Raw genomic sequence first — 72,089 nt, forward strand, 5'->3', positions numbered from 1 at the left:
AAAAGGTAAATTAAAAAAATCCTTTTAACCAAATGATAGTGAACCTCCCCTTAAAAAGAGGGAACGACAAACTGAAGAACCAGGTCGCAGTTTTAGAGGTTAATAACATCCCAAAAGCCAGGGAAAAGACAAGCTGCAAGAAGAGAACAGTAGGTTGAGATTAGAAAATGAATATATCAAATGATAGGGAATAAACAATCACCATTGACTTGTGCTGCAGTAGCGGTCGTTCCAAAAGGGAAGGCAAGTTTTAACACTAAATTTGAAGAGCCCAAAGCAAAACAGAATGCAATTCTCTTCATTAAATCGTCACGGAACAAAGACACAAACAAAGTGTTGAACAAATTGACGACATGCTTAGATAAAAAAAAAAAAGATTGAGTATAAGATCAAGCAGGGAAAGACAGTCAGTTGTCATAGTGGAAACACAGACGCGACAGGATTGTAAAAGATTTTTGGAGAAAAGTCGCCACATTTTAGAAATGAAGTGTGAGATCATAAAAAAGAATAGACCACTAGTGGCAACCTATCAGGCGCCAACAGCTTTTAAGGATGATGAATTCCTGGACGAAATATATGAGTTAAATTTATCAGAACAGATATCCAGAGAGGAATTTACAAAATTAAGTGAAACGGAGATTTAAAACCAGTCCACGAGATAAAGGTTTTGCAAATAATATTTTAGAGGTGATAAACCAGTTATTAAGCCAAACAGAGTATTTGTAGGTTTCCAATCTCTAAGACTCAAAGATTAGAATGTAGTCGCAAAATGTTTTAAGTTTTGTGATCTGGGACACACTGTGAAGTGTTGCAGAGCTCCTCAAATTACTTGTGGAACGTGTGGTGAAGGAGGACATGAAAAAGCGGAATGGCCACGACCAGAGCCCAAAATAGGATGCATCCCCTGTAAGGAACGAAGTAAGAACTGCACCAAAAGCCGGAACGATTGACTGTCTAACTTACAAATTCTAGGGCGACTCTCCCCGTCAGAGGTTCGAATCCTCCCTCGGGCATGGGTGTGTGTGTCGGCCTTAGTTTGAATTAGATTAAGTAGTGCATAAGCTTAGGGACCGATGGCCTCAGCAGTTTGCCCCCACAAGACCTTACCACAAATTTCCAAATTTGCAAACTCTTGCACAACAGACTAATTGAGGAGACTGCCCTTAACTGTGATAAGAATTCCCCCCACCACACGCACTACATTCGAAATCCAGAACCGAATATTTTTATACCTAGGATGAAACACGATAAGCATCCATAAGAAGCAGAAACTGGCGACGCACCATGAAATGGCGATAGCAGCATGGTTTAGTGTAGCAGGACACATTAAACAGTAAAAACGAAATCTTCAATACATACGCAGGCCATCCAACAAACATACAGGGTGTTTCAAAAATGACCGGTATATTTGAAACGGCAATAAAAACTAAACGAGCAGCGATAGAAATACACCGTTTGTTGCAATATGCTTGGGACAACAGTACATTTTCAGGCGGACAATCTTTCGAAATTACAGTAGTTACAATTTTCAACAACAGATGGCGCTGCAAGTGATGTGAAAGATATAGAAGACAACGCAGTCTGTGGGTGCGCCATTCTGTACGTCGTCTTTCTGCTGTAAGCGTGTGCTGTTCACAACGTGCAAGTGTGCTGTGGACAACATGGTTTATTCCTTAGAACAGAGGATTTTTCTGGTGTTGGAATTCCACCGCCTAGAACACAGTGTTGTTGCAACAAGACGAAGTTTTCAACGGAGGTTTAATGTAACCAAAGGACCGAAAAGCGATACAATAAAGGATCTCTTTGAAAAATTTCAACGGACTGGGAACGTGACGGATGAACATGCTGGAAAAGTAGGGCGACCGCGTACGGCAACCACAAAGGGCAACGCGCAGCTAGTGCAGCAGGTGATCCGACAGCGGCCTCGGGTTTCCGTTCGCCGTGTTGCAGCTGCGGTCCAAATGACGCCAACGTCCACGTATCGTCTCGTGCGCCAGAGTTTACACCTCTATCCGTACAAAATTCAAACGCGGCAACCCCTCAGCGCCGCTACCATTGCTGCACGAGAGACATTCGCTAACGATATAGTGCACAGGATTGATGACGGCGATATGCATGTGGGGAGCATTTGGTTTACTGCCGAAGCTTATTTTTACCTGGACGGCTTCGTCAATAAACAGAACTGGCGCATATGGGGAACCGAAAAGCCCCATGTTGCAGTCCCATCGAACCCCTGTGTCTTCTTTCTGTGGGGACACTTGAAAGACCAGGTGTACCGCCAGAATCCAGAAACAATTGAACAGCTGAAGCAGTACATCTCATCTGCATGTGAAGCCATTCCGCCAGACACGTTGTCAAAGGTTTCGGGTAATTTCATTCAGAGACTACGCCATATTATTGCTACGCATGGTGGATATGTGGAAAATATCGTACTATAGAGTTTCCCAGACCGCAGCGCTATCTGTTGTTGACAATTGTAACTACTGTAATTTCTAAAGTTTGTCTGCCTGAAAATGTACTGTTGTCCCAAGCGTATTGCAACAAACGGTGTACTTCTATCGCTGCTCGTTTAGTTTGTATTGCCGTTTCAAATATACCGGTCATTTTTGAAACACCCTGTATATTGATAATATAGATTATCTGGACCAAATGTGTAATATAAGTAAGGCAGATCCGATAGTTTCACGTACATTAGAAAGTGAACTCTTGCTATGGACTACGCTTCAGACGGAATTAATTTTAAAGGTGGAAGAACTGGAACATGAACTAATTGAGAGAGAGAGAGACACAAAACATTACACATACACGCGTTGTTCTCTTGGAAAATACAGAGTGTCAAAATGGATCTCGCAACAACATCTACGAAATGTAACAAAATACAAATCATATCTGAAATTCAGATATGAAGACAGTAACTGTTCCGAAAGAACAGATACCAATGATGATAATGCAGCTTCTGTAGAAATAAATCATAATTAATCGAAACCCTCAGCTGCCGACAGGTGTTGTTGATATACCTCAATGGCGACAGCTGAAAATTTTTGCCTTCACCAGGATTCGAACCCGGGATCTCCTGCTTACATGGCAGACGCTCTATCCATCTGAGCCACCGAGGACACAGAGGACAGCACGACTGCGGGAACTCATCCCTTGAACGCTTCCCGAGAGACCCACATTCCCAACTGTACACAACCTACATTCGTAATGTTCCTAAAGGGTATCTGCCCATTCACTCATTACTCGCGCCAACTAAGATGACGATTCCCATAAGAGTTCGGGCAGAAGAAGGTCAATGGCCGGGTAGCTTTCTTCTGTGCCAATGCACACACTTTGCCCGAACTCTTACGGGAACCTTAGTTGGCGCGAGTAATGAGTGAATGGGTAAATATCCTTTAGGAACATTACGAATGTAGGTTGTGGACAGTTGGGAATGTGGGTCTCTCGGGAAGCGTTCAAGTGATAGGTCCCTGCAGTCGTGCTATCCTCTGTGTCCTCGGTGGCTCAGATGGATAGAGCGTCTGCCATGTAAGCAGGAGATCCCGGGTTCGAGTGCCGGTCGGGGCACACATTTTCAACATGTCCCCAATGAAGTACATCAACGCCTGTTTGCAGCCAGGGTGTCCATTTAACTATCATTAAACCTAACTAACCATCCATGTCCGAGGCAGGATTCGAACCTGCGACCGTTCCAGCCTGTAGCGCCTAGAACCGCTCGGCCACTCTGGTCGGCTGTGCATTCGGGAAGCATACAGCAGAAACGGGAAATTAGTGTGTTTGCCCCTACCCCCCTCCTCCAAATAACTCAGATAACAGGAGACAGAGAGGCTACGCCTGTTACAGTGATAACGGACACCAACTGCCAAACTGCAAAAATCACGCAGTTGTGCGAGAGACATGTTGTGACAGTAGACGTCACCAAGAGTACAGACACATGGGTACTGCCGTCACTATGTGCCCGGTGCTCGCATACAACTCAACCACACACACACGTGATTCGACAGATACTACTTTACTCTAAAGAGAAGAGCATAATCATTGCAGCACACATCAATGCCAGATCCACCTTGTGGCGTTGCGATCGGAATGACGACCAAGGTCAGATCGTCAACGATATCCTAAGTGCGAACTGTGGTGTCACCGCCAGACACCACACTTGCTAGGTGGTAGCCTTTAAATCGGCCGCGGTCCGGTAGTATACGTCGGACCCGCGTGTCGCCACTGTCAGTGATTGCAGACCGAGCGCCGCCACACGGCAGGTCTAGAGAGACTTCCTAGCAGTCGCCCCAGTGGTACAACCGACTTTGCTAGCGATGGATCACTGACAAATTACGCTCTCATTTGCCGAGACGATAGTTAGCATAGCGTTCAGCTACGTCATTTGCTACGACCTAGCAAGGCGCCATTATCATTTGCTATTTATCTTGTGATGCATGTACCGTCAGACCGATGTTCACCAATTATGGATTAAAGTTAAGTATTCCAACAGCTGCGACCTTTTTTTTGCTAAAGTCTAACTTCCTTAAATGTTCCAGACCTCACGCCAGCCTCCGTGAGCTTAACGCGTGCCTTTCGGCTACCAATCATAGTGGCTTGGCTGTCTTGCCAAGTGACAACACGAACAACCTGTACAGTATCAACAAACAAGGACAACCACCTACATAGATAGGACTTGCTGGTGGCGGTAACAGTACAGACATAACTATTGTTAACCACACAGCTCTAAATTTAGAAATAAATTGGCGTGTGCATTTGAGTGTAAGTTATCACTCATTATTGACACAAAGACTAGAACACATCGTACACCACATCAAACAAATGTCCGTCCGCGGTAGCTGAATGGTCTGCGCGACAGAATGTCAATCCTAAGGGCCCGGGTTCGATTCCCGGCAGAGTCGGACTGGGTGTCGTGTTGTCCTAATCATCATCATTTCATCCCCATCGACGCGCAAGTCGTCGAAGTGGAGTCAAATCGAAAGACTTGCACCTGGCTAACGGTCTACCTGGCGGGAGGCGCTAGTCACACGACATTTACATGTAGTACAGTGTCGAATGTAGTTTTTGCGTACCCGTATTCTTATAGTCGAACGTGTCTGTCGTGAATGGTAATGGAATTCTGGTAGGGCCTTCTGTTGCGTCTCGTATCCTTAGTCTAGATAGATCGGAGCTCCAGGGAGCATGTCTTTCGACGGTCAGTGAAAGTCGGTACATATCTCCGTTGGGTAGTTTGCAATATTTGCAGAAGTCTGTATCCCCTTAGGTCTACACTTCATCCATGTTTTCAACCAGTTTATCATTTACATAGTTTCGTATCCCCGTCCACTTTGCCCTGCTTAACATACAGGGTGATTCAAAAAGAATACCACAACTTTAGGAATTTAAAACTCTGCAACAACAAAAGGCAGAGCTAAGCACTATCTGTCGGCGAATTAAGGGAGCTATAAAGTTTCATTTAGTTGTACATTTGTTCGCTTGAGGCGCTGTTGACTAGGCGTCAGCGTCAGTTGATGCTAAGATGGCGACCGCTCAACAGAAAGCTTTTTGTGTTATTGAGTACGGCAGAAGTGAATCGACGACAGTTGTTCAGCGTGGATTTCGAACGAAGTATGGTGTTAAACCTCCTGATAGGTGGTGTATTAAACGTTCGTATAAACAGTTTACAGAGAATGGGTGTTTGTGCAAAGGTAAAAGTTCTGGACGGCCGAGAACGAGTGATGAAAATGTAGCACGCATGTAGCAAGCATTTGTTCGCAGCCCATGAAAATCGACTTGCAGAGCTACCAGAGAGCTGCAAATTCCACAATCAACTGTATGGAGAGTCCTACCAAAAAGGTTAGTTATGAAACCTAAACGTCAACTACCCGAGGCGATGGATCGGCCGCCAGGCAGCCCGTGACAGAGCACTTCATCACTGGCCTCCAAGAAGCCCTGATCTTACCCCTTGCGATTTTTTCTTATGGGGGTATGTTAAGGATATGGTGTTTCGGCCACCTCTCCCAGCCACCATTGATGATTTGAAACGAGAAATAACAGCAGCTATCCAAACTGTTACGCCTGATATGCTACAGAGGGTGTGGAACGAGTTGGAGTATCAGGTTGATATTGCTCGAGTGTCTGGAGGGGGCCATATTGAACATATCTGAACTTGTTTTTGAGTGAAAAAAAAACTTTTTAAATACTCTTTGTAGTGATGTATAACAGAAGGTTATATTACGTTTCTTTCATTACATACACATTTTTAAAGTTGTGGTATTCTTTTTGAATCACCCTGTATATTTGTTTGATGTCGTGTGAGTAGGGCCTCCCGCCAGACAGACCATTAGCCGGGTGCAAGTGTTTCGACTTGACTCCACTTCGACGACTTGCGCGTCGATGGGGATGAAATGATGATGATTAGGACAACACGACACCCAGTCCCACTCTGCCGGGAATCGAACCCGGGCCCTTAGGATTGACATTCTGTCGCGCAGACCATTCAGCTACCGGGGACGGACAACACTGCACTAATCACGAGTAGACAAGAACATTGGTAACACTACATCACAACACGTCCACAACCGAACGCATGGATAATACCATAAAAACCTATAACGGAGAGAATTAAGTCTCCTCCTGTCCTGGCTACTATGACACGGGTTTGGAGACAAATAGCACAATACCTGCTCGACAAACTCCTCCCTGGTGGCGGTCCACGAACAGGTACACAAGTGGACACACACCTTAGGGAGACGATGTATAGGGATTACACTTCAGAAACCGTCAGTGGCCCTTTTGTGCGAGAGAAGGTAGCGCTAGCAAAATGCTGGCTTGAAAAACAAGAAAGCGCCAGGACCAGACCATATCCACTCGAAAACATTGTGCCATGTGTGACCACAGATATCCCAGTATTAAAAAAAAAATAATAATAAAGATGCCCTCAAGCAGGGACGGTTGCCTCTAGTCGGGAAAACAGCCAACACAGTAATTATTATGAAAGCCCCAGATAGGGATCTGTCAGAACCAAAATCGCACCGACCAATTTCTTTGTTAAATACATTGGCTAGGGCCCATGGGAGGCTTCTGTATAACCGTCTCCAAGCTCGCAGGTACATCCATTGCCTTAGTCAGCACCATTTTGGCTTTAGATGAGGAAACTTTACTGATGGCGCGATTAATCTGGCTTTCAAATTGTAGAACAGACATTACAGGAGTTGCGATTCTTATTGACATTGCTGGCGCCTTTGATAATCTCTGGTGCCCAGCGATGTTTGCACATAGAACTACAGGTATCAGGGTCCTTGTAGAATAGTCTTCGAGACTATTGTAGGAACGTCTGCTCCTAGACAAGAAGCAACCACAAGGTTGTAAAAATGATTACGAAAGAATGTCCACAAGACTGTAGTTGGGGACCTATCTTCTGGGATACCACAATTGAGCCGCTTCCGAATTTAATGGAGGGAGATGAACGTTCAGATACGATCGTTGCGTATGCTGACGACCTGTAAGTTGCGACATCAGCTATAAGAAGAGCAATGTTGGAAAACAAGGCCAATGACATGCTGTACACAATACAACAATGGTCCAACCAAATCAACTTCCCCGCAGCAGCACAGAGCGCACGTAATGCGCAAAGGTTCACCACGAAGACACCTCGCAATAAACAACACAAACCTAAAATGCGAAGTAGTAACACACTGACAATCGACAGAGCTTCAACGAACATATACGACTAATCACAAACAAGGCAGAAAGTATGGTTCATAAACTAGCAGCATTAAATTCTATACAGTACCTTCTACCACTCACACACATAAGAATGTACCACTCTGCCCTTTTCGAGTCCGTATTGAGCTCTGCAGCTAGTACATGGGCACACACACACCCACTCTCGTCATGAACAGGATCATTGTTAGTCGGGGGCGGAGGAGTCTGCTACTTAGACTATCAGCGATGTACGGCACTAAATCAGTCGATTCGCAGTATGTGGTGCTTGGAATATAGGTGGGGTGTTTGAAAAGTTTGGGATAAAACTTTTTTTATTTTTCGACATAGTCTCCTTTTATACTTATACACTTCGTCCAACGCTCTTCTAATTTGTTGATCCCTTCCGAATAGTAGGACTTGTCCAAGTTTGCAAAATATTAGTTGCTGCAATCACCTCCACTTTTGAATAAAATCTTTGTCCCGCCAGCCATTTCTTCAAATTAGGGAACAAATAGTAGTCCGAAGGAGCCAAATCTGAAGAATAGGAGGAATGTGAAACGAGTTGTAATCCTATTTCCATTAGCTGCTGTTTCCAACAGCTGCTGAGGTGTGTACTGGTGCATTGTCGTGATGGAAAAAGACTTTTTTTGCGGTCCAATCGCCGGCGTTTTTCTTGCAGCTCGGTTTTCAAACGGTCCAGTAACGATGAATAATATGCGCCTGTAATAGTTTTACCCTTTTCCACATAGTCGATCAGGATTATCCCTTGTGAATCCCAAAAAACAGTCGCCATAACCTTTCTGGCCGAAGGAATGGTCTTCGCCTTTTTTGGTGCAGATTCTCCCTCGGTAACCCATTGTTTAGATTGTGGTTTGGTCTCAGGAGTATAGTAATGTATCCACGTTTCATCCACAGTGACGAAACAACGCTTGAAGTCCTGTGGATTCTTCCTGAACATCTGCAAACAATCCTTGCAACACTTCACACGATTCCGTTTTTGGTCAAGCGTGAGCAGTCGCGGAACCCATCTTGTGTATTGCTTTCTTATGTCCAAATGTTCATGCAACAGTTTATGTACCCGTTCCTTCGAGATGCTCACATCAGTAGATATCCCACGCACGTTAACTCTTCTGTCATCCATCACCATATCATTGATTTTATCAATGATTTCTTGACTCGTAACCTCCATAGGGCGTCCAGAACGTTCAGCATCACTTGTGCCCATGTGGCCACTCCCAAAATTTTCAAAGCATATAAACTGTTCTAATCGAAGGTGCAGAGTCACCGTAATGTTTATCAAGCTTCTCTTTAGTCTCCTGAGGCGTTTTCCCTTTCATAAAGTAATGTTTAATCACCACACGAAATTCTTTTTCGTCCATTTTTTGACAATCACTCCCTCGATTCACAGGAAGGCCAAACACAAAGAATTAGACCAATATGGCTGAAACTTGGCGTACGTTGTTTCCAAAGATGCTACTAACTAAACGTGACCTCGATACCCGCCGGTGGTACCATCTCTCGGACTTTTCACGGGCTTTGCGAACGCCCGTCGTACCTGATCGGTATAACCGTCAGACATTGGGCTGCAACGTAATGGCTGCAAAATCGGTAGACTTGAGAGAGCGTTACATACCACTGGGCAGTATACAGAAGACAGGCGCCAAGTGAAAAATTGGCGCGTGGACACTTGGTAAACAGAGTGGGATGAGAGTGACAAAAGCCATCAACTCTCTCCATTTTTCCCCAATGTGAGGGAGCAGACATGGAAGCACCATGTCAACCCCAACCGAGTCCTGGTCCGTTGTGCCACTAGACATGGCCCTTACCCAACGCACTTGCAGTGCGTGTCGCTTTCAGAAAGCGATCGTTGTACATGTGGGGAAGTAGGTTCCCCAAAACACTTCCTTTTGAAATGCATTGCATACAGGTACTTACACGGAACACATGATAGAAGCAACACTAGTTGAAGGCAAACGCCAACAACACCTCGAAAGCAGAACGTGACATATAGAAACAGACTCATCAATACAGAAGGTGCAGGACACAAAGACAGGCCGACGTAGATAGCTCGAATAGCTCCAAAACTGACCATGATACGAGTGATAATGACAACACCGACATATCATAGACACACAAAATATACATAACATAAAACATCTCAAACATGCACAACTACTCACATGAAAATTGCAATCTTAGCAATTTATATCATTTTATGAATTAGTCTATTTAAAAGTAAGAGTAATTAGAATAGGCCGTAGATCTACACCTACATCTACATTTATACTCCGCAAGCTACCCAACGGTGTGTGGCGGAGGGCACTTAACGCGCTACTGTCATTACCTCCCTTTCCTGTTCCAGTCGCGTACGGTTCGCGGGAAGAACGACTGCCGGAAAGCCTCCGTGCGCGCTCGAATCTCTCTAATTTTACATTCGTCATCTCCTCGGGAGATATAAGTAGGTGGAAGCAATATATTCGATGCCTCATCCAGACAAGGCACCCTCTCGAAACTTGGACAGCAAGCTACACCGCGATGCAGAGCGCCTCTCTTGCAGAGTCTGCACTTGAGTTTGTTAAACATCTCCGTAACGCTATCACGCTTACCAAATAACCCTGTGACGAATCGCGCCGCTCTTCTTTGGATCTTCTCTATCTCTTCCGTCAACCCGACCTGGTATGGATCCCACACTGATGAGCAATACTCAAGTATAGGTCGAGCGAGTGTTTTGTAAGCCACCTCCTTTGCTGATGGACTACATTTTCTAAGGACTCTCCCAATGAATCTCAACCTGTTACACGCATTACCAACAATTAATTTTATATGATCATTCCACCTCAAAAAAATTGTTCCGTACGCATACTTCCAGGTATTTTACAGAAGTAACTGCTACCAGTGTTTGTTCTGCTATCGTATAATCATACAATAAAGGATCCTTCTTTCTATGTATTCGCAATACATTACATTTGTCTATGTTATGAGTCAGTTGCCAATCCCTGCACCAAGTGCCTATCTGCTGCAGATCTTCCTGCATTTCGCTGCAATTTTCTAATGCTGCAACTTCTCTGTATACTACAGCATCATCCGCGAAAAGCCGTATGGAACTTCCGACACTGTCTACTAGGTCATTTATTTATATTGTGAAAAGTATTGGTCCCATAACACTCCCCTGTGGCACGCCAGAGGTTACTTTAACGTTTGTAGACGTCTCTCCATTGAGAACAACATGCTGTGTTCTGTTTGCTAAAAATTCTTCAATCCAGCCACACAGCTGGTCTGATATTCTGTAGGCTCTTACTTTGTGTATGAGGCGACAGTGCGGAACTGTATCGAACGCCTTGCGGAAGTCGTGGAAAATGGCATCTAACTGGGAACCTGTGTCTAATATTTTCTGGGTTTCATGAACAAATAAAGCGAGTTGGGTCTCACACGATCGCTGTTTCCGGGATGCATGTTGATTCCTTCGGAGTAGATTCTGGGATTCCAGAAATGACATGATACGCGAGCAAAAAACATGTTCTAAAATTCTACAACAGATCGATGTCAGAGATATAGCCCTATAGGTTTGCGCATCTGCTCGACGACCCTTCTTGAAGACTGGGACTTCCTGTGCTCTTTTCCAATCATTTGGAACCTTCCGTTCCTCTAGAGACTTGGGGTACACGGCTGTTAGAAGGGGGGCAAGTTCTTTCGCGTACTCTGTGTAGAATCGAATTGGTATCCCGTCAGGTCGACTGGACTTCCCTCTGTTGAGTGAGTTCAGTTGGTTTTATATTCCTTGGACACTTATTTCGATGTCAGCCATTTTTTCGTTCATGTGGTGATTTAGAGAAGGAATAGCAGTGCGGTGTTCCTCTGTAAAACAGCTTTGGAAAAAGCTTTACGCGTGTCATCCTCTGTTTCAATGCCTTCATCATCCCGGAGTGTCTGGATATGCTGTTTCGAGCCACTTACTGATTTAACGTAAGACCAGAACTTCCTAGGATTTTCTGTCAAGTCGGTACATAGAAGTTTACTTTCGAATTCAGTGAACGCTTCACGCATTGCCCTCCTTAGGCTAACTTTGACATCGTTTAGCTTCTCTTTGTCTGAAGAGTTTTTGGTTGCGTTTAAACTTGAAAAGCTCTCCTTGCTTTCGGAGTAGTTTCCTAACTTTGTTGTTGAAGCACGGTGGGTTTTTCCCGTCCCTCACAGTTCTACTCGGCACGTACCTGTCTAAAGGTCGGGACACACACGTCCGGGCCGCGTCAGGGCCGAGCGTCGGACGAGCGACGGCCGTGCTCCGGTCCGTTCCTGCAGGGGCCACACAGGGCCGGGGCGCGCCCGTGTCTTTGTTGTTCCTTGTACTGTGACTCGGACGCGGTGATCTGTGTTTCTGTTTGTGAAATTTTCGTAATAGTGAATTAGGACTTACAGGACTTGCTTTAGACGAAGAGGAAAAAGAACCAAGGCAAAAAAGAAGAAGAAAATTATGGATCCACAGTGCCTGGAAAACAAGACCAATACAGGGAGAGTTTCGAACATTATTTTCTCATCTCATAGATGATGACACTAAGTTTTATGAATATTATAGGATGACGCAGTACAGCTTCTGTGAACTTTTAAAGAAAGTAGAACCAAGACTGAGAAAATAGGACACTTTCTGGAGAGTATCAGTTTCACCCAAAGAACGACTGGCTGTTTTTTTAAGGTAGGTTAAAGAAAAGTACACAGAACACAAATAAATATGAAGTTTTAAGGACAGCATTTTTATTTTATTACTTTAGTAATTGAAAGATAAATACATAAGTCAGTAAATAATACAGTTACATTTCTACTACCCTAAGAAAAACAAATGAGGACTATTCAGTGAATTAGTTTCTGAAGCTGGTGAGGATGCAGGGGAACTTGGAGGATGATCGCTTTGGTTATTTATATACGAATTGTGGGAATCCCTTTGCAGATCCAAAAGCTGCTGTGTAGGTTCTGTTGCTCGTTTTCCACAGGTGAAGGATATGGTGTTGAAACAAATTTTGCTGAGGAACTGGAGGATGATGGAGTGAATTGATGGACTGATACGTCATTCATGAGTTGCTTCACCTCAGTCTTGTACAATTGAAAAAAATCCTCTTTTAGCTTGATGACAAACTCTGTCTTTGTACTCGATATTGCTGTAGTTTTCACTTCCCTGATCGTAAAGAACGGGAAAGTTACGAACTTCTTCTATTAGTCGTTCCACATTCGTGTTTTGTACGCAGAACGGTCTTGCGCAGTTGCACAGCTCACAAGACAGTTCTACCGTCAGGCCGTGTCCGTCACGTGAAAAACTAAACACGGCGAATCCCGCCCGGCCCGGCGTTCCCGTGCGCGGCCCGGTCAAGTGGGGCCCGCTGCATTTGTTCTAATGACGTATTTCGTTGTCCGGGTGACGGCCGATACTCGGACGTGTCTCGGCACGGACACGGTCCGGACATGTGTGTCCCGACCTTAAAACGCATTTTATGATTGCCTTGAACTTTTTCCATAAACATTCAACATTGTCAGTGTCGGGACAGAAATTTTCGTTTTTCGATACGAGGGTAATCCCAAAAGTAAGGTCTCCTATTTTTCATAAGTACACAACTCTGTTTGTGCGGCAGTTGGTCACACTGTTATGAAGAGTGCGTCACGCGCTGTGTGTAAACAGTCTTGGCTCGGCAGCAGTTGAGAATGGAGCTCCTATTGGATGTTAATTCCAAGTGCGAATTGCGCGGAGTTATTCGGTTTTTGAACGCAAAGGGCACTGCGCCGATCGAAATCTGTCGCGAATTGACGGAAGTGTATGGTGAGTCGGGCATGGATGTCAAAAATATCCGGAAGTGGTGTAGAGAGAGTTCGCAGCTGGTCGGACCGAAATGCACGACGACCAAAGGAGCGGGAGACCGTCAATTGCTGAGGGGACAGTGTCGAAGGTTGAGCAAAGCGTGCGTGAAGAAGATCGGCGGATCTCCCTGGATGACCTCTGCACGTCGCTTCCTGAGGTTTCCCGAAGCACCGCTCACACAATTTTAACGGAGACATTGAACTGCCGGAAGGTGTGCGCAAGATGGGTGGCACGCATGTTGACTGAGGACCACATGCGGCAACGAGTTGATGCTTCCCGCGCATTTCTTCACCGCCTTGCAGCCGAACAGGACAACTTTCTGGGCTCAATTGTCACGGGTGACGAAACCGGAAAGCGATTCAGCTCCGACGATGAGATGAAAGAAGAGGTTCATAACTTTCTGAACAGCATGGCTGGGACCTGGTATGACATGGGCATTAAAAAACTGCCACAGCGTCTACAAAAATTCATCGACGGAAATGGTGATTATGTCGAAAAATAGCTAAATGTTCAAGCTGTAAACTGATGTAAATCATTGTAGAAATAAACAGGTCTTTGTACTTATAAGAGACCTTACTTTTGGGGTTACCCTCCTAGATGTTGTTCTGGAATCCACGTTAAACGTGTACCCAGCATCGTTAAGTAGTTACATAAATGAATACATCATTGTAAATGTAATAATATGAATGGAATATAAATTTTATACTGAGTAAGCAACTAAAAGCGAACAGCGTAAATACAAAACAGAAACAGGTAATGCATATTACGCTGTCATGCAAAACTATGGTTCCACTATCCAAAAAAGTTTAAGTTTATTGTACAAAAATATTTTTAGAAGATTAATGACAGGTTAGTGGTGGCTTGCTATTAGATTAGATTAGATTAGATTAGATTAGATTAGATTAGTACTTGTTCCACAGATCATGAATGCGACTCTTCGTAATGATATAGAATGTGTCAGGTTAATAAAAGGTGTCTATACGAGATATTACATTACACAAAATATTACGACAGTTAATATTTTTAATTTTTTGTGGGGGTTGGGGAAATTACCCACTTACTATATCCAAAAATTCATCTAATGAGTACAAGGAGTTGCCATTAAGAAATTCTTTTAATTTCCTTTTAAATGCTATATGGCTATCTGTAAGACTTTTTATGCTATTAGGTAAAGACTTTTGTGGCAGCATAATTTACCCCCTTCTGAGCCAAAGTCAGATTTAACCTTGAGTAGTGAAGATCATCCTTTCTCCTGGTGTTGTAGCCATGTACACTGCTATTACTTTTGAATTCGTTCGGATTGTTAATAACAAATTTCATAAGTGAATATATATATTGTGAGGATACAGTGAAGATCTCTAGTTCTTTAAATAAGTGTCTGCAGGATGACCTTGGATGAGCTCCAGCAATTATTCTGATTACACCCTTTTGTGCAGTGAACACTCTTTTACTCAATGATGAGTTACCGCAGAATATGATGCCATACGAAAGCAGAGAATGAAAACAGGCGTGGTAAGCTAATTTACTGAGATGTATATAGCCAAAATTTGCAATCACCCTAATAGCATAAGTAGCTGAACTCAAACGTTTCAGCAGGTCCTCAGTCTGTATTTTCCAGTTCAACCCCCCATCAATGTATACACCTAGAAATGTTCTACCTTAGCTAGAGATTTCTGATCGAAGTGTATATTTATTAATGGAGTCATTCCATTTACTGTGTGGAACTGTATATACTGTGTTTTGTCAAAGTTTAATGAGAGCCCATTTGCAGAGAACCTCTTAATGATTAGCTGAAAAACATCGTTTACAATTTCAGCAGTTAATTCTTGTCTGTTGGGTGTGATACCTATACTTCTCTCATCGGCAAAAAGTAACAGCTTCGCATCTTCGTGAATATAGAATGGCAAGTCTTTAATATATATTAAGAACAGCAGAGGGCCCAAGACCGAACCTTGCAGCACCCCATTCTCTTACAGCTATGAAGGAATAGTATGTAACTTAATTAGATTACAGTGAAGGCAGGATACTGTTTACCAACAGACCTAATAGTAGTAGTTACGTAACCTGACAAACATCAAATCAGAGGGCACTCTAAAAAACGACAGCAACATAGATCCACATGGACTGAACAAATCGAGTTTTCCCGAAGAGGGATGTTCATGTAGATAGTTACTGAAATGGGCACGTTGGACATGAAGTTGAATACCAAGTCCCCTGCCGCAGATGGTGTTGATGAAGGGATATCTACAGGGTGATCAAAAAGTCAGTATAAACTGGAAAACTAAATAAATCACGGAATAATGTAGGTAGAGAGGTACAAATTGACACACATGCTTGGAATGACATGTGGTTTTATCAGAACCAAAACAAAAAAAAAGTATTGCTAGACGCGTGAAAGATCGCTTGCGCGTTTCGTTTGGTGTTGATCGTGTGCTCAGCCGCCACTTTCGTCATGCTTGGCCTCCCAGGTCCCCAGACCTCAGTCCGTGCGATTATTTGCTTTGGGGTTATCTGAAGTCGCAAGTGTATCGTGATCGACCGACAACTCTAGGGATGCTGAAAGACAACATCCGACGCCAATGCCTCACCATAACTCCGGACATGCTTTACAGTGCTGTTCACAACATTATTCCTCGACTGCAGCTATTGTTGAGGAATGATGGTGGACATATTGAGCATTTCCTGTAAAGAACATCACCTTTGCTTTTGTGTTACTTTGTTATGCTAATTATTGTTATTCTGATCAGATGAAGCACCATCTGTCGGACGTTTTTTTAACTTTTGTACTTTTTGGTTTTAATAAAACCCCATGTCATTACAAGCATGTGTGTCAATTTGTACCTCTCTATCCGCATTATTCCGTGATTTTCAAATTTATACTGACTTTTTGATCACCCAGTATATCTATTCTTTCCTGTCTTCTTTTATTCCCTTCTTAAATTATACCTGCTTCCAAATTCCTGTATTTTTCTTTAAACAATAAGTTTATTTGCTGTAAGTAAATAAAAGATAAGACCGAAGTGCAAACTGAAGACCTCCACGCAGCCCCACCTCCACACGGTGATTGCTGCACGGGCAACAGCGTCCGTGGTTTCTGGTGCGTGGCACAGTTTTGCTGCGCTCTGGTGGCCACGGGCACTGGGTAAGACGTCTGTGTGGAACACTACGGCCTGAATAAAGGCCCTGGCTGTCATAATGCAGCTTCTGACACTGGCATGTATGCGTGTGATTTCTGTAAACAGGTAACGTGTTTTTCGCAATACTTAAGCTAGATGAATCTTGATTCACATGATTCTTTAAAATAAATTTAAGTATGCGGACCATTTCCAAGTAGAGTTCCATATTGAACACTCCTAAAATTATATTTCACTTAACAAAACTGTCTTTCTTGCACGTTCTGGTTTAATATTTCGAATTTATCCAATGGTGCTCAAATTACTGGCGCAACTTTTTTTCCGAGATTGTGGGTGGTTGCATGGGGGCTTAGTTAAATTAAAAAAATGCAAATATTTTTAGTAGTTGTATGTCCGATTACTCAAGTCTCGTAAACGGCTGGCCCTCACTAGTTTTTGTACGCAATCTGACTGCATGTAACAACCACAAGGAATGAAATGAAAATTTCAGTTAATACAAATAATTAATTAAGTCCCCAGCAACTATAAAACCTACGAAACCAACAAGCACAAGTGTAGCTGTTCTGTATGTGGTAGTATGACTCAACGCACATCTGGCACGCTTCTTCTTCAACAAGACAAGAATTTTTAAATATCATTTATACTGACGTGATAAAAGAAAATTAGAAATACTATAATTGTGCAAGAAACCCAGAATTACACTCTAATACAAGAACACAAGCCAGATGCTTTGTTGACTGATCCTGTAATGACACATTATTCAGGACACACAAATAAATAGACAACATAATATTTATTACCTTCATATATATTGACGAAAAGCACTCTGACCATTACAATATCTCCATTGGAATAACATCTGCTATCTCTCCCATCACATAGCTGCATAAAACATCGAACAAACACTCACTACTACCCCATCTCATTCCAACTTCAGCTACAAGCAGTGTCCACCACAACTTCTCGGCAAGAACTGCCTGTCGCTGCGTCTCAATAATCACTGCCAGTGGAGGCGGCGGAACAATACTCTCTGGCGCGATTTTTGGCGCTGTGGCTCAGTGTAGCCACCTTTCATATGCCCTTCCTCCACGGGCTAGAATTTGATGGTATTTTTGCCAGCATTGGTGGTGAAAATACCACCAAATTCGTCAAAAAAAAATACAGACAAAAATAAAAGATAATATTAATACGTAAATATCATATAACTAGTTAAAATTTTGGCTTTGCACTGACCTTTCAATAGCCTAATATACAAAATACACTAAGCAATACAAATTCTTTCATACATGTGACTTTACATAATAGTTTACACAAGTATTATGTGGTTAAACAGTTCAATCAATAGCGTCAGCAATGACGAATATGTACAGGTAAGAGTCTCATAACTTTTCACAAACAGTAATACACAAAAAATCAGTTTATACAAATATTCACATAAAATGTTTTCATAACAAGTGGTTGACAGTTCCAGCAGTAGCACCCAGCAATGTTGAGTAGGTGCAGACACCATCAGGTGACATCATTTCAGTAGAAGCAGTCCATCAGTGGCACCCAGCATTGTGGAACAGGTGCAGACTCCAACAGGTGACATCATTTCAGTAGAAGCAGTCCATCAGTGGCACCCAGCAATGTTGAGTAGGTGCAGACTCCAACAGGTGATATCATATCAGTAGAAGCAGTTCATCAGTGGCACCCAGCAATGTTGAGTAGGTGCAGACAGCAAGAAGTAACATCATTTCAGTAGAAGCAGTTCCATCTGTGGTACCCAGCAATGTTGAAGAGGTACAGACAGCAAGAAGTAACATCATTTCAGTAGAAGCAGTTCCATTTGTGGTACCCAGCAATGTTGAAGAGGTACACACAGCAACAAGTCACATTTCTCAGTAGAAGCAGTTCATCAATGGCACCCAGCAATGTTGAGTAGGTGCAAACAGCAACAGGTGACATCATCTCAGTAGAATCAGTCCATCAGTGGCACCCAGCAATGTTGAGTAGGTGCAGACAGCAAGAAGTAACATCATTTCAGTAGAAGCAGTTCCATCTGTGGTACCCAGCAATGTTGAAGAGGTACACACAGCAACAAGTCGCATTTCTCAGTAGAAGCAGTTCATCAATGGCACCCAGCAATGTTGAGTAGGTGCAAACAGCAACAGGTGACATCATCTCAGTAGAATCAGTCCATCAGTGGCACCCAGCAATGTTGAGTAGGTGCAGACAGCAAGAAGTGACTTCATTTCAGTAGAAGCAGTCCATCAGTGGCACCCAGCAATGTTGAACAGGTGCTACAGCAACAAGTGACACCATTTCAGTAGAAGCAGTTCCATCAGTGGCACCCAGCAATGTTGAACAGGTGCAGACACCAACAAGTGACATTATTTCAATAGATGCAGTCCATCAGTGGCACCCAGTAATGTTGAACAGGTGCAGACACCAACAAGTGACATTATCTCAGTAGAAACAGTCCATCAGTGGCACCCAACAATGTTGAACAGGTGCTACAGCAACAAGTGACATTATTTCAATAGATGCAGTCATCAGTGGCACACAGCAATGTTGAGCAGGTGCAGACATCAGTCCATAATATTCACTATCACTAATCACACTGGTGATCAGAGTTTATCAGCAGAAATGAAACATGTCCTAGTGGCACCAATCACGTAGAAAAAGTGCAAGTAACAGTCCATAATATTCACTATCACTAATTAGACAGTTCATCAGCAGTAATTAAACATTTCTAAGTGTCACACATCAATTTGAACAGGTGCAGGTGTGAACAACAGTTTGAATGCACACACAATTGCTTTTACAAAATTATTATCAATGCTCTTACACTAAACATACAAATCATAACAAACACACAAATGCTGTCAGATAATTGTCATATTAACTATTACAAATACACAAACATCAGTAAACCTATAATATTTATGGGTGTCAGTGCAAGCCACTACAAACAAATAAAATAATATTTAGGAGATAGGTGGGTAGGATTAGGAAAGGAAAACACACAAAACACACTCACTCATCTTTCATCCACATTAAGTACTACTGTGTAATTGAATAGTGTTAACTGTGTGAATCCACTTCTGTCAAAATTTCATGTTCATCATGTGTATCAAGTAGTAGTGACAGCAATGTATAACAGTCAATAATAGTTAAGTCAACGTCATACTCATCATGTCAAGACCAATGTTTGCCAAGCCAGATCAAATGTACTGTTACTGAACAACTGTCAGTGTGCCAAGATATGCAAATACTTCCTCTCTCCAAAAAAAATACATACTGCTTAGTGATTTAACAAAGTGTGTGTAGACAATCTTCCTTCCATTTTAGTGTTCTAGTCTGCTATCTTCATCCTCCTTGTTCCATATAGACCAACAACAACAAAAAAATATGCACCTCACTTATTTTGTCTCTTATGCACCATAACTCCAATCAACTTCATATAATCTCAATACCTCCATAATACCTCTTCAATAAGTCGATACATATAAACCTTATTGCCAGTATCATTTCACTTCCATAACAACTCTTTCCTCTAGTCAGTCTCCTCGATCGAGTACAGATAAAATCCTAATGCAAACCTCCTCATCCCATACAATCCGAAGACACACTGTCAACACACAACCTCTGTGTAATCCATCTGACCAAAATCTTCTACTCATTATGAATTATAAACAAAGAATGCATACATGACCTCTAACAGACTTAGTTCGAATAACTCTCAGTAATTAAGTACGATTACGGAGTGTGAATGATCCTAATATTTCACAGTGTGTACACCACTTCAAGAATTATGGCAAACAGAAGCAAACATGTGGAGTATTTCTTGTGTCAAGTGTCACTTCCTATTTCAATTGCTCACGAAAAATGCAGTGTAATAACTGTGTTGGTATGTCATGTCGTTAGCTTCCTTCCTATTGGCATACATTTATACAGCTTTCATAAAACCTCCAGCTCATGTGACTTCTATGAAGTTTCTTGTACTAATGTCGTTCGTCGAATTATAGCAGTTCATTTTCTTATCTTAAAAATATAAGGCACTGAGCGTAAGCAAAACAAGCAACAGCGAGTAAATATACCAGTAGTGAACAGAATGTCAACAAGTGGATGCAGCACAATTCTTACAACGAGGCTCTGCCAAGCAAACAATCTGTAACTAGTACCATAGTGTAACCTAAACTCTATGTTTGTACACTGTACATCAGCATTGCTACATACCAAATTAAAGTATAGTTATGACAACAAACAGAAATGTGTAAATGTGCAATCCATACGCATAGCAGTAAACATATATCTTACGTACTAAACAGGTCATTAGCATCGTATCTTAATAAGTAAACATGAAGGCGCAAGCAGATAAATCACAAAGTATAACTTACATACCTAACCACATCAGCACAATTAATCAGGTGACAATTATAATTTAAATAAATAGGCACAGCAGGCACATAATTAAAAATATGACATCAGTGAAAAAGCAGTGCAGCCAAGCGATGCATAATATACACAAGTAACAATCCAGTTCATTAATAATCATTGTCAAAATCAGTTAACGTACGCAAGCACGTCGCTTCACAAGTAATTTCATTGAACATGTAATTAGCACAATGTATGAATCACGTAATCGCGAGCAGCAAATTACGTCTAAGGTACGTACCTAAGTGGAAATATGTTACCTGAAAAATAAACTCAATTAATAATTACCTTTTTAGTTTATTACTTTCTTCTTCGAAATGACATTTTTCCTGAAATTTCCTCGATAGCAAGTCGTCTTAACGTCGGACACGCACAGAATTTACCTGAAGTTCTTAAATATTTTATAGAACCGTATCCTGAAAAATACTGAATGTTAATAACAGAATTCATCAAGTCACTATAGCTTTATACTGAATTTAGTCGGAGAAATTAGACTGTGTATTTATTTACGCCTGTCAGTGCATTCGCACTGAGCGCTCGATCAGCTGTAGGCGCGTGACGTAGGAAGTGATTGTTTGCGGTCAACGACTGCCTTGTGCGGCGCGCAGACTTGACTGTTGCTTTGAGTATATGCCGCCGCCAAAACACAGCGCGGTATCCTTGTACTCTCCGTGTGTTTACATACAACTGTTAGTTTCTCAAAAGTATGTCATTCTACAAAAATTTTTCAAAAGTATATCATTCCACAAAAATTTTAACGTTAGATATATGATGTATTCCCTTAGAGCGTCGTGATTTAAGAGTTTCTACTTCGACAGTGTTATCATAATAATTTTGCGAATTCTATATGGACCGTTATAAAGCAGAAAAAATTTCCGACACAAGCCTTTTCCTTTGTGAGACAAACGATGAGACTTAATTAACACTTTCTGACCAACTGACAAGATTTTTAAACGACCAGGACGCTTAGCTGATTTCTCTCTTCTAGCAGCTGCAGATGTAATATTTCGTAGAGCCAGGTTGACAACTTCAGAATGCCGCAGTTTCCGTGTAGGCGGAAAAGGAACGATTTCAGAAATGCGATTTGTCGATGCTTTGTTTTTTAATATCAGTATAGATGGTAAAGAAGTTGAGTCGTTAGGAAGTTCATTCAGAATGTTTTGAAAAATATGAAGATACTGATCCCAAGTTCTGTGATTCTGATGACAATAAAGACGACACAATTTATTGATTTCCTTCATCCATCTCTCTGAAGCGTTAGATTGAGGGTGAAAAAGTGAAATGAAAATTGGTTTAATTTTACGACGCCGTAGAGTACGAAGCCAAATTTTAGAACGAAACTGTGATCCATTATCTGATATAACCTTATCAACATGACCCACTTCTTTAAGAAAATGGTTAATGAAAGCATTAGATACTGAACGAACTGTTGCTTTGCGTAACGGTGTAAAACACACATATTTTGATGTCAACTCCACTGCTACGAAAATGTACGCAAAACCATTAGTAGATCGAACCACTGGACCGAACAAATCAACTGCAGCCATGTCCTTTAATTTTGCTGGAATGATAGGAAACAACGGTGCTCTGTGAGAAACTGTCGGCGGCTTAGCCTTTTGACATAATTTGCATTTGGCAAGAACAAATCGAATACGTTTTTCCATATTATTGAAGTAGCAATTTTCTCGTAATTTATGAACGCATTTTTGGGACCAAAGTGTGCATAACTGAAATGCGTATACCAAATCAGCTTATTAACCCACTCATCAGGAATACAAACTAACCAAACAGAGTTGTCGACCGATTTTCGTTTAAGAAGAATGTCATTGCGAACTAAATAATGCTGTCTAATCGCTACGCTTTCCTTTCTCTTCCACTTCTCCTTAATGTCCTTCCAGATTGGATCCTTATTTTGCTCCTTAGCGATGTCCTGGAGCGAAGACGAAATAAAGTTCTCAAACGCAACACCTTGAATATACATCAAACAATAATTGTTTTCTTTGCAGTCCTCTTCAGCACTTTGTTTCAAACCCATAGGTGCACGTGATAAAGCATCAGCAACAATATTTGAAGAGCCCTGTATGTAAACAATACTAAAATCAAATTCCTGTAGGTACAACGCCCATCGTGACAATCTGCCGTGAGTTAATTTTGTTGACATAAGAAATTCCAGAGCTCGATGATCGGTGTAAACCTTAGTATGTCTGCCAAACAAGAATGTCCGAAATTTTGTAAAAGCCCAAACAACAGCCAAAGCTTCAAGTTCCGTAATCGAATAATTCTTTTCTGATTTAGAAAGAACACGACTTCCAAATGCAATAGTCCTTTGTACTACAACGCCGTTTTCTTCTATCTCTTGAAATAAATGTGCACCTAGGCCTTTGTATGATGAGTCCGTCGCCAAACAAAAATCTTTAGATAAATCTGGGTGTGAAAGAAGTGGAGCACCAACTAAAGCATCACGAAGTTGTTCAAATTCTGACTGAGCTTCCTCATCCCAACACCAATTAGATTTCTTTCCAGATAGTTCACATAAACGAGGTGTGGCCAAATCGTCCAATCTAACAAAGCGTCTAAGAAAATTACAGACAACAAGAAAACTACGAACATCACGCTTTGTGGTAGGAACAGCATAATTACTAATAGCGTCTAATTTTTCTGGATCAAGAAGAATACCTTCTGTAGAAATAATGTGACCGAGAAATTTCACCTGAGAACGACCAAATTCGGATTTTTCTAAGTTCACTGTAACACCAACTCTTGCAAAGATACGTAATAATGAATCCAAAATTTTGTTGTGCTCACTCCAAGAACGTTTAGCAATAAGAATGTCGTCAACATATGAAATAATATTGTCACGAAGATAACCGGGTAAAATTTCATTTAAGCTGCGAGTGAATGCTGCTGAAGATACAGTAAGTCCAAACGGTAATTTCCGAAACTGGTAACAGTTACCAAAGGCTAAAAAGGCAGTATATTTTCGTCTGGAATCCAGAACCAAACGAATTGACCCATCCTTTTTAAGAACAACGTGTAATGGGCTAGTATAAGGACTGACTGCAGGCTCAATAATGCCCTGATCTAACATGTACTGAAGTTCATTCTTAACCTTGTCTCTGTAAGCCAAAGGAATAGCGTACGTTTTCCCGCGAAATGGTGTGTGTTCTTTTACTTTAAATAAATATTGTAAGTCTTGTATAGTTCCCGTGTGATGACTAAATACTGTAGCATGTGAAGTCAAAATGTGGTGCAGCTCTTCTCTTGCAACGTCATCTGGCACTTCAGCTTTCTTAACCTTTTCATTAATTAATTCTTCGCTATTAATTATATCATCCATCGCGTCTCTGTATCTATTGTCATTGTCATGAATAAACACATTGTCGTCATAATGCTCAACGAAAACATCAGAAGTAAGAAACCTTAAACATTTTGTATCTGACTCAGATCTTGTTAAACACTCGAAAAATTTCAAACATTTCGGCATTCCGGCAATAGTCAAATTCACACTTCCTTCTTTAAAGTTCAAAATTGCCTTATGTGCGTTAAGAAACTCCATACCTAATATAATTTGTGTACTGAGTAATGGAACAATAATAAAATTAGCAGAAAATTCGTATCCTTGACAATTGAAATTTAGGTTGGTCTGTTGTTTAACTTCTACACCTTTTCCAGAAATCGCTCCTCGAATTGTAGTTTTAGAAATAGGTAACACAGGACAGGCAATAGTCCTTTCACATATACGAAAAACTGATTCACTAATGACGTTCAATGGGCTCCCAGAATCTAAAACTGCAGTGAACTTATTCTTACCCACACATACTTCAATAACAGGATGTAAAAATGCGTCTACATTCTTTTCCTTTTCGTCTAACAAAATGTCTCTCATGTCTTCCAGGCGTACGTAGTGTAAAGTCGTAGTGTCATTACTTTCAGAACCGTCTATATTGCTGCCAGAAGCCGAAGCTGCAAGTCATTGTCGATTGTTTGCGTCACGTCTTTGAGTATTCGCGTCATTCCGCGGATCCATTTCTACGATTTGCACTTGTCTCTTTGAAGTTCTGTCACGTGGAGGATGCCAATTAGCTCCCTCCTGTCTGTTAGATACAAATTCTTGGTTGTGTCTGTTATTAAAATTTCTGTTTTCCTGTCTGTCTGCATAACTACTTCTTGTGTAATTTCGACTGTCACTTCTGAAATTATTGTTGTATCTACTACCCTGGTTATTTCTGTAGTAAGAATTTCTATTACTGTATGAATAATTTCTGTCTTGATGATACCGATTACTGTTTCCGTATGATTGATCATTCCGGAAGGAATTACCGTTATTATAATTGTCTGTGTAATTTCTGTTAGAACGTCTGTTATTGTCATAAGGCTGGTATCTATTGTCCTGTCTGTTACGTCTGTCATTCTCAAAGTTCCCCATATAACGTCCGTTCCGATCACTATCCCTTTTCTCTGAAAATCTATTGTAATTACTGTTACTGAAAAAGTTACAAGAAGTGCCGTCATCGTTGTCATACTCAAGTTCTTGCAACAAAGTCTTAAAGGTCTCAATGTCGTCTTTACATCTTCCGGCTAAAGCAATTTGTCTTATGGATTGTGGCAGCTTAGTTAAACAAATGCGAATTAATTCAGTCGGGCTATAAGGATTGGAAAGGAACTGATTCTTTCGAATCATGTCTTCAAAATATTCCGCTGGCGTGCGGAACTCAGACTGTTTGAAATTACGCTTCATAATAAGACTGTGTTTGACTCTGTCTTGCGTGTTTTCGGACCAATATGCCGATAGAAATGCATGATAAAAATCATTTAGGCTATTACAATCTCTAATGAGTGCGCGCATCCGCCTCGCCGGTTCGTTTTCTAAATATCCACACATAAATTCCAGTTTGTGACTTAGTGGCCAATTTGGTGGGAGTGCGTACATAAATTGATCTAACCATGAACATGGATGTATGTCATTCTTAGAATTGCGGAAGATCTTAAATTTCCGAACAGTCAAAAAGTGCTTATAGTCAAAGTTTTCGCCTCGTGGCGACAAAGACCTACCGCGTCTGTTCCAGTCCGAATGTCGATTATTGTCAAGTTCGCGCGCCTGGCGCTCTCTTGTTGCATCCCGTAAATGAAATAAATTACTTTCTTCAAAGCCCTCTGCTACCTGTGATTCTAAATTTCTTCTGCTATATTTCCCTACGATTTCGCCTTCAATTTGCTTGACTTGCTTTCGTAATGCCTCAACTTCCCTTTTAACGCGTTCATTAAATTTTCCCTGATTTTCAACATGCTTATTTATGTTCTGGTACTCTTCGGTTTCTGAAAATGGCAATGGAGCTGTGTCATCTGAATCTCTGTCCCCATTTAAGCTAAGACTTGTCAATTTATCTGAAATCTCCTCAACTCTTTCCGATAAGTCACCAATTTGTTCTTTCTGTTTATTTACGTCTTCCGTAAGTGTCGCGACTCGCGTTTCGGTATGGTCACATTTAGTAGTTAACTGTTCATACTGTTGTGTTAGGTTATTTATTCTGTCATTTGGTACGGATTCCTCGATTCTTTCAAGTATTTCTTCCTTATCGTGTGCACATTGTAAATTTAATTCTGAAAGTTTTTGTACTATCACTCGATCTCTTTCCTCCTGTTCTCTATCCTGTTCCCTTTGTCTAATCTCTACTGCCATTAATCTATTATTGTGAGAATTCAAAATCGGTTGTACTTCTTCTCTGATTTCTTTCTTTAATTCATCTTTCATATTTTTGAAACATGTCCCTATTCGTGAGTCTAACCGTGTTTCCATTGTTCCCATCTGTGTTTTTAATTCAGATCGAAACTGCTCCATTGTTCCCCTATCTGTTTTTAATTCAGATCGTAACTGTGATCCCATTGTTCCCATCTCAGTTTTAATTGTTCCTATTTGTGAGTCTAACCGTGTTGCCACTGTTTTTAATTCAGATCCCAAATTTAATATTGCACTGATCAACTGCTCCGTGTTAAGTTGTTCGAAATTCTTTTCGCCCCTAACATTTCCCACAAAACTAACTTCCTTCTGCATAGCCATAAAGCTATCTGTATTCGATACTATTCCAGAATCTTCTGTCCTTAATCTCGGGTTCTGTGAATTTTCTGATTGAGAAAAATTTTGAAATGGTTCCGGACTATTTTCCCGACTTATTACATTGTTTTCCACTTCATTATCCATCATACTGTTTTCCTCTGTTGGCGAGTTCGCCATGTTAACAATTTCGTCATTCTCACTATTCATCATTTTTGCCTTTTTCATCGATCGCGTAATCATTTACAAAACATACAAAACTCGTCACTATATGAAAATTACACACAATGACACTTTATCACCAACAATATCAATCACACGAAATGCTTCCTTCAAACACGATTAACGAACAATAGAAGAATGACAATTACCAATCTACACATGCAAAATAGACTACAATTACTAAACTACAAATTACTACTACAATACTACTGTCTACTATTTTTACAATCAGAAGATTCCAAGGGACGATCCGAGGCAGCGGTCGCCACGTGCATGGGGGCTAAATTAAAATAAATATGAATGCAAATATTTTTAGTAGCTGTATGTCCGATTACTCAAGTCTCGTAAACGGCTGGCCCTCACTAGTTTTTGTACGCAATCTGACTGCATGTAACAACCACAAGGAATGAAATGAAAATTTCAGTTAATACAAATAATTAATTAAGTCCCCAGCAACTATAAAACCTACGAAACCAACAAGCACAAGTGTAGCTGTTCTGTATGTGGTAGTATGACTCAACGCACATCTGGCACGCTTCTTCTTCAACAAGACAAGAATTTTTAAATATCATTTATACTGACGTGATAAAAGAAAATTAGAAATACTATAATTGTGCAAGAAACCCAGAGTTACACTCTAATACAAGAACACAAGCCAGATGCTTTGTTGACTGATCCTGTAATGACACATTATTCAGGACACACAAATAAATAGACAACATAATATTTATTACCTTCATATATATTGACGAAAAGCACTCTGACCATTACAATATCTCCATTGGAATAACATCTGCTATCTCTCCCATCACATAGCTGCATAAAACATCGAACAAACACTCACTACTACCCCATCTCATTCCAACTTCAGCTACAAGCAGTGTCCACCACAACTTCTCGGCAAGAACTGCTTGCCGTTACGTCTCAATAATCACTGCCAGTGGAGGCGGCGGAACAATACTCTCTGGCGCGATTTCTGGCGCTGTGGCTCAGTGTAGCCACCTTTCATGGTTCCATAAAACATATTATGTTTTTTGTCCCAGGTAACATTTCTGGAAAACTGTATGATAAGTCAGAGACATGTCATAGTAAATGTACAGGAATTCCTGAAGTAGACAATAAACCAATTGTGGCTTCGTTCAAATGGCTCTGAGCACTATGGGACTCAACATCTGAGGTCATCATTCCCCTAGAACTTAGAACTACTTAAACCTAACTAACCTAAGGACATCACACACATCCATGCCCGAGACAGGATTCGAACCTGCGACCGTAGCGGTCGCGCGGTTCCAGACTGAAGTGCCTAGAACCGCTCGGCCACACCAGCTGGCCAAATTGTGGCAGCAAGTATTAAAAATCAAAGTGGGAGCCCATTATACCACCTCTTCTTCTACATCATCATCATCATCATCATCAGTGTTCTGCCTACAGGCAGGTTTTCACACGGTAGTTCTCCAGGCTGTCCGGTCTTCTGCCATCCTCTTCAGGTCTGCATAATTTCCTCTTCCCTTTACGTCGTCTATCACTTTGTATCTCCTTCTTCCTCTCAGTCTTCTCCCACAAACCAATCCTTCCAAAGCATCTACCAGCAAGCACTTCCTTCTCAGAGAATGTCCCAACCAGTTCTTTTTCCTTTCTCTTACAACCTTCAGCAGACATCTTCTCTCACCAACCCTTTCCAATACACTTTCATCACTCATTCTTTCCATTCAGCTTATTCTCTCCATTCTCTTCCACATCCACATCTCAAATGCTTCTACCCTTTTTTCATCCTCTCGACTCAGTGTCGATGTTTCTGCCCCATATAGTGCCATACTTCAGACAAAACATTTGCCAAGCCTTTTCCTTAGTTCTTTGTCTAATGTGCCACATAAGAGTCTCCTCTTTCTGTTGAATGCCTCCTTCGCTATGGCAATTCGAGTTTTCACCTCCTGGTGACATCTCAAGTCTTCAGTTATTGTGCTTCCGAGATATTTAAATTCACTTAGTTGGCTAATGGTAGATTGTCCTATTTTAATACTGGACAGTCTGCGTCTTGTACTGATGACCATACTCTGTGTTTATTTGCATCCCATATTCCACACAAGCTTCATTCAGATCTTTGAGCATGTCACTGCCACTAATACTATGTCATCAGCAAATCTTATACATTCTATTCTCTTTCCATCAACATACAGGGTGATTCAAAAAGAATACCACAACTTCAGGAATTTAAAACACTGCAACGACAAAAGGCAGAGCTAAGCACTATCTGTCGGCGAATTAAGGGAGCTATAAAGTTTCATTTAGTTGTACATTTGTTCGCTTGAGGCGCTGTTGACTAGGCGTCAGCGTCAGTTGATGCTAAGATGGCGACCGCTCAACAGAAAGCTTTTTGTGTTATTGAGTACGGCAGAAGTGAATCGACAGTGCATTTCGAACGAAGTATGGGGCACTGAGAATCCGCGGGAAACAACTCAGTATGAACGTGACTCGCCTAATGTGAACGTTTTCTGTGCCATTTCAGCCAATAAAGTTTTTGGTCCCTTTTTCTTCGAAGGTGCTACTGTAACTGGACTACAGTATCTGGGGATGTTAGAGAATTGGCTGTTCCCTCAGCTCGAACAAGAAGCACAACAATTCATATTTCAGCAGGATGGAGCGCCACCACATCGGCACTTATCTGTCCGTAACTACCTGAACGTCAACTACCCGAGGCGATGGATCGGCCGCCATGCAGCCCGTGACAGAGCACTTCATCACTGGCCTCCAAGAAGCCCTGATCTTACCCCCTGCGATTTTTTCTTATGGGGGTATGTTAAGGATACGGTGTTTCGGCCACCTCTCGCAGCCACCATTGATGATTTGAAACGAGAAATAGCAGCAGCTATCCAAACTGTTACGCGTGATATGCTACAGAGAGTGTGGAACGAGTTGGAGTATCGGGTTGATATTGCTCGAGTGTCTGGAGGGGGCCATATTGAACATCTCTGAACTTGTTTTTGAGTGAAAAAAAACCTTTTTAAATACTCTTTGTAATGATGTATAACAGAAGGTTATATTATGTTTCTTTCATTAAATACACATTTTTAAAGTTGTGGTATTCTTTTTGAATCACCCTGTATATTCCTTCTTCTACAAGTACTTTACTATTTAGATAATAACAACACAACAGCGCCTTGTTATACTATATTTAACATGATCAGGTCAGTCATTTGAGAACGGAACCTTCGAAGAGCTCCGGACGCAAAATTATAAATCTTGTTTCGATGAACACCTAAGAGCTCATTTAAAACACGTACACAGCATTCACAAATTAAAAAAGAAAAAAAAACTATAAAACAAGTGTCAAACATTCTCGTCATAAACAGTTGGAACTCAAGTTCGCTCACGAAACTCCATTAACCGTCTAGATATGTACAATTCTGGAGAAGCGTCTTGTATCACTGATCGTTCTGCAAAACTTCGAAACGCGAAGTAAAGCCAGTACGACGCTATCGACCGAAGAGGCACACAGCTGTTGCGTGGAGCCACCAACAGATGGCAGCGCAGCAGTCAGCCCTCTGTTCACCGCAGTATGGGTTCCTTCTGAGCTCTGCTTCTAACGCAGTTTTGACCGAAGGGCGAGTCGCGTTGCTTGCATTACGCGACTGCAGCGTGGTCGCCACGCGTCGGACAGAGGTGGGGCTGCGTCCACAGCGGCACGGACGACGGCCGCCAGCGGTCGGACGATGACATCGGCCGACAGCGGTCCGACCTCCGCCAGTTTCTGGAGGGGATGGATCCCACAACCCTTCTGCCTCCAGAGACCAGTACTGCGTCGCGGCTTTTGCTGCTGTTGCGACGCCGATTGCATGTTTATGGGTTAAATCGGTCTCGATACGAGCGTGGCGAATAGCATACGCCAGGGGTTCCGGACAAAATTTTCTCGAGGACCCCCTCATCGAGCACGATTGGTACCTTGTCCTATCACAGTATCAAGTACCTAAAAAAGCCAAATTAAGAGTCTTTTATATGTTTTCTATTTTTGGTACTTGAAAAAACATTGACATATTCATTACTGAAAAAGTATTCAGCTTAAAACTTTTCCAATTGAGCCATCATTGTTATTGTTAAATTTTTGATTATTGCTCAAAATCTTTGTCTTCAAATCTGGGTGTTTCGTATAACATACTCCTTACAAAATAAAAATTGAGTATGAACTGAAAATGACAGGAAAAAATTAAAACTGAGTGCATTGGTCTTTCGAGTGTACTACACTTGAGATTGCAGTGAATAGACATCTGTGAAAAATAAGAAAACACAAATTTCATACAACGTATTATTTATTTGAAAAAATACAGTTAAAACAGAGTACTCCATCAGTATACAGTTAGTTTTAATTTTCAGGTCTTAATGAGATGAGTTCAATCTGACCTTTGAGTCCATTATTTCTGAACTGTTAGATTCCAAACTTGAAACTTTAACTCTGAAATCCGACCGCATGTCGAACCGATTCCTACATTTGTTTTTCATGAAACACATGGAAGAAAATCCTTGCTCACACCGATATGTGGTTGCAAATGGAAGGATCTTTTTCATTGCCTTATCTCCAAGTTTCTTGTAGTCCTTGCGTGCTGTTGCCCAGAAGTCTGCAATTTTATCACCGAAAAATCCGCGTACTTTGTGTCAAGAAGGAAGACACGAACCTCGTCTCTACATCCTACCTCGAGAAAAGCCATCTTACTTCCGTATGAATAAGAAGTTGCTGATGCTCACTGCCCATTTCTTTACACTCTAGGAAGACGCTAGACGTAGAAGTTAGCGTTCACTAGATCTCTGCTCAAGCAGGATGCGGCCAAAACAAAAAATCTGTTTTCATACGAAATACATTTAATGTACTTGTAAGTAGGCTGTTTATATTTTCTTATTGGCAACGTTACGTAGCGCTCTGTATAAAAATCACTGGCTGTGCTGTGTGCAGTCTGTGGCTAGTTTGCATTGTTGTCAGCCATTGTAGTGTTGGGCAGCGGCAGCTGGATGTGAACAGCGCGTAGCGTTGCGCAGTTGGAGGTGAGCCGCCAGCAGTGGTGGATGTGGGGGGAGAGATGGCGGAGTTTTGTAATTTGTCATGAACAGCTATATATATTATGACTATTAAGGTAAATACATTGTTTGTTCTCTATTAAAATCTTTCATTTGCTAACTATGCCTATCAGTAGTTAGTGCCTTCCGTAGTTTGAATCTTTTATTTAGCTGGCAATAGTGGCGCTCGCTGTATTGCAGTAGTTCGAGTATCGAAGATTTTTGTGAGGTAAGTGATTTGTGAAAGGTACATGTTAATGTTAGTCAGGGCCATTGTTTTGTAGGGATTATTGAAAGTCAGATTGCGTTGCGCTAAAAATATTGTGTGTCAGTTTCAGCTCAGTCCTGTATAAATTGTTCAAAGAGGACGTTTCATACTCTTTATTGTAATAGCATCTCGCGGACCCCTGTGGCACAGCTGTCGGACCCCTGTTGGGAACCACACACTCTTTCCTCAGTCGCTACAATAACCACAAGAATTTAACGAGTATATGAGAATAAAGACACGAACGTTCTGTTACGCACTAGAAATCATTTGTCGGGACAGTGAGAAGCAGCTCAACTTCAGAGAATGCATTTCAGAGGGAAGCGAGCCTCGTTGTAATTGTACAGTAACCCTTTTTTTACTCATACTTTTTAATACCAAGTTCAAAGAATTGAGATTAGTTACACCTCCTGCTATGTACGGCTACTGTAATGCTAGTGGGTAGATCAGTAAGGCTAGTAAAATGCTGTTATGAACAGAATACAACTGTTCAACTGAATTTTCTCGCAAATCATCTGTAACCATTTACTTGGAACCGAATAATTTTTATTTACCTATGGTTAACATGTAATTCACAGTTAACAAAGAAATAACAATGCAGATTTGAAATTGTAAAGGAATGAAAACCATTTTTATTAAAAAAATACCTAGTTATAGTTACAATTTACAGGCTATTTCTCGACGTACAAATTAGATATTCCTCACTGGGTCACATCTAAGAAATGCGTGACGTCATGTGAGTCAGAATTTTCTGCTCGATTTAATGCAAGCACTGTTCCTGAATTTCGGCGGCCCTCATCGTGAAAAGCATTGATGTGGGTCACGTGTTTTGAGCCTCACGGACTTTGTGAGGAGGTGGAAGGGTGTGATGAACCATGACATGAGTGTGGGTAGTCTTGACATGTAGTCGGATTTTCGTTAAGACGTCAGGCAGCTTAACTTTGGTGATTAATTTCAGGCGCTGTGGTGTGGCATGTAAATGTGGCTATAAACTCAAACACGATGTGATCTAAAGTATCCGGACACCCCCAAAACATACGTTTTTCATATTAGGAGCACTGCGCTGCCACCTACTGCCAGGTACTCCATATCAGCGCCCTCAGTAGTCAGACACGGCGAGAGAGCAAAAACTGGCTCTGAGCACTATGCGACTTCTGACGTCATCAGTCGCCTAGAACTTAGAACCTGACTAACCTAAAGACATCACACAAATCCATGCCCGAGGCAGGATTCGAACCAGCGACCGTAGCGGTCGCTCGGTTCCAGACTGTAGCGCCTAGAACCGCACGGCCACTCCGGCCGGCGTCAGAGAGAAGAATGGGGCGCTCCGCAGAACTCATGGACTTCGAACGTGGTCAGCTGACAGGGCGTCACTTGTGTCACACGTCTGTACGCGAGATTTCCACACTCCTAGACACCCCACTGTTTCCGATGTGACTGTGAAGTGGAAACGTGAAGGGGCACGTACAGCACAAAAGCATACAGGCTGACCTCGTCTGTTGACTGACAGATACCACCAACAGTTGAAGAGGGTCGTAATGTGTAATAGGCAGACATCTATGCAGCACATCGGGCACGAATTGCAAACTAAATCAGGATCCAGTGCAAGTACTATGACAGTAAGGTGGAAAGTGAGAAAACTTTGATTTCATGGCCGAGCAGCTACTCATGAGCCACACATCATGCCGATAAATGCCAAACAATGCCTAACTTGGTGTAAGGAGCATAAACATTGGATGATTGAACAGTGGAAAAATGTTGTGACAACTGACGAATCATGTTACACAATGTGGCGATCCGATTGCAGGTTGTGGTTATGGCGATTGCCTTGTGAATATTACCTGCCAGTGTGTGTAGTGTCAACAATAAAACTCAGAGGTGGTGCTGTTATGGTGTGGCCGTGTTAATCATGGAGGGGCTTGCACAACTTTTTGTTTTCTGTGGCAGTATCACAGCACAGGCCTACATGGATGTTTTAAGCTCCTTCTTGCTTCCCACTGTTGAAGAGCAATTCGTGGATGGCGACTGCATCTTTCAACACGATCGCGCATCTGTTCATAATGCACGGCCTGTGGCAGAGTGGTTACACGACAGTAACATCCCTGTAATGGACTGGCCTGCACAGAGTCCTGGCCTGAATCCTATAGAATACCTTTGGAATGTTTTGGAACGCCGACTTCGTCCCATCTCTCACCGACCAAGATCGATACCTTCCCTCAGTGCAGCACTCCGTGAAGACTGGTCTGTCTTTCCCCAAGAAACCTTCCCACACCCGAGTGAACGTATGCGTGCCAGAATGGAAGCTGTCATCAAGGCTAAGGGTGGGCCAACACCATACTGAATTCCAGCATTACCGATGGAGAGCGCGACGAACTTATAAGTCATTTTCAGCCAGGTGTCCGGATACTTTTGATCACATAGTGTAAGAAAGAAAATCTCTTCATCACGCTCTCCGGACTTTAGATTATTGGAACTCATAGTTTCTATGTCTACTAACTTGGTTTTCTCCAGTTCTGCTGGATCGTAAATTGGGCCTATTCTTTTTTAACACCTTTTCTTTACCGGTTCTGGCAGGTTTTTCGGAAGTAATACTTTCGTCTTGAGTTAAACAGTGGCTTCCCTCATCGTCAACTTGGTCTGAAAATGAATCCTGAAGATGTGCTTCTTCATGGTATGATATGACTTGTGCATCTGTACCGCCGACCATTTTCACTGGTGCGTCGGAGTTTTAACGTTTCGAGCGAGACGCCTTGAAGCATAACGTGTTGCCTCGCGGGATTAGCCGAGCAGTCTGGGGCGCTGCAGTCATGGACTGTGCGGCTGGTCCCGGTGGAGGTTCGAGTCCTCACTCGGACATGGGTGTGTGTGTTTGCCCTTAGGATACTTTAGGTTAAATAGTGTGTCAGCTTACGGACTGATGACCTTAGCAGATAAGTCCCATAAGATTTCCCACACATTTCAACATAACGTGTTGTAAAAAGCGCATTTGGTGAATGTACTTCGTTTTATAATCAGAACCGAATAACGTTGGACCTCTTGCCAGATTATGCTTTGGAAGTTTCAGCCGATATGAAATTCTCATATTCTGGAAGTTTCCGTCAGTATGAAAGTCTCAAATTCTGCTACATTCGTTTCATGGTGGAAGCTAAAAACACACGTATGATAAATCAATTCCTATCGAAACGTTCGCAGCGACATTCGTACAATGATAACGGAAGAAAAAAGACATAGCTGAAGTGCAGATGGGTTACGAAAGCTTAGCGGTCTTACAGTGAGTAGATGTTGACAAATCATCAGTTAAGTCGGAGATAGCCAATAGGAGCATCGTACAATTGCTTGCGGCACACGTTGCTAACATAACATTCGCGGTAAGCGCGCCTCTGAACCGGTCTGCACTTTCACCAAAGATACCCAGTGACGTAAACAACATATTGTTTCAGGTTTATTTCTACAGAGATGGCCGTCAGATTATTGGCATCCTCACTCAGAATGGCACGAAACACCGTCGCCAGCGTTATCTATCAAACGTGTGAACCTGTCTGGGAGGAGATGCAAAAGAAACATATGCCTGTTCCGGACACGGAAGATTTTCGCAAAATTGCGAATGATTATGAGCGTCTGTGGAAGTTTCCCACCCTTACAGTCAACAATGACGGCAAACACATTCGCATAATAAGTCCTCCAAATCGGCATCTACGTATTTCCATTACAAAAAGTACTTCTCTAGCCACCTTCAAGGTAGTGCAGACGCCAGTCACAGATTTATCGCGGTGGACGCAGGGGGATGTGGAAGACAGGGTGGCAGCGCCGTGGTTGTAGATACTGCCGCCTGTGATCGCTTGGAAAGCAATTCATTCGGTGTACCAACCACCAGTACACGAGGGGTACTGCTGGGTGATCAGGGATACCCTCTGGAGGAATAGCTGATGAGGCCGTACCCCAATGGACACAGTATGGATCTGCGAAAGGAGATCTTCAACTATCACCTGTCTGGAGGCAGACAAGCAACAGAATATCCGTCCTGGTATCCTCGTAAGCAAATGGAGATGTCCGAAGACAGAGCTCCAACTATATCCTGAACATGCCGATACTACTGTAAAATATGTTTGCCTACCGCAATGTCCTGTCACTGATGTGGAAGTTGTGAGTGGGAGCCAGAATCAGTCAGTCAGTAGACGGCAGTGCTAACGAGTCCGAGGACAACAGCGAGTTTGGCGAAGGGGCGGGGCGTGGCGGTCGGTCTTCAACGAGAGTGTATGGAAAGAGTGATGCATTTAAGCAATATTTCATCGGCAGAGCTGTACATCTACATAATAACTCAGTTTAAACGGCTGTGACACATTTTTGAATCCCACTGTGTATATAAAATATTTGTATATCTATATATGCAACAAATTTTTCATTTTTATCATAGTAAATTGTTTCTGTGATTGCATGAAACAGCAAAGATTAACAGTCTGTCTCCCAACAAGCACACAGTTTACTTTATTTTCACATAATCATATTTCAACACAGTTGTGGCATCATCACTGCGCCTTTATTTATAACCTTTCATAAAGTACTGACTGACTGGAATACGCTCTTTCAAATTCTGAAGGGGGCAGGGGTAAAATACAGGGAGCGAAAGGCTATTTACAATTTGTACAGAAACCAGATGGCAGTTATAAGAGTCGAAGGACATGAAAGGGAAGCAGTGGTTGGGAAGGGAGTGAGACAGGATTGTAGCCTCTCCCCGATGCTATTCAATCTGTATATTGAGCAAGCAGTAAAGGAAACAAAAGAAAAGTTCGGAGTAGGTATTAATCCATGGAGAAGATGACATTGTAATTCTGTCAGAGACATCAAAGGACTTGGAAGAGCAGTTGAACGGAATGGACAGTGTCTTGAAAGGAGGGTATAAGATGAACATCAACAAAAGCAAAACGAGGATAATGGAATGTAGTCGAATTAAATCGGGTGATGCAGAGGAAATTAGATTAGGAAATGAGACACTTAAAGTAGTAAAGGAGTTTTGCTATTTGGCGAGCAAAATAACTGATGATAGTCGAAGTAGAGAGGATATAAAATGTAGACTGGCAATGGCAAGGAAAGCGTTTCTGAAGAAGAGAAATTTGTTAACATCGAGTATAGATTTAAGTGTCAGGAAGTCGTTTCTGAAAGTATTTGTAGGGAGTGTAGCCATGTATGGAAGTGAAACATGGACGATAAATAGTTTAGACAAGAAGAAAATAGAAGCTTTCGAAATGTGGTGCTACAGAAGAATGCTGAAGATTAGATGGGTAGATCACGTAACTAATGAGGAGGTATTGAATTTTGGGGAGAAGAGGAGTTTGTGCCACAACTTGACAGGAAGAAGGGATCGGTTGGTAGGACAAGTTCTGAGGCATCAAGGGATCACCAATTTAGCATTGGAGGTCAGCGTGGAGGGTAAAAATCGTAGGGGGAGACAAAGAGTTGAATACACCAAGCAGATTCAGGAGGATGTAGGTTGCAGTAGGTACTGGGAGATGAAGAAGCTTGTGCAGGATAGAGTAGCATGGAGAGCTGCATCAAACCAGTCTCAGAACTGAAGACCACAGCAACAACACAACAAAAGTACTCATGCATAAAATTAACCAAGAATTCACAAACTGGACGTGTAATCCCATCACTGATGAATTTTAGAACTGTACCAGCATATCATTTGCCCAGACACATGGACACTTTCTGGCACACATAATATTACAGTAGGAACTAAAAACCATCAATACCAGTTCGCAGTATATATAAGAAGTACAACATTAAGGGCAGTAATACTCAACAGAACACAGACTGGCCAGATGCAAATAGCTTATACACAGACTAAACAGTGTCTGCTACTAACAGGGGAAATCAGGTAAGTGGCAACAGATAATGTCGCCAACTGAGAAATGCAAAAGAAACACAACAGATACAAAAAATAGACAAGAAAACTTCAATACTGTGCAACATTAAGTAACTCAAGTGTGCTCCCTGCCGTCGTTGGATGAGCAGCTGCCAGCGGACGGTCGTGTACTCCTAGCTCAGTTATTTGTTACATAGTTTAATTCTTAATTTCTTTGCGTGTTTTTGGTACTTGCATTGTTTGATTCATAAATTTCGGGCGTATTATAGTATTTGAGAGTTGTAGCATCGCGTTTTTGTACCTGAATAGTGTAAAAACGCATAGTCTCCTTCCGCCACCGAGCAGTGTGTCAGCAGTGCGCAAGTAGCAGCATTACTGCATATACTAGGCAATCTTGTATTTTAATAACCGTTTAAATTTTGTGTCGATTTGTTTGTGCTCTCTGTACATTAGTTCAGACGTTCTTTGCACAACAGTTTTTAGCATGGATAGGGACTGCAACTGCTGTGTTCGGATGCAGGCTGAGTTGGCAGCCCTTCGCTCCCAGCTTCAGGCAGTGTTGGCTTCGGTCACACAGCTGGAGGCTGTTGCCAATGGGCATCACTGTGGGGGTCCGGATGGGGGTTTGTCGGGGACGGCCAGCTCGTTCCACGCATCCCCCGATCGGACTACGACTGTGGTTGCCCGGGATACTGCCCGCATTGAGGCTGATCCCTCACCTGTGGTAGAGTGGGAGGTCGTCTCAAGGTGTGGCAGGGGGCGAAAGACATTCCGGAGGGCTGAACGGAAGGCCTCTCCAGTTTGTCTGACGAACCGGCTTCAGGCTCTGTCTCAGGCTGATACTGATCTTCGGCCATACATGGCTGCTTGTCCTGTTCCAGAGGTTGCCCCTCAGTCTGCAAGATCCGGGCGGTCGCAGAGGGTGGGCTTACTGGTAGTTGGGAGCTCCAACTCAAACACGATGTGATCTAAAGTATCCGGACACCCCCAAAACATACGTTTTTCATATTAGGAGCACTGCGCTGCCACCTACTGCCAGGTACTCCATATCAGCGCCCTCAGTAGTCAGACACGGCGAGAGAGCAAAAACTGGCTCTGAGCACTATGCGACTTCTGACGTCATCAGTCGCCTAGAACTTAGAACCTGACTAACCTAAAGACATCACACAAATCCATGCCCGAGGCAGGATTCGAACCAGCGACCGTAGCGGTCGCTCGGTTCCAGACTGTAGCGCCTAGAACCGCACGGCCACTCCGGCCGGCGTCAGAGAGAAGAATGGGGCGCTCCGCAGAACTCATGGACTTCGAACGTGCCCTTAGGGACATGGCAGCAAGAGGGGGGAAGAAAACCAATGTGCACTCCGTGTGCATACCGAGGGGAGTCATTCCATATGTGGAAAGGGTCCTTCCGGATGCCATGAAGGGTACAGGGTGCACCCATCTGCAGATGGTCGCTCATGTCGGCACCAATGATGTGTGTCGCTATGGATCGGAGGAAATCCTCTCTGGCTTCCGGCGGCTATCTGATTTGGTGAACACTGCCAGTCTCGCTAGCGGGATGAAAGCAGAGCTCACCATCTGCAGCATCGTCGACAGGACTGACTGCAGACCTTTGGTACAGAGCCGAGTGGAGGGTCTGAATCAGAGGCTGAGACGGTTCTGCGACCGTGTGGGCTGCAGATTCCTCGACTTGCGCCATAGGGTGGTGGGGTTTTGGGTTCCGCTGGATAGGTCGGGAGTCCACTACACGCAGCAAGCGGCTACACGGGTAGCGGGGGTTGTGTGGCGGTGGACTGGGAGGCTTTTTAGGTTAGATGGCCTCGGGCAAGTACAGAAAGGGCAGCAGCCTCAAAGGGTGCGGGGCAAAGTCAGGACATGCGGGGGCCAAGCAGCAATCGGTATTGTAATTGTAAACTGTCGAAGCTGCGTTGGTAAAGTACCGGAACTTCAAGCGCTGATAGAAAGCACCTAAGCTGAAATCGTTATAGGTACAGAAAGCTGGCTGAAGCCACAGATAAATTCTGCCGAAATTTTTACAAAGGCACAGGCGGTGTTTAGAAAGGATCGAGTGCATGCGACCGCTCGTGGCGTGTTTGTCGCTGTTAGCAGTAGTTTATCCTGTACTGAAGCAGAAGTGGATAGTTCCTGTGAATTATTATGGGTGGAGGTTGCACTCAACAACCAAGCTAGGTTAATAATTGGCTCCTTCTACCGACCTCCCGACTCAGCAGCATTAGTGGCAGAACAACTGAGAGAAAATTTGGAATACATTTCACATAAATACCCGTGGTCTAGGGGTAGCGTCTTTGATTCATAGTCATCAGTACCGGGTTCGATATCCGCCACTGCCTGAATTTTAATAAATAATCAGCATTGGCGGCCGAAAACTTCTGGCATAAGAAGTCACCCTCATTCTGCCAACGGCCTTGGCGGAGGAGCGGATAGAATTCAGGGCACTCTCTTGTCCTAGGGGTGGGAAGTTGCCCCTAAAAGCGGAAGAATCAGCAATGATCAACGACATGAGGATGCAGAAGGCAATGGAAACCACTGCATTAAAGACACGTAACGTGTATCCACAGGACATGTGGCCTGTAATTGAAGAAGTGTCATGATGATCTCTTCAGTGGCAAAAGATTCCAGAATAGTCCCCCATTCGGATCTCCGGGAGGGGACTGCCAAGGGGGAGGTTACCATGAGAAAAAGATTGAATAATCAACGAAAGGATAACGTTCTACGAGTCGGGGCGTGGAATGTCAGAAGCTTGAACGTGGTAGGGAAACTAGAAAATCTGAAAAGGGAAACCCAAAGGCTCAATCTAGATATAGTAGGGGTCAGTGAAGTGAAGTGGAAGGAAGACAAGCATTTTTGGTCAGATGAGTATCGGGTAATATCAGCAGCAGCAGAAAATGGTATAACAGGTGTAGGATTCGTTATGAATAGGAAGGTAGGGCAGAGTGTGTGTTACTGTGAACAGTTCAGTGACCGGGTTGTTCTGATCAGAATCGACAGCAGACCAACACCGACAACGATAGTTCAGGTATACATGCCGACGTCGCAAGCTGAAGATGAACAGATAGAGAAAGTGTATGAGGATATTGAAAGGGTAATGCAGTATGTAAAGGGGGACGAAAATCTAATAGTCATGGGCGACTGGAATGCAGTTGTAGGGGAAGGAGTAGAAGAAAAGGTTACAGGAGAATATGGGCTTGGGACAAGGAATGAAAGAGAAGAAAGACTAATTGAGTTCTGTAACACGTTTCAGGTGGTAATAGCGAATACCCTGTTCAAGAATCACAAGAGGAAGAGGTATACTTGGAAAAGGCCGGGAGATACGGGAAGATTTCAATTAGATTACATCATGGTCAGACAGAGATTCCGAAATCAAATACTGGATTGTAAGGCGTACCCAGGAGCAGATATAGACTCAGATCACACTATAGTAGTGATGAAGAGTAGGCTGAAGTTCAAGACATTAGTCAGGAAGAATCAATACGCAAAGAAGTGGGATACGGAAGTACTAAGGAATGACGAGATACGTTTGAAGTTCTCTAATGCTATAGATACAGCAATAAGGAATAGCGCAGTAGGCAGTACAGTTGAAGAGGAATGGACATATCTAAAAAGGGCCATCACAGAAGTTGGGAAGGGAAACATAGGTACAAAGAAGGTAGCTGCGAAGAAACCATGGGTAACAGAAGAAATACTTCAGTTGATTGATGAAAGGAGGAAGTACAAATATGTTCCGGGAAAATCAGCAACACAGAAATACAAGTCGCTGAGGAATGAAATAAATAGGAAGTGCAGGGAAGCTAAGACGAAATGGCTGCAGGAAAAATGTGAAGATACCGAAAAAGATATGATTGTCGGAAGGACATACTCAGCATACAGGAAAGTCAAAACAACCTTTGGTGACATTAAAAGCAACGGTGGTAACATTAAGAGTGCAACGGGAATTCCACTGTTAAATGCAGAGGAGAGAGCAGATAGGTGGAAAGAATACATTGAAAGCCTCTATGAGGGTGAAGATTTGTCTGATGTGATAGAAGAAGAAACAGGAGTCGATTTAGAAGAGATAGGGGATCCAGTATTAAAATCGGAATTTAAAAGAGCTTTGGAGGACTTACGGTCAAATAAGGTAGAAGGGATAGATAACATTCCATCAGAATTTCTAAAATCATTGGGGGAAGTGGCAACAAAACGACTATTCACGTTGGTGTGTAGAATATATGAGTCTGGCGATATACCATCTGACTTTCGGAAAACCATCATCCACACAATTCCGAAGACGGCAAGAGCTGACAAGTGCGAGAATTATCGCACAATCAGCTCAACCGCTCATGCATCGAGGCTGCTTACAAGAATAATATACAGAAGAATGGAAAAGAAAATTGACAATGCGCTAGGTGACGATCAGTTTGGCTTTAGGAAAGGTAAAGGGACGAGAGAGACAATTCTGACGTTACGGCTAATAATGGAAGCAAGGCTAAAGAAAAATCAAGACACTTTCATAGGATTTGTCGACCTGGAAAAAGCGTTCGACAATATAAAATGGTGCAAGCTGTTCGAGATTCTGAAAAAGTCGGGGTGAGCTATAGGGAGAGACGGGTCATATACAATATGTTCAACAACCAAGAGGCAATAATAAGAGTGGACGATCAAGAACGAAGTGCTCGTATTAAGAAGGGTGTCAGACAAGGCTGTAGCCTTTCGCCCCTACTCTTCAATCTGTACATCGAGGAAGCAATGATGGAAATAAAAGAAAGGTTCAGGAGTGGAATTAAAATACAAGGTGAAAGGATATCAATGATACGATTCGCTGATGACATTGCTATACTGAGTGAAAGTGAAGAAGAATTAAATGATCTGCTGAACGGAATGAACAGTCTAATGAGTACAAAGTATGGTTTGAGAGTAAATTGGAGAAAGACAAAGAAAATGAGAAGTAGTAGAAATGAGAACAGCGAGAAACTTAACATCAGGATTGATGGTCACGAAGTCAATGAAGTTAAGGAATTCTGCTACCTAGGCAGTAAAATAACCAGTGACGGACGGAGCACGGAGGACATCAAAAGCAGACTCGCTATGGCAAAAAAGGCATTTCTGGCCAAGAGAAGTCTACTAATATCAAATATCGGCCTTAATTTGAGGAAGAAATTTCTGAGGATGTACGTCTGGAGTACAGCATTGTATGGTAGTGAAACATGGACTGTGGGAAAACCGGAACAGAAGAGAATCGAAGCATTTGAGATGTGGTGCTATAGACGAATGTTGAAAATTAGATGGACTGATAAGGTAAGGAATGAGGAGGTTCTATGCAGAATCGCAGAGGAAAGGAATATGTGGAAAACACTGGTAAGAAGAAGGGACAGGATGATAGGACATCTGCTAAGACATGAGGGAATGACTGCCATGGTACTAGAGGGAGCTGTAGAGGGCAAAAACTGTAGAGGAAGACAGAGATTGGAATACGTCAAGCAAATAATTGAGGACGTAGGTTGCAAGTGCTACTCTGAGATGAGGAGGTTAGCACAGGAAAGGAATTCGTGGCGGGCCGCATCAAACCAGTCAATAGACTGATGACAAAAAAAAAAAGAAAAAAAAAGAAAAAAAAAGAAAAAAAAAGAAAAAAAAATTCTCAGCATGTTATAGTCTTAGGTGGAGATTTCGATTTACCAATTATAGACTGGGAAACTCAGATGTTTAGGACGGGTGGTAGGGACAGAGCATCGAGTGACATTACACTGAGTGCACTATCCGAAAATTACCTCGAGCAATTAAACAGAGAACCGACTCGTGGAGATAACATCTTGGACCTACTGATAACAAACAGACCCGAACTTTTCGACCCTGTAAGTGCAGAACAGGGAATCAGTGATCATAAGGCCGTTGCAGCATCTCTGAATGTGGAAGTTAATACGAATATAAAAAAGGGAGGAAGGTTTATCTGTTTAGCAAGAGTAATAGAAGGCAGATTTCAGACTACCTAACAGTTCAAAACGAAAATTTCTGTTCCGACACTGACAATGTTGAGTGTTTATGGCAATCGTAAAATGCGTTTTAGACAGGTACGTGCCGAGTAAAACGTTGAGGGACGGGAAAAACCCACCGTGCTTCAACAACGAACTTAGGAAACTACTGCGAAAGCAAAGAGAGCTTCACTCCAAGTTTAAACGCAGCCAAAACCTCTCAGACAAACAGAAGCTAAACGATGTCAAAGTTAGCGTAAGGAGGGCTATGCATGAAGCGTTCAATGAATTCGATAGTAAAATTCTATGTACCGACTTGAGAGAAAATCCTAGAATGTTCTGGTCTTACGTTAAATCAGTAAGTGGCTCGAAACAGCATATCCAGACACTCCGGGATGATGATGGCATTGAAACAGAGGATGACACGCGTAAAGCTGAAATACTAAACACCTTTTTCCAAAGCTGTTTCACAGAGGAAGACCGCTCTGCAGTTCCTTCCCTAAATCCTCGCACAAACGAAAAGATGGCTGACATCGAAATAAGTGTCCAAGGAATAGAAAAGCAACTGGAATCACTCAACAGAGGAAAGTCCACTGGACCTGACGGGATACCAATTCGATTCTACACAGAGTACGCGAAACAACTTGCCCCCCTTCTAACAGCCATGTACCGCAAGTCTCTAGAGGAACGGAAGGTTCCAAATGATTGGAAAAGAGCACAGGTAGTCCCAGTCTTCAAGAAGGGTCGTCGAGCAGATGCGGAAAATTATAGACCTATATCTCTGACGTCGATCTGTTGTAGAATTTTAGAACATTTTTTTTGCTCGCGTATCATGTCATTTCTGGAATCCCAGAATCTACTCCGTAGGAATCAACATGCATCCCGGAAACAGCGATCGTGTGAGACCCAACTCGCTTTATTTGTTCATGAAACCCAGAAAATATTAGACACAGGTTCCCAGATAGATGCCATTTTCCACGACTTCCGCAAGGCGTTCGATACAGTTCCGCACTGTCGCCTGATAAACAAAGTAAGAGCCTACGGAATATCAGACCAGCTGTGTGGCTGGATTGAAGAATTTTTAGCAAACAGAACACAGCATGTTGTTATCAATGTAGAGGCGTCTACAGACGTTAAAGTAAGCTCTGGCGCGCCACAGGGGAGTGTTATGGGACCATTGCTTTTCACAATATATATAAATGACCTAGTAGATAGTGTCGGAAGTTCCATGCGGCTTTTCGCGGATGATGCTGTAGTATACAGAGAAGTTGCAGCATTAGAAAATTGTAGCGAAATGCAGGAAGATCTGCAGCGGATACGCACTTGGTGCAGGGAGTGGCAACTGACCCTTAACATAGACAAATGTAATGCATTGCGAATACATAGAAAGAAGGATCCTTTATTGTATGATTACATGATAGCGGAACAAACAATGGTAGCAGTTACTTCTGTAAAATATCTGGGAGTGTGCGTACGGAACGATTTGAAGTGGAATGATCATATAAAATTAATTGTCGGTAAGGCGCGTACCAGGTTGAGATTCATTGGGAGAGTCCTTAGAAAGTGTAGTCCATCAGCAAAGGAGGTGGCTTACAAAACACTCGCTCGACCTATACTTGAGTATTGCTCATCAGTGTGGGATCCATACCAGATCGGGTTGACGGAAGAGATAGAGAAGATCCAAAGAAGAGCGGCGCGTTTCGTCACAGGGTTATTTGGTAAGCGTGATAGCGTTACGGGGATGTTTAGCAAACTCGAGTGGCAGACTCTGCAAGAGAGGCGCACTGCATCGCGGTGTATCTTGCTGTCCAGGTTTCGAGAGGGTGCCTTGTCTGGATGAGGTGTCGAATATATTACTTCCCCCTACTTATACCTCCCGAGGAGATCACGAATGTAAAATTAGAGATATTAGAGCGCGCACAGAGGCTTTCAGACAGTCGTTCTTCCCGCGAACCATACGCGACTGGAACAGAAAAGGGAGGTAATGAGAGTGGCACGTAAAGTGCCCTCCGCCACACACAGTTGGGTGGCTTGGGGAGTATAAATGTAGATGTAGATGCAGACACCAAGAGTGGGATGCCTCACGTAGCAAGAACACGTCACACATAAATTTGATAACAAACTAATCCATAAGTTAAGAATGTATAGTAATGAGGAAACAAGGAATACAAGTGATGTACAGAATAGACAACATATTACAGAATAGATTATTAGAGTATGACTGGACTCCTCCTCCCCCCCCCCCCCCCGCCCCCTCACCTCTGCGCTGAAACTGGGTTGTGGTGACACACTGATCACTGGCATAGCTCGAGGTCTACGTTGGTAGCCGGCCGTTGTGGCCGAGCGGTTCTAGGCGCTTCAGTCCGGAACCGCGCTCCTGCTACGGTCGCAGGTTCGAATCCTGCCTCGAGCATGAGTGTGTGTGATGTCCTTAGGTTAGCTAGGTTTAAGTAGTTCTGAGTGTAGGGGACTGATGCCTCAGATGTTAAGTCCCATAGTGCTCAGAGCCATTTGAACCATTTCTACCTTGGTATGTGATAATTTGGTTGTGGACGTGAATGTCGAATTAAAGATTGTGGAAATAGATTGACCTGTAGTGTAGGCTGCTTATTTTCACACCATATTTAAAAACATTATTTGCCACATTTAAAGCACTTTTCGTCAGCAAACTTAAAACTGCAAGGTATAATCGGAATCCACAGACCTATATTATACACACATCAAAAATGTTTTGCATCACCCTGGTTCCCAGAACTCCTGGAGATAGACGTTGACTGTGGATATTGTATCACAAATGGTCAAATGTGTGTGAAATCTGATGGGACTTAACTGCTAAGGTCATCAGTCCCTAAGCTTACGCACTACGTACCCTAAATTATCCTAAGGACAAACACACACACCCATGCCCGAGGGAGGACTCGAAGCTCCGCCACGACCAATATTGTATCACAGACACAGTCCCTTTGACTGTTCAGAGATGCCACTAAACCAGCCCAAAGATGTAAACATCCATGCATGAGCAGCGTCTGTTAAACGGAGGGGGTCCGACAGCCGATCTGTTCCAGTCATTCCACCAGGAAGGAGGTACACGGCTCGTGTTGTCTGTAGTTCAACTATGCCTCGACGGTCAATACCGCGGTTCGATCGCGTCTACATTGTTACTTTGTGCCAGGTGGGGCTCTCAACAAGGGAAGTGTCCAGGCATCTCGGAGAGAACCAAAGCGACGTTGTTCGCATATGGAGGGGATACAGAGAGACAGGAACTGTCGATGACATGCCTCGCTCAGGCCGCCCAAGGGCTACTACTGCAGTGGATGACCGCTACCTACGGATTATGAGCCGGCCGCGGTGGTCTAGCGGTTCTGGCGCTGCAGTGCGGAACCGCGGGACTGCTACGGTCGCAGGTTCGAATCCTGCCTCGGGCATGGGTGTGTGTGATGTCCTTAGGTTAGGTAGGTTTAAGTAGTTCTAAGTTCTAGGGGACTTATGACCTAAGATGTTGAGTCCCATAGTGCTCAGAGCCATTTGAACCATTTTTGAACGGATTATGGCTTGGAGGAACCATGACAGCAACGCTACCATATTGAACAACGCTTTTCGTGCAGCCACAGGACGTCGTGTTACGGCTCAAACCGTGCGCAATAGGCTGCATGACCCGCAACTTCACTCCCGACGTCCATGGCGAGGTCCATCTTTGCAACTACGACAACATTCAAAGCGATACAGGTAGGCCCAACAACAAGACGACTGGACCGCTCACGATCGGCATCGCGTTCTCTTCACCGATGAGTGTCACACGTGCGTCCGACTAGACAATCGTCGGAGACGTGTTTTGAGGCAACCCGATCAGGCTGCCAGAGAGTCCACAGAGTGCAGCAACGTGGAGCTTCTCTGCTGTTTTGGGTGGCATTATGTCGGGCCGACCAACGCTGCTGGTGGTCCTGGAAGGCGCCGTAAGGTCTGTACGATACGTGAATGCCATCCTCTCACCGATAGTGCAACCATAGCGGTAGCATATTGCCGAGGCATTCGTCTTCATGGACGGCACTTGCCCCCCCCTCCCCCTCCCCCCAATCGTGCTCATCCTGAGAATGATGTCCTTCACGATAACGACATCGCTCGACTAGAGTGTCCAGCATGTTCTCTAGACAAGAACCCTAGCGAACGTGCCTGGGATACATTGAAAAGAGCTGTTTATTGACGACGTGACCCACTAACCACTGTGAGTGATCTACGCCGAGTCGCCGTTGAGGAGTGGGACAATCTGGACCAACAGTGCCTTGATGAACTTGTGGATAGTATGCCACTACGAATACAGCCGTGCATCAAAGCAAGAGGACGTACTACTGGGTATTAGAGATACTGGTGTCTGCAGCAACCTGGACCACCACCTCTAAAGGTCTCGCTGTATGGTGGCACAACACGCAATGAGTGGTTTTCATGAGCAATAAAAAGGGCGGAAATGATGTTTATGGTTCAAATGGCTCTGAGCACTATGGGACTTAACCGCTGAGGTCATCAGTCCCCTATAACTTAGAACTACTTAAACCTAACTAACCTAAGGACATTACACACATCCATGCCCGAGGCAGGATTCAAACCTGCGACCGTAGCAGTCGCGCGGTTCCAGACTGTAACGCCTAGAACCGCTCGGCCACTCCGGCCGGCAATGATGTTTATGTTGATCTCTATTCCAATTTTCTGTACAGGTTCCGGAACTCTCGGAACCGAAGTGAAGCAAAGCCTTTTTTGATGTGTGTATAATGGTTCAGCTAGTCGATGGGTGTTTTGACGTATATTACCTACACAGTATATTATACAAAAAATCGTTGACGAGTATTTTGACGTGTATTACGTACAAAGTATATTGTACAAAAACTACGAAAAACGTAAGAGGGTGTCCACTGTGAATCTTTTGTGAGGAGACTGCAAACACTTAGCACAACTTGGAATAAGTTGGACCTTCAGATTTCAGACACTTAGATTGGGCCCAAACGTTGTGTGTCGACAGAGTATCAACCAAAACTTCGATTTAGTTCGTACTATGTCCTGCTGTCCAGCAGAGTGAGCGTGAATGTTATTTAAAAGTAACAGCGAAACTACGGAGCACAGGAAAAGAATAACTGTAATAATATGTACAGCTTCCGTCAGTAAGTTGGTAGAGTGTTAGATTGTCGTGTCAAGGCTCCTGGAATCATACCCCATTGATAATTTTTTTTCTGTATCATGCGCGAAAGTCATATACCTGTATCGGACTATTAATAATTTCGCACGTGTGATGCAACTGTTTCTTTACCCTACTGTCCCAATTTTTATGTTTGTTTTGTGAAACGACAAATCCACTACCTGCTTCATCACGAGTGGTCCCTTTTCTGTCGTACATGCCCTACAGGACACAGCACCTATCTATGCAAATGTACTCTAAGGCTTGCTATTTTCAGCTAACGAAGCGAAAGCAGACCGCCAAAAGAACATTGCTACTAACTCTCCGAAACGTCCCTTTATGTGTCAGGAAAATGTTCTCACATATAACAGTTGGATGAGTAAACGGTTAAAACGAATTGTCAACAGTGAGGTTCGAACGCAAGACATTTGGCGCGACGACTTCACGCTGAACCAACTCACCCACACGAGATGTGCAGAACTGTCACTCACAGATACGCCTTCCCAGTGCTACATAATTCTTTTGTTACTTTTAACTGCCGTTTACGTATGTTCTGCAGGATGACAACACGTAGTACGAACTTGAAATCGGAGTTTTGGTTGATACTCTATCTACATACAACGTTTGGTACTGATCTGATTGTCTGACATCTCGAGGGCATATGCCAGTAAACTTGCAATGATTATCATTCAAATTACGTATGACGGACACGCGTAACTTTTATAGACACCCTATAAATCTGAGCTCTGAGAAGCGAAGAACATGTTCCGCATTTGCAAACCACTTCATACGACAGAATGACAAGCCTACTCACGTAGAAGCACCAGTAAGCAGCAATAGGAAATTCGTTGACAGCTAACTGGCCACAAACCACAACCACAATATGTCATCTGCAGTAACTGGAAACATGAGACACGCCCCTGCTCTCACTTAAACTATTGCTTTCCTATGCTTATAACTTTGGCCTACAATTTCCGATAGCAGCAGAAACAGTACATGGACAGCTAACCTGGCCACCTACCTCAGCCCAAAAGATGGTTCAGTAGCATTAAACAACTTGTACAAATCGGCCAATTTGCAACCTACGTCCTCAATTATTTGCTGGATGTATTCCAATCTCTGTCTTTCTCTGCAGCTTTCGCCCTCTGCATCTCCGTCTAGTACCATGGAAATTCCCTCATGACTTACGAGATGTCCTATCATCATGTCCCTTCTCCTTATCAGTGTTTTCCACATATTCCTTTCCTCTCTGATGCTGTCCTTACTCGTACCTTTATCAGTACACCTAATTTTCAACATTCGTCTGTAGCACCCTTAGGGTAAATATCTCTGGAGTGAGCATTCACATGCGCAGAACAGATTTTGTGTTGTCAACATACATTGCCGGCCTGGTGACGTGTTCTCGGGACATCGTGTATTTCTCCCTATAACGCCCTATATATTTTGAATGTCACAACATCTCTAGTACAGACGAATTTTTTTCGTACGTGTCGTGGATTATTTATACATGTTGCGCAGACATTTTAACAATATCCATTTGATACCGGGAATAAACCAGCTACGTAACTTTTAAGGGCATTCTGCTTCTTTGCGATGGGTGTCACACTTCAGATGCACTCGATTTTTGGTAGTTTTCAGTATGATACGCCACTGTATAGTATTACAGAGCCTGACGTACATTTTTGCAGTGATACTCTTGCAAAACGACTTGACAGTACGCTAGTACTTTTGCAAGTGTCCGAAAAACATTTAATTTGCCAAAGTGTCCGAAAAACACCGAATTTGCCACACATTACCAATTATGTCCCTGCTAATTCGTCCTTTTTTTCTGCTATTTCTGCGTATCTATTTTCTCGTTTTTGCGACCTAAATCACAATTTTTCTTACTGGTGACACTTTGAAGTGTGTATTTAACGCATTTTACGTACTTGCTCCCAGTTTATTAAATAAATAGTAGACCGAGTAAGAAGAGGGGAAAAAGGCGATCGGAGAACAAATGTACTGTAAAGCAAATACAGTTGGTCATGTAACAGTCAACCCATATTACACCATTAAGGAAAGTGGAAAGTGACACAAATGAAAGAGTTTGCGTACATGTTTACTAATCTTTTACGCTTCTTAATCAAATACTGAAGAAAATAAATTGAAGGCAAAATACACCAAAGAAGATGAATGTGTACTTTGATTAGCTACACAATTGTGTTTTTTATTTGATTTGTGCAGAAAATGTACTTAAGGTGAATGCAGAAATTGGTAGTAGGTGCTGCGGAAAATTAAAAATAGTTGGTATAGCATCTACTTTCAGCCACACACGTCCAAATTTTTCTCTGTCTAAACATTCCTCTTCAAAGTGTTTTGAACATACTTTGGAATATTTTGTGGGGACAAAATTACTCCTCCTTATTTTCTGGAGCCACATCTTTACTTGTTCATCCTTCGGGAAACTAAAATATAAATCACACATAGTCATTATCCATGTGCTAGACACACTTAACATGGTCTCCTACCGTAACTTTATAGTAAACAAAAGGTTTGGACACACATATTATACGAAGATAATTACAGACTCCCACGCTATTGAATTTATCTGTCGCCCGTCTTTCAAATCTATATACCTAACCGACAAGTCACTGATAAATACATGGAGGATAGTATTTGCTGAAACAACTAACCATTCCCTTTCCTGTTCCACTAGCAAATTTACGAGAGGAAGCGATTGTTTGTTACCTTTTGTACGAGCCGTAATATCTATTGTCTAGTCATAAAATCGTAGCAAAATTGGTCTTCAGAATCAAGCCTTAATTATAATGCGTCTCGAAATTTTTAAACATAGTACCCATGAAAAGTTACTATCCCTCCTTTCACATATTTTTCTTTGTATACGTAGCAACGACAGTAATTCCCCATCGCTGTTACACTATCAACAAACCGTGAAAACACAACAAAAACTTGATATTATAAACTTCAATCGCTGAGGAAAGCACACACGCACAGCGAAGTCCCGAAAACACGTGACAATCCTGGTTTAATGTTGACAACATGCGCAGAACGCAACGCTCACTCCAGAGATATTTACTCTACGGTAGCACCACATCTCAAATGCTTCGATTCTCTTCTGTTCTGGATTTTCCAGAGTCCATGCTCTGCTCCAGAGGTACATTCTCAGGTATTTCTTCCTCAAATTAAAGCCTATGTTTGATACTAGTAGACTTCTCATGGCCAGGAACGTCCTTTTTGCCATTGATAGTCTGCTTTCGATGTCCTTACTCCGTCTGTCATTGGTCATTTTGCGGCCTAGGAGGAAGAATTCCTTAACTTCATCTACTTCATGACCCTCAATCCTGATGTCCACGTTTCTAGCTGTTCTCATTTCTGCTACTTCTCATTAATTTTGACTTTCTTCGATTTACTCTCAGTCCATACTCTGTATTTATTACATTGTTCATTCCGTTCAGCAGCTCATGTAATTCTTCTTCACTTTCACTAACGATAGCAATTTCATCAGCGAATTTTTTCGTTGATAACCTTTCACGTTGTTGTTGTTGTGGTCTTCACTCCTGAGACTGGTATCCTGTGCAAGCTCCTTCATCTCCCAGAACCTACTGCAGCCTACATCCTTCTGAATCTGCTTAGTGTATTCATCTCTTGGTCTCCCTCTACGATTTTTACCCTCCACAATGCCCTCCAATGCTAAATTTGTGATCCCTTGATGCCTCAAAACATGTCCTACCAACCGATCCCTTCTTCTAGTCAAGTTGTGCCACAAACTTCTCCCCAATCCTATTCAATACCTCCTCATTAGTTACGTGATCTACCCACCTTATCTTCAGCATTCTTCTGTAGCACCACATTTCGAAAGCTTCCATTCTCCTCTTGTCCAAACTATTTATCGTCCATGTTTCACTTCCATACATGGCTACACTCCATACAAATACTTTCAGAAACGACTTCCTGACACTTGAATCTATACTCGATGTTAACAAATTTCTCTTCTTCAGAAACGCTTTCCTTGCCATTGCCAGTCTACATTTTATATCCTCTCTACTTCGACAGTCATCAGTTATTTTGCTCCCCAAATAGCAAAACTCCTTTACTACTTTAAGTGTCTCATTTCCTAATCTAATTCCCTCAGCATCACCCGATTTAATTCGACTACATTCCATTATCCTCGTTTTGCTTTTGTTGATGTTCATCTTATACCCTCCTTTCAAGACACTGTCCATTCCGTTCAACTGCGCTTCCAAGTCCTTTGATGTCTCTGACAGAATTACAATGTCATCTTCTCCATGGATTTTAATACCTACTCCGACCGTTTCTTTTGTTTCCTTTACTGCTTGCTCAATATACAGATTGAATAGCATCGGGGAGAGGCTACAACCCTGTCTCACTCCCTTCCCAACCACTGCTTCCCTCTCATGTCCCTCGACTCTTATAACTGCCATCTGGTTTCTGTACAAATTGTAAATAGCCTTTCGCTCCCTGTATTTTACCCTTGCCACCTTTAGAATTTGAAAAAGAGTATTCCAGTCAACATTGTCAAAAGCTTTCTCTAAGTCTACAAATGCTAGAAACGTAGGTTTGCCTTTCCTTAATCTTTCTTCTAAGATAAGTCGTAAGGTCAGTATTGCCTCACGTGTTCCAATACTTCTACGGAATCCAAACTGATCTTCCCCAAGGTCGGCTTCTACTAATTTTTCCATTCGTCTGTAAAGAATTCGCATTAGTATTTTGCAGCTGTGGCTTATTAAACTGATTGTTCAGTAATTTTCACATCTGTCAACACCTGTTTTCTTTGGGATTGGAATTGTTATATTCCTCTTGAAGTCTGGGGGTATTTCGCCTGTCTCATACATCTTGCTCACCAGAGGGTAGAGTTTTGTCAGGACTGGCTCTCCCAAGGCCGTCAGTAGTTCTAATGGAATGTTGTCTACTCCCGGGGCCTTGTTTCGACTCAGGTCTTTCAGTGCTCTGTCAAATGCTTCACGCAGTATTGTATCTCCTATTTCATCTACATCCTCTTCCATTTCCATAATATCGTCCTCAAGTACATCGCCCTTGTATAGACCCTCTATAAACTCCTTCCACCTCTCTGCTTTCCCTTCTTTGCTTAGAACTGGGTTTCCATCTGAGCTCTTTATATTCATACAAGTGGTTCTCTTTTCTCCAAAGGCCTCTTTAATTTTCCTGTAGGCAGTATCTATCTTACCCCTAGTGAGATAAGCCTCTACATCCTTACGTTTGTCCTCTAGCCATCCCTGCTTAGTCATTTTTCACTTCCTGTAGATCTCATTTTTGAGACGTTTGTATTCCTTTTTGCCTGCTTCATTTACTGCATTTTTATATTTTCTCCTTTCATCAATTAAATTCAATATTTCTTCTGTTACCCAAGGATTTTACCAGCCCTCGTCTTTTTACCTATTTGATCCTCTGCTGCCATCACTACTTCATCCCTCAGAGCTACCCATTCTTCTTCTACTGTATTTCTTTCCCCCATTTGTGACAATTGTCCCCTTGTGCTCTCCCTGAAACTCTGTACAACCTCTGGTTTAATCAGTTTGTCCAGGTCCCATCTCCTTAAATTCCCACCTTTTGCAGTTTCTTCAGTTTTAATCTACAGTTAATCACCAATAGATTGTGGTCAGAGTCCACATCTGTCCCTGGAAATGTCTTACAATTTAATACCTGGTTCCTAAATCTCTGTCTTACCATTATATAATCTATCTCAAATCTTCCAGTCTCTCCAGGCTTCTTCCATGTATACAACCTTCTTTTATGATTCTTGAACCAAGCGTTAGCTATGATTAAGTTATGCTCTGTGCAAAATTCTACCAGACGGCTTCCTCTTTAATTTCTTTCCCCCAATCCATATTCACCTACTCTCCCTTTTCATACTCTCGAATTCCAGTCACCCATGACTATTAAATTTTCGTCTCCCTTCACTACCTGAATAATTTCTTTTATCTCATCATACATTTCATCAATTTCTTCATCATCTGCAGAGCTAGATGGCATATAAACTTGCACTACTGTAGTAGGTGTGGTCTTCGTGTCTATCTTGGCCACAATAATGTGTTCACTATGCTGTTTGTAGTAGCTTACCCGCACTCCTATTTTTTTATTCATTATGAAACCTACTCCTGCATTACCCCTATTTTATTTTGTATTTATAACCCTGTATTCACCTGAGCAGGAGTCTTGTTCCTCCTGCCACCGAACTCCACTAATTCCCACTATATCTAACTTTAACCTATCCATTTTCCTTTTTAAGTTTTCTAACCTACCTGCCCGATTAAGGGATCTGACATTCCACGCTCCGATCCGCAGTACGCCAGTTTTCTTTCTCCTGATAACGACGTCCTCTTGAGTAGTTCCCGCCCAGAGGATCCGAATGGGGGACTATTTTAACTCCGGAATATTTTACCCAAGAGGACGCCATCATCATTAACCGTACAGTAAAGCTGCATGCCCTCGGGAAAAATTACGGCTGTAGTTTCCCCTTGCCTTAATTCCACTCCTAAACCTTTCTTTTATTTCCATTGCTTCTTCGATGTACAGATTGAACAGTAGGGGCGAAGGACTACATTCCTGTCTTAGACTCTTTTCAATCTGAACACTTCGTTCTTGATCGTCCACTCTTATTATTCCCTCTTAGTTCTTGTAAATATTGCATACTACCCGTCTCTCCCTATAGCTAAACCCTATTTTCCTCAGAGTTTCGAACATCTTGCATCATCTTACACTGTCAAACGCTTTTTCGAGGTCGACAAATCTTATGAACGTGTCTTGATTTTTCTTTAGTCTTGCTCCCATGTCAACCTCAACGTCAGAATTTCCTGTCTCGTAACTTCTCTAAAGGCTAACTAATCGTCATCTAGCATATCCTCAATTTTATTTCCCATTTTTATTGTCAGAAATTTGGATGTGTGAGCTGTTAAGCAGATTGTGCGGTAATTCTCGCACTTTTCAGCTCTCGCAGTCTTCGGAATTGTGTGGATGATGTGTTTGCAAAAGTAAGATGGTGGGCGCCAGACTCATACATTCTACACAAACGTGAATAGTCATTTGGTGCCACTTCCCCCAATGATTTTAGAAATTGTCATGGAATTTTAGCTATCTCTTCTGCCTTATTTGATCTTGAGCCCTGCAAAGCTCTTTTAAATTCTGTGATTCTAATACTGGATCCCCTACCTCTTCCAAATCGACTTCTGTTTCTTCTTCTATCACATCAGACAAATCTTCCCCCTCATAGAGGCTTTCAATGTACTTTTCCTACCTATCCACTCTGTCGTCTGTATTTAATAGTGGAATTCTCGTTGCACTCTTAATGTTACTACCCTTGCCTTTAATTTCACCGAACGTTGTTTTGCCTTTCCTATAAGCTGAGTCCGTCCTTCCGACAATTATTTCTTTCTCGATATTTCCACATTTCTCATGCAGCCATTTCGTCTTAGCTTCCCTGCACTTCCTATTTATTTCATTCCTCAGCGACTTGTATTTCTGTATTCCTGAATTTCTCGTAACATTTTTGTACTTCATCCTATCATCGAACAACTGAAGTATTTCTTCTGTTACCCATGGTTCCTTCACACTTACCTTCTTTGTACCTATATTTCTCTTTCCAACTTCTGTGATGGCCCTTTTTAGAGATGTCCATTCCTCTTCGACTGTACTGCCTACTGAGCTATTCCCCTTATTCCTGTATCTATAGCCTTAGAGATATTCGAAGCGTATGTCGTCACTTGTTAGTATTTCTTTATCCCACTTCTTTGCATATTGATTCTTCCTGTCTAATGACTTACACTTCAGCCTGTTCTTCATCACTACTGTTTTGTAATCTGAGTCCGTATGCATTACAATCCAGTACGTCATCTTGGAATCTCTCTCTGACCATGATGTAATCTAACTGAAATCTTCCCATACCACCTGGCTTTTTTCAAGTATACATCCTCCTCTTGTGATTCTTGAACAGAGTATCCGATAGTACTAGTAGAAATTTATTAGAGAACACAATTAGTCTTTCTCCTCCCTCCGTCCTAATACCAAGTCCATATTCTCCTGTAACCTTCTACTCCTTCCCCTAAAACTGCATTCCAGTCCTCCATGACTATTAGATTATCATCCCCCTTTACATACTGTGTTACCCTTTCTATATTCTTATATACTTTCTCTGTCTCTTCATCTTCAGCTTACGACATCGGCATGTGTACCTGAACTATCGTTGTCAGTGTTGGTTTGCTGTCGATTCTGATAAGAATAACCTCATCACTGAATTGCTCACAGTAACACACACTCTGCCCCATTTGCTGCTCATTTCGAATTCTACTCCTGTTATATCTTCTGCTGCTGTTGATATTACTCTATACATATCTGACCAGAAATCCTCGTCTTCTTTCTCTTTCCATTTCACTTCACAGAGCCCTACTATATTTATACTTAGCCTTTGCATTTCCCTTTTCAGATTTTCTAGTTTCCCTACCACGTTCAAGCTTCTGACATTCCATGCCCCAATTCGTAGAACGTAATCCTTTCATTGATTATTCAGTCTTTTTCACATGATCACCTCCCCCTTGGCAGTCCTGTCCCAGAGGTCTAAATGGCGGACTATTTCGGAATCTTTTGGCAATGAAGATATTGCAGGCCGCACTTCCTGTGGATACACGTTACGTGTGATTAACGCTATGGTCCCCGATTGCCTACTGCGTCCTCATCCCATTGATCATTGCTGATTCTTCCGCCTTCAGGGGCAGTTTCCCACCCCTACGACAAAAGAGTGCCTTGAACCTATGTCTGCCCCTCTGCCCTCTTGACAAGGCCGTTGGCAGAAAGAGGGTGACTTCTTATGCCGGAAGTCTTCGGCCACCAATGGTGATTATTAATCAAGGACGTTTTGATTACTAATCAAAGTCGCTACCCCTAGACCACAGGTGCAAAAACTCAGTTTCCTGTCCTACCGAAAAAAACGCAACTGAAGTCTGTATGTTACGGCGATATCGGCTGCACTGTGACTGCACACATAATAGGATACCAATTTGAAACGCTCGGGCGTCTTCGGGCGATGTCGGTCGCCCCACTACCATTTCACGACTGTACCTTGAATATCATGAATGGAAATACTATTGCATTTCAGATACTTTGCAAATGCGATATTTGTCATAAAAGAGAGGAACAGCCATCGGCTGTAGTTCATAAAGGTATTAAGTGTAGTGGACTGACAAGACAGGCAGTCCACAGTGACGGGTAACCGAAAGGCACGCGTACACACACGCCGACTGGCGTGAAGTCTGGAACAGGATAGTTATTAATGCACTAAAGAAAAGTACGTAGCGTCTGTTTACTTAACTTTAATTCATCCTTGTGGTACATCGCTCGTGACTATACAAATGAGACTCTCTCCAGATATGGTTAATGGCGCCTTGCTAGGTCGTAGTCATGGACTTAGCTGAAGGCTATTCTAACTGTCTCTCGGCAAATGAGAGAAAGGCTTCGTCAGTGTAGTCGCTAGTAAAGTCGTCGTACAACTGGGGCGAGTGCTAGTACGTCTCTCTAGACCTGCCGTGTGGTGGCGCTCGGTCTGCGATTACTGACTGTGGCGACACGCGGGTCCGACATGTACTAATGGACCGCGGCCGATTTAAAGCTACCACCTAGCAAGTGTGGTGTCTGGCGGTGACACCACATTAAGCATCACAGCGCATGTGTAAAGAGACGAAATACTTTATAATGTGCGCCTACACCAAGACGCGCGTACAGCGTTAAAATATTTCAAGTAAACACTATGACCTGCTGGGCGCTGATATTAAAATCATTGCCACAGCGCTTCATAGCAGTAAGTTGTGAAACATTTGAAAGAACAATCCCTCATTTGTTAAGAAATGTTCTAGAGACTTCATTACCTTTTTACGTTTGGTCGCTGACTTGTTAAGACGTGTTGTGTCGCACCGCTACAAGTAATATTTTATTTAGTGTCAGAAACCATGTAAATCACAGCAAACCGCTTTGGTAAACCGTGTGACGCTAAAAAAATACTTATGCGCTCCCCAGGACATTTAATTTTTAAGAAATCTCGGACAGACAAAACCAGCGATTGTTGAACTGCTCCATGTATGAGAGAAACATAAAAATGTAAGTTTTATATTCATTGTATATCTGTAAATGTCTATTAGTTTAGCGCCTTCGTTCTTTGAGAATATATTGATGCTTCACTTTACAGAAAATCTTTGCTTATTCTTTTCTTGAAACACATCATGATTTTTCAATGTACGTAAGCTTTGTTACAGGTTCGCTCTCCATCGGGGTATCTCGATTGTAGTCAATTTCCAATCTGATAACTTTCTAGAAAATGTCATTGTTTTACATTCATTTCCATTTTTTTTATTCAAATAGGTCACTTAGGTATTTCCATCGAAGATTCTGATTGCGTAAAGGCACCCGGGTCAAAAGGCAGTCACGAAACCACCTACGCGTAATCAAACCTTACGTCTCCTGAACAGAATCGAGAACCGACGCATCGGCGATAATCCATTAATTTTTCTCTCTAAGTCGTACCAAAAACGGCAAAGCAGAACAGCCGTGAGTACGCAATCTAGTGTTACAGGTTGCATTCTTTATCTCGTCGGCAAACACTGCCTGACATTATCATTATTACAGTTATATTTGGTTAAATGTGTGTAAATAGCAAAATCTACAACACTACATGTGGCGCCCTAACAGGGACTTGACTAAAAACTAATCTGTTCTTTTTATTTTTCACGCAACCAACTGGGGGAAATTTGGAAGCGAGTCGCAGAAAAATCAGTAAAAGAAAAAGAAATCGCGGTTTGAAACCACAACAGCTTTCAAGACAACGAAAAGTGAGTACGACTTTTCATTACGTTTGAAGCTTTGGGTACCAAGTATTCTATCAGCTAAAGAGAATTCGTTCTCTACGCTTTATTCCTTTTCCTTTCGCTCTCTAAATTCCAACTTTCAGTTTCCTATTTCCAGTTAGAACAGTCTCTTTCCATCATTTCGCTTAAAATAGTTAGAAATAATTTTGTAACAATTTTCATTGTTGTAAATTTTGGTGAATCATAATGGCTGCTATCTGCACCAGTTTCAGTGGTGCCTCTAAGTGCTTTTCATTTATTTTGTCTCTCTGGTTGCCATATTGGCATCTTCGTGTGTTCGAGTTTCAGCTGTTCACTACATGGAAGCAATATCTGAGAAATCAGGTCGCGAAAACATTAGCGAGCCTGACAACTGAAAATCGTAATCATAAAATAACTTCTCTGTCTCGTGTGGTGTAACTACGCTAAAATTGTAAGATGGGAGATGAGCAACAGAGACAGCTTACATCGCGCACGGGTGTAAACAAACCTGAATCTCGTAGTTAAGGACTAACGGACGATGAAGTGACACGCCGATGTGTCAACAAACAACAACATCAGGCAAATTTTGATATCCCGATATAGACATCAGAGTAATCCCACAGAGAGAATCTTCAAAGAGTACAATCGTTTCACACTTGCAGACTCGCTGGATTGATTTCGTCACACCCTTTGAAGAGATCGTCAACAACTTACCTCACACATCAACTGGTTTCACGCCATCTGAACTAGTTTCTAAACGACTAGAAAAAAAATGAATGGGTAGACCCTATTCACACTGAAGTAACGTTAGACGACAAGTTAAGGCAAGTTCTCATATCTTTAACCACTCATGCCAACCTAAGAAAAAAAGGCGCGTGTCAAGCACATTAGCAAAGTTTTATCGTATCGTATAAATGAACGAGTGCTATTAAAGACCCACTTCAAACCATCTTTGATTCATCACAATAATCGCAAGCGGCAGCACTTATATGGAGGACCATTTATCATCCTAAGAAAGCCGCACATTGGTTGCTATCTATTAGCAGATCCTGTATCTGGAAGAATAAAACGGTTGTATCACCATGCACACTTGAAGAAATACTGAGCAAATCCTTGAAGATATCTGCTAAGTTAAGCTGATATATATATATATATATATATATATATAATTTTAATGGCCAGTAGTGTAGTTGTTGCAGGTGGCACTTAGCATGTCCCTAGTATATTATTTATTTGTCAACTCGTTGGCTGCTGCCGTCCATGGCTCAATTAACTTAAAACTAACTTACATGTAAGGCAAAGCTTGCTCTCCTATAACAACTGTCCTCACCTACGTTAATTCTCGTGTTGAGGCATGTTGACGGGGTATTAATCCTGTGTATTATTCTTAATTATGTATCTTGGTACTTCATACGTAGTATGACAATATAAATATATATATATATATATATATATATATATATATATATAGGGCTATCGTTTGCCACTTTTTTTTGTTGACATGATTACATTTAGGGAACGTGTAGAAATGAAAATTCTAGTAACTAAGTGTTACAAGTAAGTGTTACAACAACAAAGGTGGAATAAAAGAGTAAAAAATAAAAATATAAATCACTGATGTAATTCCAACTAAAAGGTTCTTCAATAATGTAACTGGTTCCACTGAGAGCCTCGCCATCGTTATCTGATACCTCCAATAGCGCCTTTGAAGGGCATCTGCAACGGAGGCATTCTGCTTCGCTAGTGCCTCATGCAAAACAGTATCCTTGCAGCAGCTTGTCTCTTCCTTCGCTCATGGCTGACAAGGCAGAACGTTGAGCCGTTAGTGTGATGCGGCACAGAACATTAACCGCAGCCTGTCACTCCGCAGCTGAGTGGGGGGTTAACGAAAACACTGCGTAAATAATTTGCGAAGAGCGTACGGTATTTCGGTGTCCGTTCGAGGGCGTTGTGAGCATTTTGTAGGAACCACCAGTCATCAAGCTGCTCTTTCTCTCCGTCGCTAAAGATGTAGGCGACGGTAAGTCCTTTGAACCATGTAAGCGCATGATATTTTGCAGCCGGAAAGTAAGGTTCATCGGGACAGAGTAGGGTCTGAGGGTCAATCATATCAGGTGTGACCCGGAGGTAACAAGCCAATATCTTCTGTGTTAGTCGCCAAACTCCGGACAATGATGCGCAACTAAAACGATGTTCATCGGTATCCAAAAGGTGACAATCTGGGCAATAAGGCGAGTCTGCCAGTCCAATAGTGTGAAGTCGCTGTCGTGTGGCATATTTTTTGTTGGCGATCTGATGATACCACTTCGAACGCACCGTGGATGACAGAAAGTTGTGGTGTATCGTTTTCCACACTCTTGGCCAGTGAACCGTAGGGTACTTGTTTTCCACCACGATATGGGGAACAGCCCGTAGAAGGTTGGTATAAAAATCTTTCGCCTTTGGTGGACGTGTGGCGGAGAGGTTCGAGCTGACATAGCTGTAATCAAGAATGAAGGTCGACGCATGGGAGAGCTGTGGTGCGACGTGCGCAACCGACACCGGCGGGACGTTAGAGGCTGGCATCAGAACCTGTACTAAACGACCCGTGAGAGAGGTGTATTGACCTTTCCATCGTTTCCTCATGTTGCTCATGTAAAGGGCAATTTGCGCGTCGATGGGGATGAAATGATGATGATTAAGACAACACAAGACCCAGTGCCTGAGCGGAGAAAATATTCGACTCAGCCGGGAATCGAACCCGGGCCCTTATGATCGACAGTCTGTCGCGCTGACCACTTTTTTTTTATTGTATTTTACTAAAACATACATTTCAAGTATTCAACAGTACAATTAATGATTAAACCATTTGCAACATTAAAAAAAGAACCAGTTTTAAACTATTTATATGCTAAATATGTCTAATACAGTAATAATGGTAAAACAAACTTTAAAAGTGATTACAGTATAACTTTGCTCAAGATAACTGAGATTATTCTAGGTGCAAACTATTGTCACCCAATCAGTGCGTTTGTCTACAAAGTTGAATTCACTGTTTAATTTGTAAACTGTCCATTGAATAAAAAATAATAGCATATTTAATACCAGTTTTCTTGACTATGAACCAGTTTAAATACAATCCAATTAAACACATAACAATAACACACACCAAAAAAAAAAAAAAAAAAAAATTACAAAAAAAAAGAAAGTTCCGGAAGCAAGGTTAAAGTAAATAATAATAAGGAACCAAGTGACTTATTTTTCTTCTGTTCGTTCTCGTTCTAGGTGTTGTAGTGGTTTCACATATTTAACGAACACCCATTCTTTCAAAAATGATCTTCAGCATGTTGCCATAGTGCTTCTTGTGGTTGCGATACGTGCTGATTTTTGCATATCACACTTCATGTAAACGCGGAATTCTATCTCGTTGTCCGACCCAAGTGTGTGGATGACATAACTAACATATTTTCCCAGTAACCAGCTAATGGCGTTGGTTTTTAATTTCGGAAAGTATGTCATGTCCGGTCTCAGGAGGAGCGACGGCGTTATATATTGCGTAGAGGATCTGGTGAGAAAGGCGATTTGTTGCCTGATCCAATTCCAGTTATGCACATTGCCACCACAGGTGAATCTGTGGCTGAGTGTATCCACCAGATTGCATTTTCCACAAAGGTGTGTCTGGTTTAAACCGATCCCATATAGTCTCTCGTTGGTGCTGATGACATTATTAACTGTTTTGTACCATGCGGAAATAGCGTCTGTAGATAGCCCGGCATAGTTGATGTTCCGCCATACAGCTTTCCAGTCACAATTTGGGAATTTCCTTTCAATTTTGTTTCTACCCTCATTTAACTTCCTTTCAAGTATGATGTCGCGCGCTGTGATACGTGTGTTACTTCTGATTTCGTCACTAAGATAACTTGCTTCGAGGAAAAAGTTCCTCACATACTGCAGACGGGCATTAATCCTTCGCACATCAATCGGTGCTTGCAGGCTATGGGGTGTCACAGCCTCAAAGAGCTTTGCGGTTATACATTGTGGAAGTTCTCTGAGTGTATGGAAAGTCCGTTTGAGGAACAGAGCAGACGCTTTATTGCGAATATCCACCAAACCGAGGCCCCCGTTTCTGACATCCAGTATAACCGTAGTCGCACCAACCCTGAATATGTCTCCTCTCCATAAATAATTGGTAACAGTGGACATGATCCCTTTCGCTACTAGTTTAGGGATTGGAAATACCTGCGCAGTGAAATACGCTTTAGACAAAACGCAGGAGTTGATGAATCTGACTTTTTGCACCAGGTCCATAGTTCGATGGATGTTCTCCATTACAGCACCATGAACTTTCCTCCTAGTTTCCGTCCAGTTAAAAGCAGCCATCCGCATCGGACATGCCATTAAGGTGATTCCCAAAGTTTTATGTTTGTTGTCTTGTTTTGCCCATGCCAGTCGAAGGTGATCTAGGCCCCGTAGATTCAATATTTGACTTTTGTTTTCATTTGCTGTCGCTCCCGACGCTAGACAATATCTTTGGATTTCTCTTTCCAGTGTAACTGTCTCCTCCTTATTCCTTATTACAACGCCCACGTCATCAGCATAAGCTCGTATGACAGTTTTCTCACCACTCAATGGTATGCCTGTTAATCTTGCGTGGACAGTGCGGAGGAAGGGCTCTAAAGATACTGAAAATAAAAACATTGATAAGGGACTGCCCTGTGGAACCCCTCGCCTTATCTGTATGGGTTTAGATGTTTGGCCATTGATTGCTATTTTCGCATTTACACCTGTTGCAATATTCCTTAGCATGTTCACAATCTGGGGGTGGAAATCCATTCTTGACAGCGTCGCAAAGAGGTATCTATGACTAACGCGGTCAAAAGCTTTGTTGAAATCTATAAAGATTAAAGCACATTTTATACTTGTCACTGAGGTAATTGCAATGACGTCTCTGTATGCAGATAGACTTTCGAATATCGTTCTGGTCGGAGAGCAAGATTGGTGATGACTCAATATTTTGTTGGAAAAGGCAGAGAGTCTTTTGTTGATAATACGCGAAATTATTTTGTAATCAGAATTTAGTAGCGAAAGAGGCCTAAAATTGTTTAAGTTGGTTTTGCCTTTACTCTTAGGAATCAGTACTATTTTACTTTCCTTAAACTCTGCAGGGACCGGTTTTCCGTTCAGGACCTCATTTGCCATGGAAGTGATCTTGTCCCCAATTATAGACCAGTAGCGGGCATAAAACTCCACAGGGAGGCCATCAAGTCCCGGAGATTTGTTGAGAGGTGAGTTACGCACTGCCTCATGCACTTCATCTTTAGTAATAGGTGACAGGATGTCAGCGTTGTCTGTTCCCGACAATTGTGGACCTAAAATAGTGAGAAAGTCCTCGAGAGCTGCATCTTCCACTGTGGTAGGGGCATATAAGGTTTCATAGTACCTGTGGACTTCGTCCAGTATTTGTTTCTGGCATGTGAGCCTCGTACCAGTATGCGTCTGGATTTCATCAATTAAAGTTAGACGTCTGTTTTTAGCATGCCGCACCAAGTGATACAGAGAAGCTGTTTCATCTGCTACGACTGATGTGGCTTTCGATTTAATTTTGAGTCCCTCCATCTGTTGCCGTTTAATGCTTAATAACTTGGCTTTTATTTTTTTGATATCATTTAGACGAATTACGTCATCATGGGCCTGTTGATATAATTCTCTTAAAACTTTATAATAAAACTCCATTGTATTCCTCAACTCCCTGTGCCTCGCTGCACTATACTGCATGACAACTTTCCGCAGCCTTGGTTTAGCCCTCCTTGTCCACCAGTCAATGACTGTTGGGTGCTTGTCTACTGTGCGGAGGCACATAGTCCACGCAAACCTTATTTCCTGTTCCAGTTCTTCGTCAGTTAAAACAGAGATATTTAAGTTCCATTGGCCTCTGAATCGACGGGTTGGCTGTACACTTAGATTAAAGCAAGTTAAAAGTGTACTGTGATCGCTAAAATACACTGGAATAGTCTCAACGTTTAATAAATAATTTTGCAAATTTGGTGACACGTAAATTCTATCTAGTCTGCTACGGGAGTGGCTGGTTATATACGTGAACCCGACTGACGTCGGGTGCTGAAGTTCCCACACATCCTTAAGGTGTAGATCACTTACTAACTTCTTTAACTGTGGCGAGTAGTTGAAGTTGGGTTGTTGATCTTTCTGGTTTAAAACACAGTTAAAATCTCCACCTAGTATAAGAGAACACGGATTTTTCCTCAATAAATAAATCAGTTCATCTTGAAAAAACTTCGCACGATCCAATTTGTGGGAAGTTCCTGATGGGGCGTAAAGGTTAATCACTGTCACATCGAAAATTTTTATGCCTATGGCTCTTCCTGATTCTAGTCGTTCGATTTCAGTCACCGGAATGCCTTCCCTTATAAGAATGGCTGTACCGATATTGGTTTCCGTAGAAACATTCACAATTTCAAAAAAGCCTGGGATCCGAAATTCCGTTATCGCAACTTCTTGTAGCAACGCGATATCTGTTCCGGACTGGTACAAGAATTCTTTTAGTGCTGCCAATTTCAAGGGTGACTGTATTTTATTAATGTTAATAGTAGTAATGCTATAAGCTTGCAGCACAGACATACCGGAAGAAGCTATTTGGGATGAGGTTCGGTATGATTATAGCAGCAAACGTGCTTCCCTACAAGGCACGATCTTTACAAGCTGTGTGCCCATTACATGTACTAACTGCCTAGAAAAATTTGCACTGCTTTTAAACAAATAGCTTGAGAAGAAAAGTATCCTGAAATCCTGACAATGCATTGCTATAAGTCACTGTGGCCATTCTCTTTCTCCTCGTCAGTGTTGGCCCTGATGACTTCATATTTAATATTCTTTTTCTTGATGTCTTTCTTCTCTGGTGTGACTTTCGCTTGATGACGCGTGACAGCAAGACCCGGTGTCTGTCGCAGCCGCCGGCGGTGGCTAAATGGGGCAACGGCCGTGGCTTGCGAGTCGTCAATGTTTGGCTCCGGCGTGGTGTCTGTTGTGTTGTTTTGCTGGCGAGGCGGTGATGCTTGTGTATTTCCTCCTTCGGCGCGGCGTTGCGCTTCGGAGTCAGCAGGTTCTTTACCTGGTACTTCCTCGTACGGTTTGCACTGTATGGGTTGTGCACTTGATGCGGTTATTTCAGCCGTGACCTCAGGCTCAGGGTCACATTTCCGTGAAAAATCACTATCCGCTGCGTCACTATCTGTTCGTGGCGGTGTAAGTCCTTGTGCGGAAGTGGGAGCCACATCGACCGTCATTCCATCTCCTTTTTCCACTTCTAACAGATCTTCAGGACTGGGCTTCGGCCTCCTGGCAACGGGTGTTTCACAGGAAGAGTCCTCATCAACATTTCTTTCAGTGTCCTCTAGAGGACGCTTTTTTGTGGGAATCTCGCTGTCACGGGACGGAATTTCAGCAGTTAATGCAGGTTTTAAAGACGGAAAGTCATTAACATTAAGTGCAACATTTTCAGAGGTAGTAACAGGATCCACGACCGCCGCCGGCTCTGTTGTATTACTGGCTGGCAACAAATCGTTGAGTGTCAATTTCCGGCGTTGCGTAAGGTTATTTGTTAGCACAAATACACGGCGAGGGCAGTCCTGACGGAGGTGACCAGACTCGTTACATACATGACATGTAGGGGTTTGCCCTGAGTACATAACATGTGCCTTGTGCCCGTCAACAAAGATGTGGGAGGGAATGTTTGCTTTCACTTCCATCTCCACGGAGCGAATGCCGTTAAAGCACTGCAGCTTGAAATGCGAAGCCCACCTTTCGTTGACTATTTGCCTGACAACCCCATACTTTGATAGGACATCTTTAATTTTAGAATTGTCTACTTCTATGGGAATATTCAAAACCCTAACATTCCTAATTACAGACTCGGAATTCCGGAGTTTGACAGTACTTTTAGTACCATCACGGTGTATAAATTCCGTTTCATAACCAAATTTTGCCAGAAAGCGGTCTACACTCGCGGAATCATTAAACTTTACAAAAATGCAGTATTCATCAGAGTCCAGCTGCATGGTATGAACAGATTCAGAATGAAGGCCAATTACCTCGGTAATCCAGTCGTGTATTTCAAGTGCAGAGGGCTGTACTCGACGGGTGTACTTGTCGAAGGTGAAAATCACGGTGTTTTTTCTCACGGAGTTTGCCATGGTGTTCTGCAGCGAAGAAATCTCGGACAACGCCGAAATCCCAACGGCACTTCGTAGAAAGATGACACGAAAGAAGACCAAATGCTCAATTGATAACGCTTAATTCACGTGCAAAACGTCAATAAACGAGCACAAGACACGAAAAACTGGCGTAAACACTGAACGTTCACGGAGCAAACTTGAGGAGCATGCGACCGCTGCGGCAGCTAATGCCAGACTACCACTCGGCTACCGGAGTGACGCGACACCATCGGCGGGCTACTAAGAGACACTGCCCAAAACATCTGTGCAAAGCTTTACCGGATTTTCCCCGTAGTTTCCATTTTGCGACTGATTGGAACTTACTTTCTGGAAAATCCTCGTATAATGTACCTACGAATGTTTATCTTTGTCCTAATTTCACTGTCTCTTACTGAGAAACGAACATTTGTTACCTTAGTATAATACATTAGAAAGAGAACAAGTCAATCGTCATGTAATTAATATGTGAGCAAGACAGAATTAATTTCATGTGTACGAATATATTTACCTTTTATTCCTTATGTCAACTACTTTGTTTAATGTCACACGTGAGACTTGTTGTTAAGAATTTCAACGAATAATCCTAACTTGTTTCACGAAAGCAACAATATCAGGACTACGCGTGAGTCGCGATGGTCCTCGGGAAGTCACCGCTCCTCATGCGGGAAGCAACGTGATATTACTGGATTTCAGATACTTTGCAAATGAGATATTTGTCATAAAAGAGAGGAACAGCCATCGGGCTGTAGTTCGTAATGATATTAAGCATCACAGCGCATGTGTAAAGAGACGAAATACTTTATAATGTGCGCCTACACCAACATGCGCGTCCAGCGTTAAAATACACTCCTGGAAATGGAAAATAGAACACATTGACACCGGTGTGTCAGACCCACCATACTTGCTCCGGACACTGCGAGAGGGCTGTACAAGCAATGATCACACGCACGGCACAGCGGACACACCAGGAACCGCGGTGTTGGCCGTCGAATGGCGCTAGCTGCGCAGCATTTGTGCACCGCCGCCGTCAGTGTCAGCCAGTTTGCCGTGGCATACGGAGCTCCATCGCAGTCTTTAACACTGGTAGCATGCCGCGACAGCGTGGACGTGAACCGTATGTGCAGTTGACGGACTTTGAGCGAGGGCGTATAGTGGGCATGCGGGAGGTCGGGTGGACGTACCGCCGAATTGCTCAACACGTGGGGCGTGAGGTCTCCACAGTACATCGATGTTGTCGCCAGTGGTCGGCGGAAGGTGCACGTGCCCGTCCACCTGGGACCGGACCGCAGCGACGCACGGATGCACGCCAAGACCGTAGGATCCTACGCAGTGCCGTAGGGGACCGCACCGCCACTTCCCAGCAAATTAGGGACACTGTTGCTCCTGGGGTATCGGCGAGGACCATTCGCAACCGTCTCCATGAAGCTGGGCTACGGTCCCGCACACCGTTAGGCCGTCTTCCGCTCACGCCCCAACATCGTGCAGCCCGCCTCCAGTGGTGTCGCGACAGGCGTGAATGGAGGGACGAATGGAGACGTGTCGTCTTCAGCGATGAGAGTCGCTTCTGCCTTGGTGCCAATGATGGTCGTATGCGTGTTTGGCGCCGTGCAGGTGAGCGCCACAATCAGGACTGCATACGACCGAGGCACACAGGGCCAACACCCGGCATCATGGTGTGGGGAGCGATCTCCTACACTGGCCGTACACCACTGGTGATCGTCGAGGGGACACTGAATAGTGCACGGTACATCCAAACCGTCATCGAACCCATCGTTCTACCATTCCTATACCGGCAAGGGAACTTGCTGTTCCAACAGGACAATGCACGTCCGCATGTATCCCGTGCCACCCAACGTGCTCTAGAAGGTGTAAGTCAACTACCCTGGCCAGCAAGATCTCCGGATCTGTCCCCCATTGAGCATGTTTGGGACTGGATGAAGCGTCGTCTCACGCGGTCTGCACGTCCAGCACGAACGCTGGTCCAACTGAGGCGCCAGGTGGAAATGGCATGGCAAGCCGTTCCACAGGACTACATCCAGCATCTCTACGATCGTCTCCATGGGAGAACAGCAGCCTGCATTGCTGCGAAAGGTGAATATACACTGTACTAGTGCCGACATTGTGCATGCTCTGTTGCCTGTGTCTATGTGCCTGTGGTTCTGTCAGTGTGATCATGTGATGTATCTGACCCCAGGAATGTGTCAATAAAGTTTCCCCTTCCTGGGACAATTAATTCACGGTGTTCTTATTTCAATTTCCAGGAGTATATATATATATATATATATATATATATATATATATATATATATATATATATATATATTGTCAAGTACCAAGATACATAATTAAGAATAATACACAGGATTAATACCCCGTCAACATGCCTTAACACGAGAATTAACGTAGGTGAGGACAGTTGTTATAGGAGAGCAAGCTTTGCCTTACATGTAAGTTAGTTTTAAGTTAATTGAGCTATGGACGGCAGCAGCCAACGAGTTGACAAATAGATAATATACTAGGGACATGCTAAGTGCCACCTGCTACAACTACACTACTGGCCATTAAAATTGCTACACCAAGAAGAAATGCAGATGATAAACGGGTATTCATTGCACAAATATACTATACTAGAACTGGCATGTGATTACATTTCCATGCAGTTTGGGTGCATAGATCCTGACAAATCAGTACCCAGAACAACCACCTCTGACCGTAATAACGCCCTTGGTACGCCTGGGCATTGAGTCAAACAGAGCTTGGATGGCGTGTACAGGTACAGCTGCCCATGCAGCTTCAACACGATACCACAGTTCATCAAGAGTAGCGACTGACGTATTGTGACGAGCCTGTTGCTTGGCCACCATTGACCAGACGTTTTCAATTGGTGAGAGATCTGGAGAATGTGCTGGCCAGGGCAGCAGTCGAACATTTTCTGTATCCAGAAAGGCCCGTACAAGACCTGCAACATGCGGTATGCATTATCCTGTCGAAATGTAGGGTTTCGCTGGGATCGAATGAAGGGTAGAGCCACGGGTCATAACACATCTGAAATGTAACGTCCACTGTTCAAAGTACCGTCAATGCGAACAAGAGGTGACCGAGACGTGTGACCAATGGCACCCCATACCATTACGCCAGGTGACGCGCCAGTATGGCGATGACGAATACACGCTTCCAATGTACGTTCAACCGCAATATCGCCAAACACGGATGCGACCATCACGATGCTGTAAACAGAACCTGAATTCATCCGAGAAAATGACGTTTTGCCATTCGTGCACCCAGGTTCGTCGTGGAGTACACCATCGCAGGCGCTCCTGTCTGCGATGCAGCGTCAAGGTTAACCGCAGCCATGGTCTCCGAGCTGATAGTCCATGCTACTGCG

Source organism: Schistocerca cancellata, chromosome 11, assembly GCF_023864275.1.
Source record: "Schistocerca cancellata isolate TAMUIC-IGC-003103 chromosome 11, iqSchCanc2.1, whole genome shotgun sequence".
NCBI classification, from domain to species: Eukaryota; Metazoa; Arthropoda; class Insecta; order Orthoptera; family Acrididae; genus Schistocerca; species Schistocerca cancellata.